The 53,650-nt window shown below is 34.3% G+C and overlaps 3 protein-coding genes across 4 annotated transcripts in view; 1 reads left to right on the top strand and 2 right to left on the bottom strand.

The window, feature by feature from the left end:
* Positions 1–6,131: 6,131 nt before the first annotated feature.
* On the bottom strand, positions 6,132–18,680 carry LOC108338198 (potassium channel SKOR). Its single transcript, XM_017574947.2, has 13 exons — positions 18,004–18,680; positions 15,415–15,639; positions 15,131–15,194; positions 13,942–14,281; positions 11,607–11,902; positions 10,527–10,607; positions 9,940–10,038; positions 9,394–9,615; positions 9,019–9,204; positions 8,791–8,866; positions 8,405–8,699; positions 7,182–7,303; positions 6,132–6,717 (listed from the first exon to the last, which is right to left on the bottom strand). The coding sequence occupies exons 1-13, from the start codon at positions 18,306–18,308 to the stop codon at positions 6,476–6,478; spliced, it is 2,553 nt and encodes an 850-aa protein (XP_017430436.1). The 5' UTR covers positions 18,309–18,680; the 3' UTR covers positions 6,132–6,475.
* Positions 18,681–36,937: 18,257 nt separating this feature from the next.
* LOC108338073 (uncharacterized) lies at positions 36,938–40,727 on the bottom strand. Its single transcript, XM_017574760.2, has 6 exons — positions 40,527–40,727; positions 39,928–40,021; positions 39,501–39,717; positions 38,612–38,760; positions 38,377–38,532; positions 36,938–38,299 (listed from the first exon to the last, which is right to left on the bottom strand). The coding sequence occupies exons 1-6, from the start codon at positions 40,613–40,615 to the stop codon at positions 37,100–37,102; spliced, it is 1,905 nt and encodes a 634-aa protein (XP_017430249.1). The 5' UTR covers positions 40,616–40,727; the 3' UTR covers positions 36,938–37,099.
* Positions 40,728–40,742: 15 nt separating this feature from the next.
* Positions 40,743–53,650, top strand: part of LOC108338075 (tRNA threonylcarbamoyladenosine dehydratase) — a 15,943-nt gene continuing 3,035 nt past the window's right edge. For both annotated transcript variants that reach the window (XR_001832999.2, XM_017574761.2), the window contains exons 1-7: positions 40,743–40,971; positions 41,332–41,378; positions 42,328–42,421; positions 43,182–43,329; positions 49,271–49,483; positions 49,884–50,018; positions 53,644–53,650. The exon at positions 53,644–53,650 is cut by the window's right edge and continues 125 nt beyond it. Coding sequence is in view for 1 of the 2 variants with exons in the window: in XM_017574761.2 (XP_017430250.1) it covers positions 40,877–40,971; positions 41,332–41,378; positions 42,328–42,421; positions 43,182–43,329; positions 49,271–49,483; positions 49,884–50,018; positions 53,644–53,650 (739 nt within the window). In the remaining variant the exon portion in view is untranslated. The remainder of the gene's footprint in view (positions 40,972–41,331; positions 41,379–42,327; positions 42,422–43,181; positions 43,330–49,270; positions 49,484–49,883; positions 50,019–53,643) is intronic.

Genomic DNA, 53,650 nt, shown 5'->3' with positions numbered 1-53,650 from the left:
TAGAGCAGTTGTCCCCGCCAATCACGCGGCGGAGGCGGACGTCAGTTTGACGCTCATGTGCGACGCCCTGCGCGGTTAAATGAATGTTGTGGTCGGGAGTTGTGGTGTACGTCGCCATATCTCGATTCCCCTACGACTCCCCATGCCTCATCAGAATTATTCTTTTTGGCAGCACTTCCTTCGTATTTTCCTTTTCTCCCTCTTTCAATAAAACCATGAGGTTGCTGGACATAGACCTCTTCCTCCAAGGGTCCATGAACACTCTTTGCAACCAGCCTCGCTTTGTGCTTAGATATAGATCCCTCTAGCTTAAGCTTCTGTTTGAACACCCACTTCACTCCAATGCTTTTCTTCCCAGCTGGAAGATCAACTAACTTCCAGGTTTCATTCTTCTCAATGGAATTAATTTCTTCTTTCATTGCATCCCTCCATACAGATTTCTTCAAAGCTTCTACTTCACCGATCGGTTCTGCACCTGCAAACATAGTTATGTGCACCAGATCTCCTTCATCACTAATTTGTGTATCAATATACACCTCACATTCATTGAATCTCTGTGGTAGCATATGTCTCCTTCGTGGTTTAGCAGCTTCAGAGTGATGCTCACTATTTTGCACACCTCCATTGCTTCTAGAGTTTGCTTTTGGCTCTGCTGTGTTGCCAGATTCTCCACACATTGTAGACTTCACTAAGCTGATTTGTTTATGCTTCATTTCTAGTTGTTGCGAGCTCCTCCAATTCACATAAGACATATACTAAACATTCTCCACTAACTCCATGCTCATCTAAAATGTTTTATTCTTTGAGATCTTGCTTCTCAAGATCAGGTTTTTGTTTTTATCAAACAACTCAACCTTATTGAAGCCTCTCATTACTGCTGTAAAATCCTTTTGAATCAACTAGCCAATACTCAGAAGATTGCATCTCATTGTAGGCACAAACAACACATTAGTTATAATGGCACGCAAGCCATTCTTCTTTCTGATAACAACATCACCAATTCCCTCTACCGTCAAACTACTATCATCAGCACATTTCACCCTACTCTTTTTAGTTTCATCAAAATTCATCAACCATTTTTTGTGGCAAGTCATATGATTCGAACATCCTGAATCCAAATACCATATTTGATCTTGAGAGTGTGAGTTTTTTGTAGATGTAGTTAGCATCAATGTGAGGGTTCTGAATCAGATTCTTCTGGAGCCATGTAAGTCTTCTTTCCTTGAACCTTCTTCTACTCTTCCTTTTCAGCATAGCACTCATAAGAGTAGTGCCCATACTTATGACAATTGAAACATTCAACATTCCTCTTGTCTTTTGCGGAAGTTCTTATCTAATTTGTCATTCTCCTCCTTTGTTGAAGTTTCAACCTAATCATCTTTGCTCTTATCATTTCTCCACTTTCCTTTTGCTAATTTTCCCTTCCATTTCTTGAATTTCTTCCTCCCTTCATTTTTGGAATGATGTCCCTTCAACGCTTATCATCATTCTTGACGGAATATCTATCCAACATTCTGATCTTATGTGCTTCCAAGGAACTTTGAAGTTCCTCAATCTTTAGTTTTTCAAGATCTCTGGACTCCTCAATTGTCACCACAATGTAATCAAATTTTTGTGGCAGTGATCTCATGATCTTCTCGACTATCATAAGGTCACTAATTGACTCACCACAACCTTTCATCTGGTTTGTAATGGTTAAGATCTTATTGAAATATTCACTCACCTTCTCACCATCTTCCATTTGTAAGAGCTCGTACTGCCTCCTCAAGGTCTGGAGCCTTACCTTCTTTATCTTCTCTCCTCCTGCATGACACTGCACCAAAATGTTCCATGCCTTCCTTGTTATCATAGCATTTTGAATCTTCTCAAAATGTGTATCATCCACGCATTGATAAATGATGAACAAGGCTTTGTTGTCCTTTCTTCTGAACGCAACCTTCTGATCTTCTGAATCACCAAGATCAGGCTCGGATCCAATTTCCTCCACAACATCGCTGACATCTTGAAACCTGAACAAGACTCTCATATGCGTACTCCATCTGCTCCATGTTTGTGAGAACTAGGAAATTTGTTGTAGGGATATCCGTCATGATTCAATCTCTTCTTGCTCAAGAACTGAACTCTTGATTGCCTTTCTTGTTACTTCAATCACTCTGTCCAGCCACCACAGTCTTGACGTGATTTTAGAAGCAATAACCACAAGTCTTCTTTCGAACCTGAGGCTCTGGATACCACTGTTAGAAAGGTAGAGAAAGAAGGTTTGAACCTATTGCACCGAACCGAACGGTTTGAGAACGCCTACACCGGATGCCTGAGAATGAACAAATCATCAGAGTACTATTGCACCAAACGACAAAGCACTAAAGTACCGAACGACCAGATGAAGTGACCAGAGAAAGAAGAAAAAACTCAATATGCGCTGAATAATCTGTGTATATTATTCACTCTACTAACTATGAAATAGGTATAGGTGTTGGGTTTTTATAATAGCAAAGTACAAGTGCCAAAGACGGTTAAACAACAGTTGTCTTGGCTTACACACTAACCTTATCCTTGTAATTATTATTGATATTTAATAATAATATTATTTATCATATCATATTATATATATATATATATATATATATATATATATATATATAAAGGTGGGAGGAAAATAGATGAGATGTTTTCCTTACATCTCCAGGAATTCTTCCTGCACTTCTAACTTTCCTAGATTGTCCTCTGACTATTTGTATGCCTGTATTGAAATTTTAAAAAATAGAAGAATTGATTGTTGACATTCTTTTTCAAAAATTAAAAGCAAACCCTACACTCCAAAATCCACACTCTCTGTCTCTCTCAAAATCAAAAAGAGTTTTCTTTCTCCTTCTTGCCTCTTTCTTCAAGTCCCCCTTGTCTCTGTCTAACTCGCGATCAGGGACAATTGCATTTTGAACTACGGTACAACCATAACTGGCATTCGAAATGTGGTGGACCCTTAATCGGCGTTCCAACTGCGGTTAAGGGTCAGCGTTCGATAGCTACTAAAGGTTCAGCCGTACTTTGAAGTATGATGACCCTTAATTGGCGTTTGAACACCGACGACCCTTAACGACAGTTTGAATGTTGGTTAAGGGTGTTCCACTAACTAAGACCCAACCACTACTCAACCACCAGAGACCACACTAGTAAACCACCACACTAAGACCATGAGGGAGCACAACTCGAAAAAACAAACCAACGAGAAGCAAAGAAGAAGAAGTAGAATGAATGAGCGAGATGATGGGATGCAGCATGCACAAAATTCGTTGAGAACTCGTGAAGGTGTTGGAAGAATTACTCAAAACAGATTATAGGGAGAGAAATCAGTTACTCGTTGCATCTAACTGTTTACGTGTTCGTGTAACCTCTTGATGGAATCAATTTGGAATTCGTTACTTCTCAATGCGAATTCCTTTATCTTCATGGTCATACTCAAGCCATTGACGCTATGAGCTCAACCTTTAGCTAATTTGGACACATGCATGATAAAAATCTCATGATACACACTCAAATATTTTCCTAAAATTGAGTCTTATTATTCATTGATAATTGAAGGCTTTAAATAGTCATGACACTTATAATATTACGGGAATACAAATAAAATCTGAAAATAAAATATCAACTATCTTAAAAATAAAATCTGCTTAATCTATCATAAAATAATATTGAACCTAGATAAACCAAAAATCATAACTACGTATACCTATTTTATCTCTATCAAATCAAACTAAATATTACTATACCCAAAAACTAATAAAATAAGATTTAAATAAAATTATTAATAAAACCCTAAAATTTAAGTTTATCCCAACAAACTTCCCCATAAACTTAAATCAATCCTTCCTTCATTCGGCTTTCCATGTGCATCATCCCACACTGGGTTTACTTCTTTCAATCAGATTTGACTTCTTCTTTTTCCTTATGGCCCTCCTGTCTTTTACCTTGGTTGACCTCTTTAATGCTTTGATTGACTTTGTTATGTCTGACTTCTCAATAACCTTGACCAACTCGTTTCTAACCTCAGGCAATTTCTCAATAATCTTGGTCGACATCTTCATTGGGTTCTTTTCAACATCTTCATCATCCTCTCTGTCTGGTTCAAGAACACTAGATGCTTTCTCTTCTTTTCCAAGAGTCGCCTTCTTCAACTCCTCAATCTTAACCCTTTGTTTATTCATAATTTCATTAGCTTCATCTAGAAGCCTCCCTATCCACTAAATCTCTTCATCTTTTTGTTTGAGTTCTTTCTCCAGGTTTTCCTTCTCCACAATTGTTGCATCCTTTACCGAGATCACTTCATCCACTGTTGGGATTGGGCTCTCCATGTCGACTACATCCGAGCTCTTTGCCATCAACAAAATTCCACATTCTTCTTCAATATCTTCAGTAACGAGATTTGTCTCCCCCTTTGTCTCTGCCTTGCAATACTTTGCAATATGGCCAGCCTTACCACAATTGTAGCACTTTTTTTTATCTACACTCGTTTGCATAGTGGCCATACTTGCCACACTTAAAACACTCAACTCCTGATCGATCTCCTCGGCCTTTTCCTTGTCCTCGGTCATGCAAATTCTGCTGACCAGTTATCTCTTCACAATCATTCTCAAAATTACCTCGGCCACGTCCACCTCGTCCTCGGTCTCCTCGCCCTCTTCTGTCAGGACCTCTCTGAGTAATCCGAGATTTATTCGAGTCAAACTGTATCTGTAGTGCTTGATTGTTGAGTTCCCTCTTTTTTTTTCTTCCTCAATTTGTGGGCTTTTAATGACCCAACTAACTCCTCCATAGTGAGAGTTGACAAATCCTTTATCTCTTCAATAGTGACCACGATACTTTCAAAATCATCCGTCAAATTTCTCAAGATGTTTTTTGCAACCCGGTTAGGAGGAACCTCTTCTCCGTTCGTTCCGAGTTGGTTGGTCATCTTCTGCACTCGAGTTATAAACTCAACAATTCCCTCGTTTCCATCCATCTCCATATGTTCAAACTCTCTTCTGAGAGCTTGTACTCAGACCTGCTTGTCGCGGGTATCTCCTTTGTATGCCACCTTCAGAATTTCCCATGCTTCTTTTGTTGATTTTGCATTAGCTATTTTCTCGAATCCAGATTCATCCACTGCATTATACAGAAAGTACAAAGCCGATCTGTCTTTCACTCATGTCTTTTTCAATGCAACAATCTGGTTCACTGTCTGATGCTCATCATCCGCGGGTTCATTGTACCCGTCCTCCACTATGCCCCATACATCTTGGGATCCAAGAAGAACCTTCAACTGCAAAGACCAATTGTCATAATTGGTTTTTTCTGACAATTGTGGCACACTCATCCCATTGACTACCTTTGTCATCTCTCTCACAAAAAAATCAAGTACTCACTTTTCTCTCACAGTCTTTGACTATCTCCTCTCTCTTTTTCTCTCTCTCGGTACTGAGAGTATAAAGCTCTGATACCACTGATAGGAAAAATCTCACGATACACACACTCAGATATTTTCCTAAAATTGAATCTTATTATTAATTGATAATTGAAGGCTTTAAATAGTCATTACACTTACAATATTACGGGAATAAAAATAAAATCTGAAAATAAAATATCAAGTATCTTAAAATTAAAATCTGTTTAATCTATCATAAAATAATATTGTAGATAGATAAACCAAAAATCATAACTACGTATACCTATTTTATCTATGTTAAGTCAAACTAAATATTACTATACCCAAAAACTAATAAAATAAAATTTAAACAAAATTATTAATAAAACTAAATAGACGTAAACAGTTTCACCCAAAGAGTGTTAATGCGACAAGAAAAACAAAGAAACATTTCGAGCCAATGAATAAACAAGGTTTTTCTAATTAAATCAAATCCAGAAGATTGTAATTTAGTAGACAATGGTTTAGTTTGTCACAAGCTTTGGGTTGAACATCGTAAGCATGAAGTTAACTAAAACATTTAAAAACGCGTAACGATGGAGGAGTTGGTGACAGGTTTTAATCAAGGTTTGATTTTATCGAACGTGATAAGTTATTCAAAGAAAAGTTATTGAATGCTTGCATTTTTTAATTAATGTATTCATCTTTTTAACGTTACCAGAACTCTACCAAATTCTAAATCTCAATTGTTGACGAGTTACTATTTATATGTATACTATATATAAGAGGGACCGATTAGTACAATAACACCCTAATCTTATTCCAGCTGAACTCTGACGTGTGCTACACAACTAAACAACTATTGAGCACTTCATCAGCACGAACTGCTTAGAATTGTACCACTAAAGCACATGCACATCATCAGCACATTATTTGATCTAAATCACTCGTCTGTATTTTGACAGTATAAACACTTATTGTGCGGTTAATAAGATCGAATTATGTGCTAATTTCTAGAACGCATAACACATTACGATGCACTTTGTTATGATTGTAAGGAGCCATTATATAGAGGCATTAATGTGTTTCATGGACTAAGTACAGCTTCTGACCATCCTTAATCATGTCCACATCAGTAATTTTACCACCATCTTCTGATAAAATACAAGAATCCCCAGAAAATTCTATTAGTTCTGCCGCTGATTTGATTAGCTCTTCGATGGAGTGTGGAATCCATAGTACAATTCCATGTCTTCTATTATCTTTCGGATCCCACGGGTGGAAAGGGAAGACTGTGCACTTCTTTGGGTGCATTTTATCTGAAAAAGATAGATGAAATTAAGGTTTACAGCAATTGGTGATCTAGAAAAGCCAAAAATTAGAGATGGTCAGGCATAACAACAAAAATAAATGCACATCAATTGGAACAATAATGTTTTTTAGTCTGCTAGCTCTTCATGGAAGAGGTAGAACTAGACGCATAACATTAATGTAATTGTTTTTCTTAAACATTATGTTTGAGAGACAATGAAGTTAAGGAACAATGATTAAGAAACAATAAAGTTAAGGACCCCAAAAGTAAAATTTAACAAAGAAAAACTAAGCAGAGAATTAAGAGAATAAGTGTAAAACACTGCCAATATGTTAGGCTACATAATAATACATTCCGGTACATGTTATAAAATTCTCAGAAATTATCACTTTAGGATGGAAGAAGCCTATTCTACCATACTTCCTATCCACCTCTTAGGAAAACTATAAAAGTAGCGCAATATGTCAGTACCTGTAAATTCTTGGGAGGAATACGGGAATTCTAACAGTTGAGCAGATTTTGCATCTTCAAGCAACTTGATCAGATTCTTATTTCCACACATCCGGGCTTCATCAAGCGGGGTATTTCCCCATCTGTTTGTAATCAAATGAAAATGAAGGAAACTCTTTGTTATGTTATTTCGGCAAAATCATGAAAGGGAAAAAAAGTACAAAAACCATATTATTATGTAAGACTTGAAATTAGGGAAAACATGGCAGAAAAAGGAAAGACTGAAATCTATAGTTACTGCTAATAGAGGTCTCTGTTGAATTTATTCCATCTTGTTTATGCTAATGGTGTGAATAAAGAAACTAACTTATTCTATTATGGAGTTACATGTCTACAATATTACAGAGATGCATGCACCCGCGTAAAAATTGTAGAAATTTTAAACGCTCTCTTAAACCACTTTGTATAAATCTGGGAAATGTACTCTTATTATTATAAATTTTCTGGATTAAAACTATCCAGAACATACACATACAAACACAATACTTTAATCTCTCAAACTCACAACAAACAACTCACAAAATAACAACCCAACACAAAGTGCAACCCCTCTTTTCTTCTCTGGTACTTCACGGCACACACACCACACTCCTCTATTTTTCTCTCTTTCCACACACTCACAATATTCCTTTCTTTCTTCTCACACACAAGAATACCCACTTCTTTCTTTCTTCTTCTCGGTGGTGTGCCACTCCCCTCTCTCTGTACTTTTCTCTATTCATGGGTTGCATACCCTTCTACCTTTCTCACAAAACACCATGACTTTGGTGGCTTCTCCCTCTCTGGTTTTCTCTCACAAAACCGTGAGGCTTCTCTCTGCCCATTCCCACGGTGCACACACTTTAGTGTGCCACACTCCTTTCACAGCTATCAAGCATACATTTATAATAAAACCAAACAACCAAAGCTTACCTAACATCTCCACTCACTACATGGATAATGATGCCAACACAATACCTAACTCCTTTTGACTAAGAGATGCACTTACGGTGGAAATATGCTGACACTTTCCACACTTCTTTTCATATCATTAAAAACATGTGGGTCCATTTAAAATTTATCCAACAAAAATAAAGCCCGGTGCATTAGTGAACTAGGCCAGCCTTGAAAAGAATGAAAAGGTTCCCTAGCATCAAACACCAGTTATGGCATCATGAACCTGCAAAAAGAGTGATGAATGATACCTGTCTTTGGTAAAAACACTAGCTCCTGCTTCTAATAGCAACTTTGCCATGAAGTATAAACCTTCAGCTGCAGCTAAGTGAAGAGGGCTTCGGTAATCATAATCTTTTAAGTTAGGATCCATGCCATTGGATAAAAGTCTTCTAAGATAATCTGAATCTCCCCTTGCAACTGCTGTACACAAAAAACTACCAGCATTTTCGATCTTCATGGAGGCCCCTTCTTTAACAAGTAAAGAAGCAACCCGATCATTTCCATTCTTAACTGCTTCAAGTAAGGGCGTGTTGCCGAAGTTATCTATCAAATTAACAAATAGGGATGCCTGTGTCAGTTCGTCAGCCAAAATCTAAGTAATTACTCGTAGAAATTGAATAAGTTAGACAATTACCTTTAATATTGACATCTACACGTTCTTGAATAAGGAAAAATGTGATATCTTCATGTCCTCTGGACGCTGCAAGATGCTGTCGGAAAAACAAAACGGGGTTCATATCAGGAAAGTATTTCTTGTTACAGAATCCACATGTTGCTAAGTTATTATTTGCCAGAAACATCATAGATGAAGAGAAAGCAAAAAAATTTTGTAAGACATCATAAGAAGTTGAAAGGTCCTTACCAGTGGTGACCTTCCATCATAATCTGTTTTGTTGGGATCAGCCCCAGCTCGAATTAAGCCTTTGAGCTGATGTAGATCCCCATGAAAAGCTGCACTATTGACCTTCAAAGCAAGCTCAGCTTCTTGTTTTCCAATATGAAGTGTGATGTCTGACTCCAACTGCTTACCTCGAAAAGACTCTTTTCCCTATAAAATAAGAAAATAAATTAGGTGTCTCGTGATGAGAAATTAGTAAACCACAATCTTCAATGTGTAAGTTGATGCATCCATTTCTCGTTCGACTAGAGAGCCGCATAGAGTATTTTTAATTCATGTCAAAGTCAGAAACTACTAAAGGGAGGAGGATGCGAGACATAGCATATATGAAATTATTACCTCTAGAAGGTTGTTTAATACTTTCCTTCCATCATAAAAGTATATGTCTAGGATATTTGTAAATGATTGTTTATCAAGTCGCAAGAGTCTACACAGTTCACAAACTCGGACAGTATATGGTTGAGGAATGTTGCAAAGAATAGATATTTCTCCAAATGAACTGTGACGCTGCAGAAGTGAAACAGTTTCTTCTGATCCATCTTCAGCTGTACCTACTTCCTCCTGCATTGAGACAGCTTTGGGCACTCAAAAACCAAAACAATGAAATTTGTCTCTAGAATGTTCTTTACGAATCAGTTCTAAAATTCTAAGAAGCTTCCTGTATCATAGACTACTTTGCACATGAATATTTTGTCTTGTGGAAAATTTATAAGATTCTTGAGCCCTTTGTTAATGGCAATACTTTCTTAAAGTGATGAAATACAAAGTAAGAAAACGATATGCATATCAGCATGACTATATTAAAAAAATACCAGAAACCTCAACAGAAGAAAAATATAACAATTTAGCAATTGTAGAAGTGAATGTGGAAATATAAAATCATACCAGCACTCCATGACAGACAAAATATAGTTGATCTACAACATTTCCTTGTTGCATTATAACTTCCCCTGGAAGAAAGAACTCCTCATGGATCCTAATAACCTGAAAGATCAGAAGAGCATAAACTATAATCACTTCAACATTACACACTAAGAAGATAATGGACGATAAAAAACACTCTCATTGTAGGTACATCTGGTCATAACAAAAATCCTAGTAAATATGATTATTTCAGTCAATTAGATATATTTTTTTCAGTTAGTATTTTCTTTCAATCAAGTCCTTCAAGGATGAAATTGTTGTTGATTACATAGATTGCAGAGAAAAAAGTAACTGGAATCTACAAAAAACTTAAAACACTGATAATAATATCCAGTTTACCAGAAGGACTAATGTTATGAGAATAAACATGTTCCAGTGCTAAAAGTCTATACAACAAAAAAATTACTTGCCAAATAAAAAACAGCGGGAAAGGGATGATTATATCAGTTTTCGTTTTAATTTGTAGATTATGGATAAAAGTACAAAAGGGAAAAGAGAACTCTGTACGCAAAAAATACAGATAATATTAATTCCATAACGTTACTTACAATCTGGTTGATGAATTCTGCAGAGCATCCTTTAAAAAGAGAAACATTTTCGATGTATGGCAAGTATAATGTTTGGGATATCTGCAAAAGGTATTCAGATCATTACATCATCCGAAATAAAAATGACGGAAATAATAAAATATGTCCTTCTCTAAAGGCATGATTCAAAGCTAGTACTAACTGCGTTATCATATTACGAGACTTGAGAATAATAAACTCTTTATTTTATGTATATGCATCCAGTGCTCCAAAAAATGAACAAAATAGAATTAAAAATGTAAATGTTCAAATTCATGTTCTTTAAACAACACAGCAAAAATACTTACAAATGCCAAAAATTTCTAAACAGCACACTGACATAAAAAATGTGGTCTACAACTCCAGCAGAAAATTTGCAGGGACAGAGTAGAGTCAAAAGAAATAAACATAAAATATGTTGCAAAGAGAAAAAAAAAAAGGAAAGAAATGAATAGATTAAAATGTAGAGCAAGCAACTTGAAAAGTGAATCTGTCCAACACTACAATAGGATCCCTATTAATTTTCTGAATTCACATTCACTGAAAAAGGAATATAGAATAATCACACTTTCATTTATCATAATTCATAACTGAATAGCAGGAAAGAGGTTCAATATAGCGTGCCAGTCACTTATAGCCTAAAATCTTATACTATCTGTGCTGGGAAAAAGTTGTCTGCAGATGTTTCCAACGTACATTATTAATTAAGAACTTGATGAAATGATAAATCATTTTGCACTAAACTGTTACTTTCAACACGAAACTGACATTTCAAATAGTATGTTATACATCTATTGTACATTTTCCTTCCTTACACGCTACCATATATACTTGTATACTAGTATATTTATCATAACTTTGACAACAGTTATCTAAACAGACAAAAAGTAAGAAGTTGATGCATAAAAACAAAACAAAATGTGAAGAAATGTCAAAAAACTTATAGAAGCAGGTGGGAAAACTATAAAATTGTAAGGTATTGAAACAAATGACCATAATTACTAAAGTGACATCCATAATTGACCACATATGAGGTTCAAAGTCGTTTTTTTCTCTTATTACCTTAGCTCGAATAGAAATAGGGATATCCTGAATGACAGCAGCCTCAGTGTAGCTACTCTCATACTGTAAGCGTACATGGCCCTTAATTTGTTCACGGATATCCCTTCCAAGCTTATTTCTGTTCATATATTTCAATAGGTCTGTCATCTTGTCTCTAAACTTTTCAGTCTTTGACCCCTTGACTATCAAAGCTGTCATGTTACCAATCAAATAGGCACCGAGAATCATATCAAATGAAACGTATATCATTATGAATATCATCTCCCTCAAATTTACTGCATGTATATCTCCATAGCCTGTGCAAGAAAAGGTCACACACATGACTCATTCAGGGAAATTTAAAAAGATAATATACATTTTGAAAAAAATCTGCAGATATCTATACAAAAATTCGTTGATCTAGAATTTATAACCGTTTAAAATTGTTAGTCCTTTTAGATTTGGTGATGAATGTAATGTTTTTTGAACAAGTGAAAATTTTGTTTTCTAGTTTGAATAGATTGCATGTATTTAAATTACCTTTACAATTTATAATTGATTTAAGGCACCAAAAGATTGGTACGAAGTACTAATCAACTTTATTAATAACTTATCCTCGTCGGAAACTGATTAAGCACCTTGTAATTGAGCGCAATGGAGTCATGAGGTGAGCACAAGGTGACCTATTAATTGTAATTTATTTGCTGAAATTTCTTGATATTTGTTTAATTTGATTTATTTAAATAAGTTTGTTTTGATTAATTTATTTGAAATCCCTGAACAACCTTTCAACTAAAACTTAATAGCTGATTTTTCATTGAATCTCAAAATTGATTTGGTAAGATTTTGAAATTTATTAATTCCTTCGTTACAAATTGAGAGAAAAACTTGAAATCAAATTATTCTGTATTAAATAAAATTCAGATAATTTTTCTGTTTTATTTTTATTAGAGTGAAGCTTTATTGAGGAAAGAATCACTCTCCAATGTTTTAAGGTATCACAAACATGTTTTTATGAAGTTATGCTAAAACAATGTAAACTAACGACTACATACAGTAGCACCCTACTTGGGAAACTAGCTATTACCACAGACAAGCCTAAAAGTACTAAAAATATTACTTATTGTGCTGGGCATTCCATGAATTAAGGAGACTATTTGTTTCTTATCCAGATGTCATTCAAACTGTAAGCAAAAGGCACTCCTAAAGATTCTAGCAACTGATGCGGAGAAAAAGTATTGAACGGTTTTATCTTTGTAATATCCTTTGTTTTTCCGAATTGCTGACAGCTTTATACTTGCAAATTTACTCTACAGAATTGAAATGTTGTCTTTCTTCAAAACTAGAAGCAATTTTTTTAAGAAAAAAGGAAGAGTTTGGGAAGCTTTCTAAGAACTTTCTTTTAATCAAGGATTACTCTATTTCAAGGAGTGGGGATAGAGTAGAGGGATGCTTTTGTCGCGTCACTAGGAGAAAGAAACCTCCATAAGATATGCCTTAAGCTAGGGTGGAGGAGGATTTTGTTGAAATCCTTGAAAGCAAAATGTGTCGATGAACTTTTGCTTACAAGTATCCAGGGATATCCAGGGACACAGAAGAGTTTCTGACTATTGTTCGTCCATATTTATTCATTACCAGCCTATAAAAGCTTCCGCAGATGCAGAAAAGGTAATAGCGATAGCAGATATCTGCTATGGTTCACCAGTTCAGTAATCTCATGGCACCACAAGTACTTTTGAGGTAACAACTTCGGGTGCTTTATAGATTTGACCGGTGACAAAACTGTTGAGGTTCTGTGGCTTTATTTTCAAAAGCAACAACCATCAAGCAACCGTGACAAGTTTATCAGTATGGTTGACCAACAATAACATTGACCAAACCTTATCCTGCCAGCAAGGGTTGTTGTTACAGTGATTGAACCGTCCAATTGGACTCTAACATACGAAATTATCACTAAATCTATTTAACTGGATAAGATCTCTTTTTTCATTGTTTTCAGCTTGCTCGTTCTATTTATATACAGTTAGAAAGAGTCCTAAAATACGAGTTTATCACTAAATCTATTTAATTGGATAAGATTTTTTTCTAATTGTTTCTCCTTCAGCGTGTTTAGTTTTATTTTTGTACAACTAGAAAGGGTGCAAAAAAAGACTCATTGATCAACAGTGTCTCAGGGATTTTTCAAAATTTTTGAATTTTACTATCAATTGCCTAAACACAACCCTCCGCTTCACTCCGAGTTGGACCGGCTTTGTTAACTTTGACCACATACCATGACATAGGCAGAATTACAATAACTAATAAAGAACAACAAACTGAACCGACTTTGCTGAATGAATAAGATAAAAAAACGTACCAACTGTTGCCATAGTAACAATAGCGAAATACAGAGATGTTGTGTAGCGCTTCCAAAGATCAATTTCTCTGAAATGCGAATAACTATAGTCACCCAATTTTAAACTTCCTATCCATGTGTACCCTTCTTGTGATTCCGGTAGAGTAGTAGCCAAAAAGTAGAAAATGCAGGCTGCTGTATGGGTGCAGTAGAGTTCGACTACTATCAGTTTCACAATCCTGGTAGTAATGTAATTGACACGTATGTCCTTCTCCAACTTGTGGAAAAAATCTGTGACTTTCCGCACCCGGTATAATCTGATCCACAAAAGGTACCTCACTTCCTCTCTTCGTCCACAAGCCTGTCAATAAAAAGTTATGCTAGTCTGTTAACATTTTAGTATATCAACTGCCATTTTCTGTACTGGTAACGTCTAAAACCAGCCAATATTAGTCTCGTGTCTTAGCTGAGTTGCACAGTGAGTTATACCAGCTCACATTTAGTAACAGGATTCACAACTTCTTGTGCAGCAAAGTGATGTAAACATGACTAAATATACACTTAAGTCCCAAAACTTGTGAAGTGAGGAGGCATTCTAAATTCCATCAACGTAATTGCCTTGCAAAGCTGTTAGATACAAAACAGAAACACAAGCAAAGGGCAATGGTTCGTGTACCATTGCTATGAGGGACAAACTACCTATATTACGTTCCGAAAGACAAATCAATTATTCGTAAGTACCAAAGTTCCATTACAATGAAAGAAACAAAAAGCTAAAAGAGAAAAGGCTATTTGTCCTTTCAATTTCTAGTACCGAGACAGAATATCAGGATGCTTCGGAATTTTACTGTGGAGTTTTAATAAATGACAACTTGGGTGTTTTCGCGGTTTAACCAATAGCTGGCAAATCCTAAGAACAGTTAACCAACAGTGTAAAATAAAAGTTACATGGAAGTTAAGGACAAGTAAAAAGAAGGTAAAGTATTAACACTTGTCATTTAAATGCAAACCGAAAAATATGCTAGAACCCCTGAAAAACTACCACGAAATGTATACATGCATCATAAAACACTAACATGAGCGATGTGATTACGAACTTTGCTGGTGGATCAAATGAATTGTTAGAGAGCGTCACACTATTGACCAAAACAATTCAAGATAAGTAATATAGATACTCAAGAAATTTGGGTTTATCTGGAAGAAGTATAACCTTGAAGATGACGTCCCATGGCATACACCCAAGAAGATCGAATATGAAGTCAGATTTTAGATACCTACATGAAGAGATACATGTAAGACATAAGTCAACTAAAAAAATGTCACCCACACAAATAAGATATTTGTAACCAATTGCGGATTTTCTCAAAGACCAGAGCCATAGTTATACAGGAGCACACTAGAAACTGATGTTAGATAATAATCATAAACAGCATCGGTAATCATGACATGAAGAAGAACATCATCAAAGAGAAGAAAAAAGAAGTAAAAGTTTACCGCAGAGCTATAGGTGTTCGCTTGTAGACCATACGATAGGTCTGGCTGTCTCTGTAAGCAACAAAGAATTGCAAGAAAATATCGACGAGAAAAGCTAGTTGTCCAATGATGTCCAGAATAAAGAGATTCTCAGGCAAGCCACGAAAAAATCCAAACTCCATTGGGGTGAAGAAGGATGAATACACTGCCCATAGCAATATGAATTTTGTCCATGCCCGGTACCACCTACAGTGCCCATCACCATAAGCATCAAACAATTTAGTCTTAAATTACTATCAGTACAGAGCACACTCTATTATCCAACAAAGAAATGTGTATCGAAAATATGAAGCAAGTTCATCAAGTAGTTCGGTTACCAGTATCAGTAATACTTAATTACTTTAATTCATTCGCGCAAGCGAGTTATCTTGCTCAAAAGATGAAACGTGAGACTCTAATATCTGATTACTTCTAACTTCAAAATCTTTTTTTCTTATTAATAATTTCAAATCTCATCAATATTCTTAAGTAATTTTCAAACGTGATTAATTTTGTTAGAAAATTTATTTTGAACTTGCCAAATATTCTCACAGCTTGACGTTTGAGTAGTTCTATAAAGCTTAGGAAACTTCTCTCTGGGGACAAAAGATCGGCCTTATTTAGCTCTCCTTCCGGATTTCCGCACCAAATAAAAACCCCCGAATATATATATATACACACACACCCATCAAATTTGCGTACTAAATAGTATTGTTTTCAAATATTTAAACTATGTCTGGTGGAGACAAAACTGAGATATCAAAATATGACATAAATAATTAAATAGCATGAGTGTCATGTCAGTGTTAACATGAAGTGGTTGTCAAAAATGACAGTTGATTATTATTCCCTTGTAAATTGAATTGAAAATTTTGTTGACAGTGTATAATTTGACAGTATATTATTTTAATAAATTAAGTTAACTATATGTACATATATATTAAATGAAAATTTAATATATATTGTTATACAGTCAAGATTTGTTATTCTTAAGAAAAAAAAGTGAATTTTTTTTTAATACTGTGGTTGTACACAAGTGAGTTTCTAAAGAATATAGACCGTCCAAGTGTAAAATGTGAGTCACTTGATGCCTACAGCTTGATGAGAAATTAATAAAAATGAAAAGTATATAAAAATATTTTTTAAAAAATATAAAAAATGTAAACTATGACTAATGAAGTAGATGATTGTGATAAGATGGGACAACTAAGCAAAATCACATGAATTACGGACCCAGCCAGCACATGCCGCGTGTGGCGGGAGAGAAATGAACCTTCATTTCAAACTTGCCTCCATCTAATCGAACCTAAACACATCTCACATGTTCTCTTTCAACACAACCACCATACCCTACACCCTCTAAATAGATCACTGCTGTCTGATCAAATTGATGGAATCATGTACCAACAAGATTCAGGCCTACCCATCTGTTGAAGCCCGTACCGTATCTATTTCTTAACATTTTATGTCTTTAACTCAGCACGTTTATTTTGATTTTACTAATGCAGATAGTATTGCACTTTATATTTTATTACTAAGTTAATTTTGTTTGTTAGTTTTATTTGCATTTCTCAAACATCCAGCATTTAGAAAAAAAAATATTTAAAATATAACGAGTACGTTTACATAAAATTCTCTTTTAGAAGAAAAGATTAATTTATCTCTGAAAAGTAAAATTTAATTCATGCATGATTTAATTTTTAAAATTTAGGTCATATTAATTTTCCAAAATTTTATTTTTTTATTTTATGCACATACAAAGGGAAGAAATATTTTATTTTTCATAAATAGTTATTAATTTTGAAAAAAATTAATATAATAGAGTCTCAGGTTCATATAAATGTCGCAATACAGTTAACTTTTTTCTTAAAATATCAAATATAAAGTTAGTAAATAAATTAACATATAACACTAAAATTAGAAAAATATACTATATATGTTTAATATTATCATTAATATAAACTATTAAAATATAAATTAATATATATCTTAAAATTTATCAACTTTTATAAGTTATATATATTAAGATATGGTACACACATACATTCAACTTTTAAATAATAAGGATAAAAAATCTCAAAAGTTAAATATCATCGCAAAACGATAAGGAAAAATATTAATAGTTCAATTAATAATACAGCTGAAATATTTATTTCATTCCTGTAATTTTTTATTTAAAATTGTGTCCATCTGATAAAAATGGTATCACTTCCTATACTTCTATAAAAGTTTATTTCTTTCATCTGTCTTTTTAAAAGTTCAATAACATATGTATTATTATGTTTAGTATACCTTTCATTTTCACAACACTTAAAATAATCTAAACATATATTTATCGTGTTAAATTGAAAAACAATCAAAGTTAAATAAAACGCAGTAATTAGGGGGAAAATGTTAAATTTATTATTATTTTCTGGCAAACAATTTTGAAGGGGAGGGAGGGAGGAAGTAATAAATAAACAATGATTGTCATGATTAAATCCATAAACACTCAATAACCAGTAAATCATTCATAAATTAACTTAATCCTGATTCAAAGGAAGAAAGAGAGGAAGTTGAAGCAAACGGAACCTGTTATCAGGATGAATGACGAAGTCCTCGGAGAAGCCACAGATTCCATGGAAAAGAGCTTGGCGACTGAACTTGCTCCATCTTGAGTTGAGTTCCAACTCATTCTCTATCAGATTGAACCGGCTCCCTCTCGAAGATTTCAATCGGTCCCGCAGGTCCTGCACCTCGTACTCTTTCTCATCGGAAGACGACGACGACGAAGACAACGACCGCGAATGAGAAAGCGGTGTCGAAGATGACGTCGTTTGCCTCCCTTCCTCTTCCTCTTCCTTTGACGCCGCCTTCACATTCTTCTTCCCCGTCATTTTCAAAAGAGAAAAAAGGGAAAAGAAACTCTCAGGCAACTGCTACTACTATTATTATTATTATTATTCAGAGATGTCAATTTGGCTTTGAACTAACGGTTTACATTTCCTAATTGATCTACGACGTCACTTTGTAGTGTATGTATATGGTTGCGATGAAGGTGACGCGGCGGCTGAAGAAGGCCACAAATGTTGGAAAATGGAAGTTAATAGGTCACGGGAGATAACAGAGATGGATGTGGATTCATCACGGGGAGAAAGAAAGGGTTTATGTTGTGGCTATGGCGTGCAAATAACAAAAATGACGGTTATGAAAAAGACTTAAGGATCGAAATTAAGAGTGAGAGAGGTAAGGTTCTTCAATTTCCCGCACAGGGTGGACGCACTCCCTTATATACACCACCAAGGGCTGTCACATTCGAAAATTAAATAGAAAAAATACTAATAATATACCCTTAATATCTTTTTAGTAAAATATAATCATTATGAAAACCCCAATGAGGTAAACTCTTTCTATTTTTTTCCCCTGAATTCTGGATTTAAAAAATAATGTTAATTGAATGTAGATGGTTGGGACAAAAATTGTGTCACATCTTGAAGTTATTTTGTGGATTATTTTATGAATTTTGCTTGCTATGGTTGAGTAGGATTGGGTTGTAAATGTGGTCACGAGTGATTGAAGATAGCGGCTGATAAACATGGGCGCGCATAGACGGTTGTCCACGGCTCCACGTGGTGTTTTTCGTATGTAAAATACTTTACAAGATAAATGACATGTTATTGATTCATGGTTTTAGATTATTGACATTTCAACCAAAACAGAGCTTCATGTCGTAATGACAATTAATTATATAGTTTTTTCATTAATCAACACAACATGTGTCTTGTCTTGTAAATTGTGTGCTGTAAACATTGTTGACTTTTTATTTTGTGTTGGGACACCATCATTCTTATTCGGATGCTTTAACACGTTGTGTAAGATAATCAAACTTATCGAAATCGATTTTCTACCTACATATACTAAAAGAAAAGGTTTGAATTCGTCATGAAAAGTTTTGCAAAACTAGACTTTAAATGGCCAACAATATTCACGTAGTTTCTTTTGATGAAACTCTAGAGGGTACGTAAAAGCAGAATCTGTGCATGAGTTGATACTTTAAACAAAATTGTGAAGTGCCTTTGCGCTTGGAAAACGCAATTTATGCATGAATTGATACTTTAAACATCTAGTGGCTACTGGAGACATTTAGTGGCAGGCACCCAGTTGCACTGCCACGTAGTCGCACGCATAATTATGTACTACAATTCTACACCAATCTTCAAAGTCATTTCACGGTTTAATAACGTGAACATTTTAACAATATCATAAACACTCAAATTTCACTTTTTTTTTTCATTCTTTCTTTAACATTGCTATTTTCTTTTCTTTTCTTATTGTTTTGGTAGCATATTATTGAGAATTGCATAATTGAAAAGTAACATCTTTAAACGCAAACACATTCATAAATAAAAGCACAAATTTAAATAAAACATAGACATATATGAATACTTAACAAAACCATTATTATAACTCAACATATAATTTTGTTAGAAGTTCCACATCAACCAGAGATAAAACCAAATTATGTAAATCTCTTCTTACAAATCAGTTTTGTAAGGTTGAGTTAGACTTAAAGCTCATTTCTTAATATGGTATTAGAGTTAAGGCCAAATTATAATATATAAATGGATACATTTTTTTATAGACGAAAATTACAAATCCTAATACATTTTTTCTTAATAAAGTTACAAACTTTCCAATGAAAATACAGTTACGCAATGTTCCATATGTTTCCAAAGAAAGTTGTAATAATCATTCTCAATTTAACTATTATTTTTATAATAACATTTCTTTTCTATTCCCTTTTTCGTATTATTTGATATGGTATTATGATGAAAACCTATTTAAAACCAGAATCAATTCTATTCTATCCAACAAATTCATGTGATATATCATGAAAACAAAACAAAAACAATTACTTGTTTTTTTTTTTCTCGTAAAAAATAATTGATTATTTCTCACTACGAAGTTGTTCCAGACCCACCTTACAGAAGAAAAACAACTACAGTTATAATTCGCTTTTTCCTCCACTTACATTCATTTAACTTTCTTTTCCTTTTTCTTCACACAATTTATTATAATTTATTACATGTTTTACTTTTTCTTTATACCTTTTGTCTTATTCTCAGCCTTCTCAGCTTGAGGTGGACATAATCACTGTCTCCTCACAGAACATTATTATAAAACAACCAGCTACTTTGGTTCTATAGTTGAATAGATTCCTAGATAAAAGAAAAAAAGATTCCTAATTCAAATATTAAACATATAAAATTGTGATTGAGTTTAGATCACATTCCAAACCTGATTTCAGGGTTGAAGCTCATGATGATCCAATCATTCATGGATCATGTCCCTTTTCCATCACCAGGCTCCAATACCTTTTTAAGATCACGTTCCCTCGCGCCATGATCATGAAACTATGGGTTATCATTGCATCAATATTCACCATATCATTAGTTCATATTCATTTCACCCATCACCAACTACACTATTGCACTCAAATCTCATAGTAACATGTTCTAGGTTAAAGTTTGGATTACAGATGCATTCATGTTCATCAACTAAAGCATCGGAGTTCAAAACGGATCGTCACAAAAATTCAACCACATATGCCAAGTATATATTGAACAGGTTGATTTCAATATAAACGAATTCAATTTAGAAGATTTGGTTAATTATATTGTTTGCTTCTATTTTTTATGTTAATATATGTCAATAAATTTAAAACAAAAACAATTCTAACTACTTCTGATTTTTATAAAATTATCTTTTAATTATTTTTCTCAAAAAACTATGTTTTTATGATCAAGATGTTACTAATTTAATTAATTACAAGTTTGTTATATATGGCCCTGTTTATTATTAGTTTCGAAACTAGCTACTTTATTTATTTTAGGTAATGGTGAGGTTTTTATCTTTTAGCACTTTAAGTAAATAAAGGCTTTAAACATCCTCAAGAGCTGGTATAATGACAATATTAGTTTCGCATTTTTATTTACTATAAAAACATTATTTGGTTTTTTTCTTTGAATATAGAAAAACATTTATAATAAAAGTATAAATTTCTTGCGTACACGTTTTTGATGATATTAAAAACTAATAACAACACGAACAAACTTATATTATGATATATTAAATGGACCAAATTGATCTCCACAATTTCATCTTATACTTAATAATTACCATTAAATTTGAATATCGCCAAATTTTCATTTTTGGTAATGAATGTTAAATATATTCCTTTGAAAACGACAGAAAGTTAAATTAACTAAAATAAACACCCAGAGACCAAGTGAACCTTTAGATAACTTGATCATGACAAGGATAGGAGTTGTATGCGTAAGGTGAACTAATCCACTTCTGTTAGTATTTTGACATTTTTTTAATCTGGGTATTTATCTGTATATGTCCCTTTTTCTTTCAATGTATAATGTATTAAACGAGAAGTTTTATAGTATAAAATACACTATTATAATTCATTTCAATAGTAAAAGTTAAAGATAATATGTATGTATTTTGGTATGTTTAATAATAACATATATCACTTAAAAACTAAGGTGAAAAACAATTTAAATACACTTCCAATTCTTATGAATAAAATTATGATATTCCGAGTTCCAAGAAAAGCAATGTCTCAAATTATATAAAGTTTTCACATCCATAAAAAAAAACTCTTTTTGTTAGAAATACGTACAAATAATAATTAAATATAAGTTACTAACTCATTTAAGAAAGTAAAAATTGAAAGATAATTACCTTATAACTTTCTTGAACCCATATGACTATACATAATTATTTTAAATGTGATTATAATTTACATATATCCTTTATATTTTAAATAAAAATAATTATTTATAAATGTAAGATTTGGACTTTGGATTACTCTGTATTAATTGACAAAAAAAATTGTATAAAATTTAACGCACAATGTTGAATTTTGGGCATAAAACTATGTTGGAAAAGAATGGAACTTATCATCCATACCAAATTTAGGTATTTTAAATAGAAGTCTTGTAATGAGTATATGGAGAGTTTAATTATAACCACACATGAAATAAAATAATGGTAGTTATAGTTGTTTAATAAGGAGATTTAGGTATTTGTTGTCACTAATCACCAGTGGAAGTAATTTGTGTTAATTAGCCGTGGGATTGGGCTATCCACTATCCACACACCATGATTATCCACTGCTTTTGAGTTATTTATAGAGCTACACAATATTAGTGCCTTCACCACTATTACTTCTCTGCACCTAATTTTCCTTGTACTTTATTTTTCTGCAACTAAAACTTTATACATTATTTTGCTTATCAATCCACGTTGCTTGTCTCAAGGGAAGATGAAATTAAGAATGCTAAGGTGTACTAATCTGCTATTTGCAAACTTTGAAAATCAATTAAATAAATCGCACATAAATCAAAAATGTATTTCGTGTCAGTATTTGTATTTATTTAAAACTAATTTTAAATTTTCATTCATTTGACTCTTGTTTCTAAAATAGTAATTAAAATAATTATTTAAGATTTACAAGGTGACATGAAGGTGCAAGTTGAAAGTTCATGTATTTAATTGTAAAAGGTTAAACATAGACCAACGATGTGTTTGTTCCTTTTTTTCGTTAATCAGATTATAATAAATTAGCATGGTGGGGAGCAGTAAGCATAAACCTGGCATATTCAAGAAATTAGACAAGAAGATTAACCACTAATGGTGTTTCAAAATATGATTAACCAATAATGGAAATCTACTGTCACAGTCCACATTCTATTCAAATTTTTAAACTCCTTATGGAAGCATTTTACGTCAACAATACTGAAAAGGTTGACGATACCAAAATAAAGGAATAAAAAATTAGATAGCACAAAACTTTTTATGTATTTGCTGTTTTACCATATGATCATATATCTCTTCTGGAGGAAAATACAGAGAAGTAATGTAGCGTATAGTTATCGATTATCATACGCGTATACTTATTATCATAAGCGTATAGTTATTTATCATAAGCGTATACGATAACTAAAGAAAGATAGCTTCTTCTTCTTCCTCAATGAATGTTATTAATTTTGTTATAGCAATGAAATTATAACTTTTAAATGAGTGGTTGCTGTCTCAGCAAGCAGTCACATTAAGTAGAGAGGTTGCTTTGAATGTACACAGTACACGCATGCTGCTTTTGTTTCCAGTGCCTCTGCCATTAGATTCAGACTATACACTGTCATCCCTTTTCCAAAACAAAATGTTAAATTAAAATTAAAATTTATATTAATTTAAAACAAAAAGTAAAATAATATATAATTTTTTTTTAAAATTATTATTTTAATATTTTCAAATTTAATTTATATATTATTAATATGGAATCTTCTTGCTAAATCTTTTATAGTAAAACCCAACAAGTAATTCCTAGTCAAGTTCAAGTAAAGAATCAATATACGCTCACAAATATTGGTTATCATATTGTCTTCTCAAAATAAAGTTAATATAGAATACGTTTTATGATCGGTGTAAATTTCTAAAATATCAAATACGTATATTTTCTAAAGTTTTCATATTTTCTTTTCTCCTTCTAAACTTGAAATATATTTTGTAGGTGTATATAAAATTTAAGCATATCTGTAAGTTTTGTTAAGACACTAAAGATGACAAATTTGGGCGAATGAGGGTATGCTTATCCGAATCTCGTTTAGCATTCATTGATGTAAATATAGAAGAGTAGACCAAACTAAGGAAGAGTAAGTGTCTTGTCTTGTAATTTTATCTCTATTTCTGTGAAAAAAAGGTTGTCGGTCCTGGGCATCACTGTCCCCTGTTGAATAATTAAAAAAATATTGTTCGAAAGAATGCTTAAAGTGTGGTGCATTGTGAATTCTGTTAGCAAAAAGCAAGCTGGTGTTGGCAGCCAACTTTTTTTTGGCAGCCAATTTTTTTTATGTTCAATTTGGTTATGATATGATATTAAGAAAATTTATATTTATTTATATAATTTAAATTGGTTTTATCTCATGTTGAATTTTTCAAGAGAAAATGGTAAAGGTCTTAAACTAGGGTATACTTGGTCATGGCAGTGAGCAATACTTAGCCAATGAAATAAAATACAATTAAATAAGCTGCATAAACAGTAGGTGGGTGTCTGGCATTGGCACATGTTGCAGTACAGACATCATATAAATTAACTATCGTGGAACGACATTTTAAAAAATAATAATATATTCATTATATTAATTTTAATTTATAAAAATATAATTACGATTTGATATAATTATTTTATTTTATAAAATTAAATAATAAATTTTGATTCTTTACATAATGATAATGGTTTTAAGTTATATATATATATATATATATATATATATATATATATATATATATATATTGTATATAATTATTTCATACTTTGAGTTAATCAAAATTAAGAATTTAAATTCAATTTTAAATGAAATAAATTATATATAAAAATAAAAATAATAGAATTTTAATAAAAATAAGTATCAACAATGCTAAAGTTATTGAGTAAATTCTATAAATATTAGAGGATAAAAAATATGAACATTAGGTGATATACAATTATAAGCATAAAAAAATGAAAAGAGTAGAATCTTTGAAAATACAGATTAATACAAAAAAAAATGTAAATAGTAAATATAAAATTACAAAGGATAAATCATGTAGAGAAAATATAAAAAGTAAATTCTAAAACTGCAAAGGTTAGACATATAATAGACTCATATAGTGGAACTATCGTGTTTTAGCACAAATTCATATTTCAAACTTTTATTATGTTGGAATTAAGGTTACAATGAATAAATTGAAAAAGATATATATTTTTTGTTATTCATTTTATATCTTTGATATGAACTAATTAATCATATACACTACAAACTATTTCGACACTTTCATGCATTAATATTTACTCCATTTTTATTTCATTTTGTTATTAATTTATTTGTATACAGTTAGGTTCTATTTTTTTTTTCATGTATTAGCATTCTCATCTAATTGATGAAATAGATAAAGTTAATTAACAAGGTGATGAGAATAACATGAAATTAAATTTCTAATAATTCAAAAAATAGAATTATAATTACTAATTTAAAATATAAAGCAGCATACATAAAAAAGCTAAGTTATTACATCATTCAAATTATTGTATGAAAATAAACTACAATTAGAAATACATCAATAAATCAATAATCAATATGAATAAATCGATATTTAATAAGAATACAACCCCATTACAAATAAGTTAATAAATCATTTTTAATAAATCAATATCCAATGTGATTAAATAAATGGTAAACAAATAAAAATATATAAATTATACATTACACAAATGAGTATTTCACATGAGTATGAGTGTTCATCCTTCTTTTGAAAATACTTTAAATAAAGTAAAATAATGAAACATATTCAAAATAATTGATGGAATAGGCTTTAGGGTTTTGTTTAATTAACGATACAAAAAATATTTTATTTCATATCAAAATTAAAAGACGTTACACGGCTTCAACACAAACCAATTCACTGGTAAATCGTTATGGTGCATGATTTCTAATTTAAAATTTTTAATTGAAAATCGTTATACTCACGACTTTAGCACAATCCCAATACATCAAAGTCGTGCTTTCTAAACACGACTTCTACTTTTTAGAATCCAAAACCAAAGTTGTGTGACATGAACACGATTTCCATGTAGAAGTTGTGTGGTTGACACAAATTAACCTATTGTACCGTTGGGTCTCTCACGCACCCAAAGTTGAACGACTCTCCGAGTCCAACCCTTCCAAAAGTCGGTATATCATATGGTTCCCTAATCCTGTGAATCGAACGGTTCTATCCAAGCTGATCATCCATACCGGCCGACCGACCATATGGTCAGATTACAAACGATAATAGCTTATTAAAATCCCTAATGGAGATTAAGGCATGATTGAGCCGTCATTAGGCCGGCGAAAAGTAAAAGTCCATTACAACCAGTATAAATAAGAGTCTCATGTATGATTTCTAGCACGTTGCACACGGTGCACAATACACATGCATTATTGGCATCTCTTATAACTGTTCGGTCATTTTATTGACTTGAGCGTCAAAGCATCTTTAACAAGTACCCCCCACCTGACTTGGAGGAGGAGGAGAGCGAGATACGTCCGAGCAGTCTTCAATGTTCGTCCAGCTCCCAATGGTCGCCCGCTTGGAGCAAAGCCCGCCCGGTCTTCATCCTACAACGCGTTGAAGAGTGTTTGTCCGTCCGGTCTCTAGTATCCACTAGGTCTTCAATACAATTAGGAGTGTTTTAGTAGGATCACACTAAACCCGACCGAAATACCTATGACTCTTAATAAATTTAAAACATCCATTCTCATAGTTTTTACGTAAATCTGCACCACATGTATAAAAAAACCAAAAATAAATCGATGAATGATTATAAAATGATGGATCAAAATCAAAATTATGGGTCGAATCATTACAAAAAGGTTGGAAAGTGTTATCTTTATATATTATTTACCAATACAAGTAAAATATTCCTGGAAAAATTCCCTTGCTATGGAAATAATTCATCGACCCAATTTCTATGGATACATGAACATTGTATATCCTTCTAATATATACCAAAATTATAGAGGTACAATATTAATACACTGATTAGGTAAAGTCTCACTATGTCAAATATCTTGACGTGAGAGATTTCATTATCAAGAAAATAGAAGAAAATTAATCTTTAACAAAATTGATAAATAGACCTAATAAAAATTGTATTACATCACATAAATTAATCATTTTATTAGTCTTCGTTAGTAATTTTGTCATTGGATAACACGTTTTAAGTATAATGGTTCTCTTTTTTGTCTAAAACAATTCTGTATTAATTACAAACGGTAAAGGAGGATACAACATTAACAGTACTGTTAATTCAGATATTCGACTTATCAGAATTTAGACAATATGTTTTAAAATTTATGTAATTTAGAAAACAAATCTGTCAAGTTAATTAAATTGTTCATTGGATATTATACTAATTTCTTATTAAGATAAATAAATTTACTCTTTACATATGTATTTTGGAATTTGATCCTTGTCTGGGTAAAGAAAATATGTTGATGGAGGAAACTTGAGTAAGTAAAAGAAAGACAAAGACAATTGTAAGCATAAAGCAAAAATAAAAGTCTTTTCAAAGTTAGGATTGAACTATTTTGAAATTTAATTATCCAAATCAAGCCTACAAGAATATGCTTTAATCACAATTTACAAACAACAATCAATTTAGCAGTGCAACTCGCAGAATAAAAGAAAACAAATAAAAGCATTCAAACTATCAGAACATTAAATCCAAGTTTCGAAATCAATACCAAATTATTTCCATTATATTTTTTTTTGTGTGTGAACAACATATTAGAGGGAAATAAAGAGAGCTTGAACGCAAGAGTTTGAACTGATAAAGAAAAAGGAACTGGAAATGTCATTCCATTGATAATGATAAGTGTTACACAATCGTAGGACCAAATAATCAGAAAAGTACCGACAGTAACAAGAAAAATCATATGAAAACAATAACATGGTGGTCCTAAATATTTATTTAAAGTGCATGCTTATATTTTGAAGCATTGCATCTGTGTTTAGGTTGAGGCAGTGGTGTTCAATTCGGAGCTTAAACGACGCCATCGAAGGAAACTACATAGGAAGAAGGAAACAGTAGCCAGAAACAGAACAGAGACAATTCCGTAGATAATAATGTCAACTCTTTTGATGTGAAAATGATGATTTCCGTCAGGATCCTGAAGAAGTCTACGGTGGTGCCCTTCAACCATGTCTGTGGCTGCCAAATATGTTGCTGAGAACAAACTGAGAATGCACAATGTCCACATCATTGTTTATGGGAGAGAGTGCATCTTTAGTTTATTTATATATTAATTTTGGATGACACGGGAGAAGAGCGAATTTATATGCTTGCATGCATGCAATTGAGTGATCATTATGACTGTACATGAAAAAAGATTATTACTATTGCATGCCAAAACTTATCATATATAAATTAAGAAACATGTGTAAGGAAAAATACAATATGTTATTAAAATGATTAAGAAAATTGAGAAAGTGAGTGAGGAAGTGGCAATCCAGAGGCACTGTTTCAATATTTTTGCCATCTGAGAAGTAGACAGAGGCAGTAATAGTTGGATTTTGTTTCTGCAGTTCAAACATGGCCACTCCAATACTCCCATCCAAACCCTTTTCCAGTAGATACTTCTCTCTACCTATTATTCTCCATTTGAATGTGCCCTTCTCTGTACAACATAATTCACCTTGAAAAATTAAAATTGAACAATAATTTTTAGAAATTCTTCATCTATGTTTCATTAAAAGTATAGAAACTCGTTTATGCTGACATCAATGTTTTGTAATGTTTGAGTTTTAATAAAATTATGAGCGGGTGAAATAAACAATTTTTAAGAGAAAAATGATCGGTGTCACATATAAAATGTTTATCCTTGAATTTTAATCATACCTTAAAATATGGAGTACTTTAAGAATAATTTTTTTTATTTTGGTTGATGATCTTGAAACTCCTAATCCATCTTAAAAGTGCCACCACAAGTAAATGAAAAGTTTCAAATGTTTAAATCTTTTTCAGAAAACTGAAGAAAGACGAGGATGACATTCAAAAGACTCTTTGTATTGTGGGCATTACTACAAAGTTGAAAAAAAAACTCTATGACTTAAAACAATGAGACTTGACACATACACTAACATAAAAATATTTTTTAACGTATGTTATTTTAAGTTCTTGACGTCGATTAAATATACAATGTCATTGTGGAAGACGTTAATTAATGTGTGTTGGTTTTATAACAGACAATAATTTATGTATGTTGTTCTTACAACATACGTCAATTTATGGGCTTGTTTTTTTTAACTTTTCGTCAATATTTTTCACCATTGAAACCATGAAAAATGAATATACAACACAAGAATATACTACAAAAAATTCTAGAATTTTAGAAGTAGTAACAACCAATGAGAAGTGCAACAGTCAATGAAAATGTATATAAAAAAAAAAACTAAAAATGAAACTAATCATGAGGATGAGGGAGTAGAGGTGCGGTTGTGAGGGTGAGGAGAAGACAACTACAGTTGGAGATGAAAAAAAAGAGAACTCAACGGTGTTCCAAATGATGTCTATGAACAAAACTAATCGGTTAAAGTGAAAGGAAATCATACATATAGGCTATCAATCAATGGACAATTGTGTTAAGTGGAAGAAACATTACCTTTGGTGGTCACCGAAAGCTTTTTCGAAGAAGTTTGACCCGTAATGAAGAAAGTGCGCACAAAAATAGTGAAGCAAATGTTCTTTCTCGATCGCGCTCTTAAAATATCTTTACGTTCAAATTTTTATGAATATGAACATCAATAGACAAATGTTCTTTGACCAATTGACGTCAAAAAGACATTTAATGTCTGTTTCTCTAACCAACAAACGTCTAATGGGTCTCTTAAAGTATCTTCGCGCTCAAATTTTTATGAATTTGAACACCAACAAACGTTTGTTCTTTAACCAACAAACGTCAAAAAGGCATTTAACGTTTGTTCCTCTGACCAACAAATGTCTAATAAGTCTATTAAAATATCTTCGCGTTCAAATTTTTATGAATTTGAATACCAATAAACGTATGTTCTTTGACCAACAGACGTCAAAAAAGGCATTTAACGTATAACCAACCAACGTCAATACCGTAATTTTATTTACGATATTTTCACCCGTCATTTTTAACGTTGGATGTTTGGTTGTCAAACATTGAACATTAGACGTTGTGCGCCAATTTTACACTAGTGATATAGGTCAACATGTTAATGCATGTTATTACAAACTTAGATGTGGATCTGAATCTTTATCAAAAAGAAAAGTTTGAGACACGAAAAATCAATCAAAAGATTCATCGTAAGTTAATTGCAAGAATCATAATTAAACATAACATTCCTTATAATTTTGATAAATATGAAGGAATTAAAGAGTGGATAAAATACATTAAGCCTATTGACATGAAATGTAGGAACACTACTATTTTAAATGTGAAAAAGGAATACACAAAAGAGATGGATAAGTTAAGAAAATCATTTCTAGGATTCCAAATAGAATTTGTTTAACCTTTGATGTTTGGATTGCAATTACTTTTAAGGGCTACATTTCCCTAACTGCACACTTTTTTAATGAAAACTAAAAATTGACAAGTAAAATTCTTAACTTTTGTCAAATGAAACAATCACACACATGTGTTGCACTAGAAAATGTTGCATTTGATTGTCTAAAACAATGAGGTATCGATGAAAAATATTTCTCAATTACCTTGAACAATGTTTCTGCTAATAATATCTTGCAATACATTTTAAAAAGCTATCTTTGTGTTCATAAAAATTTACTAAATGATGATGAGTCTTTCCAAGTACAATGTTGTGCTCACACCCTTAATTGATAGTTCAAGATGTTTAAAGTTGGTTGACAAAATACTTCATAGTATTAGAGAAAGTGTTAAGTATGTTAAATGTTAATGGTGGAAAATTGAAAATAAGAAGTCAAGATGGAGAGGTGAAATTCAATGTGTTTGAAGTTGAACAAATTGCTTGGGGTTTCTCTTCACAATCTAACAACGAGAAGAGAGAGACATCAGTGCAAAGAATGGTCAATGAAGTAAATCAAGTCAATAGAATCACCCAACTAAACAAAAAGGGTGATTGACATGATCATCATGGTACTATGAATGAAGAAATTAGATTCAAACCAGGCCAACCCATAAAGTTTTGTCAACCCAAGTTGAAGATTATTGCAGAAGATGAATAGAAAAATGGTCAAAGATATGGGTTGTTAAAGAAATAAAAGTTGAGATTGAAGATCCATATTTCTAGAAGGACAAAATTAGTGACTAGTAAAAAGTTGAAGCCTTAAAAGTGTGATGAAGGGAAGAAACACATCAAAAGAACTTATTACGAACCATGAACATTAGGCGTCAAGCTAAAAAATGTTAAACAAACACTTGCTGGTACCCGTTATTTTTTGAGTTAAGTAAAAAAACGTTAAACAAAACCCTAATATGTTAATCCATCAGGTGTTGAGCTAAAAAAGTGAAATACACAGAAAAACATTAAAGGGGGTGAATAATATTTTCCAAATTTTTGCAAGAGGTGTCTGATGAGTTTTCAAAGGATTACTAAATAAGAGTATGCTTTAGACGATGACATAGAAAACTTAACAAAAGCTTTTAAAGAAGAAAAACAATAAAGCACAATTTTTATATGGGCTCACTCAACCTAAGTTATGACAATCCACTTTAGCAAGAGTTTCTCCACTTAGAAAAAGACACGTGGTCACTTCCTTCTTAAAAAAACTCTTACTAAGAGCTTGTCATGTAACCATCATGCTCCACGGTGGGACACCCTCCATCAAGATAAGATTACAAACCATACAATACTTGGTCCTTAATACAAAGCTAAAAGGAAATCATATACTATTGGACCCTTAATACAAGGTCTAAAATACACCTAATTTACTAAGAACATGTTGATGACCCATGATGATAAGAGTTCATACCCACCTTTCACATATGAATCCAACTCTTTTTAAGTGTGCTTGGTCATGGCTAGGGTGTATGTCATAATAAGTAATAAAATATTAACATGACATTACCATTTTGAAATTGTTAAATTTTTGTCCATTGATTTGTAACCAAAGTTATAATTCTACAATTCTGCACTTAATTAGATCTAATACAGAGTTAAACATAACATTGTAATTAATTATTATTACAACTAGTTCAAAATATATGTAGGGGAGCTTTGAGCTTTTGGTGGTTTTGACCGATTGTGTTTTAATATAAGTTGTACATTATGTCTGTCTAGTTAAAGGCTGAGTGTTGATAATGCTAATTCTTACCATTATCTAAGCATCATTTTAGTAGCAAAATTAACTCTTCTTTAGCTTATTACTTGCTTAAATCCTCTCTTTTATTTAGTTTTAGTATTTATCTATATTTTGAGCTACATTACGTAAATAATACTCTAATCCCTTGTTTTTTTGATCTATTTCGATGTTAGAAAGATCCTCCATTACATTGAAGAGCCTCGGTGATCCAAGAAGTCATTGATTTAAAAGTCATTTTCGCTTAAGCGAGAATAATTTAGCTTAAGCGAGAATGACTATCTTCTCCAAGAAGTTTATTCTCGCTTAAGCGAGAATAATTTAGCTTAAGCGAGAATTCGGACAGTATATATACTCACGAGGCAAAAAGAAAAAGGGTCTTTGGCTCTTTGGAGGCGCGATTTCATGTCTGAAGCTCATGGAGGACGCGAGGAGCTTGTGGGAACATCTCTTCCTCTTCCTTTGGGTCTCCTTCTTCTTCGATTTTCCATGTTTGTAAGCTTTAGGGTTCTCCATGGAAATGGAGAACCAAATTCATCTTGTTAGGGTTAGATGTAGCCTATGAACTCTTGTGTAATGAATGATTGTTTCGTATTTATAAATGCCTTTTCTATCTATTACTAGTATTCTTGTTTCCGATCTTAAAGCTTGCATGTAATGGGGACGTTCATGACTTGATTTTGGGGTTTCATTGAGCCAGGGATGGGATATGAAATCTTGAACTGAAACAAGAGTCCTTGTGGGTCATTGAGCCAGGGATGGGATATGATTCACATGTTGTCTTAGATCCTAGTTCTTAATGCGGGTTTGCTTGTTAGATTGTCCAAGGGATTGGAGTTTGATAAGGAAAACCTAGGCTCTTTCACCTAAGGGATTAGGGCTAGAGTGTTTTAGTGGATTGACTTTAGTAAATTGATAGAGAGGAGATGAAATTAGTTATACACAAGAGTGCATTGGTGAAAACTAACCTTAATAATGTCATTTCATACCATTTCTAGTCTTTTCCATTTCCAAGTGTCTTCAATACCAAAGTTCAACCTTGTAATTACTTGTGAATTTATCTTTTTGCACATATTCTTAAATGATGAGTTGTTCTTGAGTCTAGATGAGTTGTTAATCGCACAATTTTCTAGTATTACGAGTCTCTTGGAAAAACGATACCTGGTCTTACCACGGTTTATTACTTGAACGATTTAGTGCACTTGCCAAAGAGATTAACAAGTGTGAAACACGTAAAAAATAAAAAATAAAATATATTTTTATTTATTTATATTTTAATACTAAGATAAATTATTATGATAGTGTGTTTGTGGGTTAAAAAGTGTTGAATGAGTAAATAAAAATTAATTATAATTTTTTTAATTAATTTTGTAAAATGTGTGAAATATATTAAATAATAGTATTTGCCGTGTAATATGTGTGAAATTGAATTGGCCTAGTGGTTGTTTGTTGGTTACTTATCTGGGTGAGTTACAAGATAGTGAGTTTGAACCTTGGAGGGACATATGCTGCTTAACTTTTCTTTTTAGTGGTGGTAAATGTTGTGGTTTAATGGTGTTGTAAAGTGTATCGGCTGGTGAATCTCTTTAAGAATAGAGCGGTGGTGGGAGGCGGTGTACTTGACTGGTGAAGCTTCTGGAAGAGTGGTGGGAAGTAGTGTACTTGCCCGGTGAAGCTCTAAGAGAGTGGTGGAAAATGTTGTGGTTTAATGGTGTGGTAAAGTGTACCGGCCTGGTGAAGCTCTTTAAAAGAGTGGTAGGAGGTGACATTCGGCCTTCTGTTGTATGTGATGTCATGTGAAGATATGTGTAAGTATCTTAAGATATATATTGTTTAGAGGACATATTTTAAGTAGTTGTTTAGTACTTATGTATGCTTATATGACTTGTTTTTATTAGTTTATCCTTGCATGTTGTGGTTCTGGTTTCCACCTGCGATGATCATACTTATACGGGAGTAGATGTTTTTACAGATGTAGCTAAAGCGAAATTGAGTGGTGAGATACGTAGGAGAATTATGGGGTTTGAATTTCAATACTAATAATTTTGTAATGAAATTATGTATTCGCTTCATAGTTACATTTGATTTATGAAGTTTTTTCAATTTAGTTAAAATAAATAGAAGTTTTTATTTAATCTGTATTCTGCAATGGTATCAGAATTAAGTTTTTAAAAGTTTAAGTAAACCTATGACATTCCAAAATTGGGGCATTACACCGAGCAGTCAAAAACCCTTTTGATTCTATGAAAGACGATTGGTGGGTCGCTAGGCCAGACAAACAAAATTAGCAACAAGAATAATTACGTCAACTCTAAGTCAAATTATCACTCTTTGGACCGTAATTAGACCAGAACTAATGATAAACATATCCCAAAATCTATAAATACACGTTTGATATCCAGGTAATTGATTACCTTTTACTACGCATTTATTCTTACAACATACAGACAAACACTAACTTTAGCATTTGAAGATAAAACTCTAACCTAAGCTTGGAACTTGAAAACTCTATGTGAAAGTTGAGTTAATATCGATCCCATAAACCGAAACAATTATTATTATTATTTTATAGTTTTGAGTAAATATTTCATGTAACTTTATTTATGATTCAAGAATTTGTGTGTTGATTTTTCATCGTGAAGATTAAAATCTTATTGTAACAGAGTTTCATTTGTTTTGTCACCAAACCTTTTTCATAAATTATTTAACGGTAAATACAGAAAGAAACACGATAAAAACCTTTTAATTTTTCATCAATATTAATTATGTTTTATAATATAAAATCACGGAAGGAAAAATGGTGAACATAAAATAATTCCTTTGAAATTTAAAAATTAATGGAATCATTTGGAAATTTATCCTAATCAGTTCCATACTATCACAATTTACAAATCACCTGAGTAAAATCAAAAGAAACTTCTTAAAAGTACACACCACAACAAAAATAAAAATAAAAGTAAAAACACAGGATGATCAAAGATCCAATCCAAATTTCAAATCATTACATGATGAAAAATATCTTATGTAAAGTATCTCATCCTACATTATTCTTTCTTAGGAACAGTTAGAGCACACACTGACACAAGAGTTTGGAGTAATAAAAAGAAATTAGAAATACTATTTCATTAATAAGGAGAAGTCTGCAATGATATGAAGTAATCAGAAAATTACTCACTAATCATTTAAATCATAAGAAAACAAAAAGTTATCCCAAAAACATTTATTGAATTCGATATAGTGGATCACTGTTGTGATCGTGATCGTGGTCGTGGCGCAGGGGCATCCTTTTTGGAGCGAAGGTAGCGACATAAGGAGAGGCCGATAAAGGTCAGAAACAGAAGACCGATGGTTACGTAGACGATAATGTCAGGTTTTTTGAATATATCAGATATGTGAAAATGATTATTTTCGTCATTGGCATTATCAGTATACTGAAGGATTCTACGGTGATTCCCAACAACCATGTCGGTGGCTGCAAAAGCTGCTGTTAAGAAAAAAATGAGAATGCACGTGCTCTTGGTGAGTGTCGTTGTCCACAGCATTGTGTATGAAGAAGATTTTGTGGAAAGAGTTAACTCTGAAAACGAATGGAAGAGTTAGATGTGATGAAGAGAGGTGCATGTTCATTTATACATTAATTTCAAAGAAGAGAGGTGAAGAGGGAATCAGTTCAATGATATTTATGAGAAAAGATTACTGTGTTGCATGCATGAGATATAGTCATGGAAGAAAACATGCATGTTCATTTTATTTATACATTAATTTCAGAGAGAAGAGGCGAAGAGGGATTCAGTTCAATGATATTTATGAGGAAAGATTAAGGTGGCAAAGATTTTTTCATTTTAAACGAGAAATTATTCAGTTGAGCATGCCTGATTATATATTGTACTCACAATCCTCACATTTATCAGGAAAATGTATCCACGTCTCATTTTTTTTTTTCAATAATGAAAAATAATAATAAAGGGATATTAATAATATTATGTTTTAAAAGAGTTTTATTTGAATTTTTTTTACTTAATTAATTATTAGTTTTTCATGTCGTTGTTAATATATAAAAACATTGTCACTTAAATTTATTAATACTTTTTAATAATGTTTTTTGGTTATCCGCGATTACCCTAAATAATCTAATTAAACAAGATTGTGTTTAAGAATGAAAACTAACAGAATGAGAATAAATTTCATTATTTTATATTCATTTTTAAGGTAAAAATTCATCATCATCCCTACAAGTATAGAGTTTTGTATCAAAATTGAGATATAAGCGAATTATAATTTTATTTCAAGTCTAGGGACTACAAAATATTTAACTCAAAATAATCCTACCTAATGACAATGTTTTGTTATATTGCTTTGCAAGGTAACCTTCTAGCTGCATACTAAATACTAAACTTATCAACATGCCATTTGATATGGAGAAAATATTTTCAAATAATCTTCCTGATGTTAGAGTTCTTTAAACGGGATAAATTCTAGTTAGTTTGTTCAAAATACTTTATAAGTTTTCTATAAATAAAAAGATAATGTGACATATCGAATTTTAAAGTGATAGCGGGTGGAAACAAAAGTAGACATGAAACGTAGATTTCATGAAGTAATGACAACCAAATAGTTTAAGGTGACAAGTAATACAATATTAACATGACATTACATTTTGAAATCGTTAAATTTTCGTCCACTGATTTTGTAACCAAGTTATAATTCTACAGTTCTGCACTTAACCAGGTCTAATACAGAATTAAACATAACATTGTAATTAATTATTACTACAACTAGTTCAGATGTAAATTAAAAAGGAAAGGATGCCTTAAATTGGTTATATGCATCTTTGTCTGCTTCAAGTTGCTGTCGAAGGGCTTTTTCTTTTGCCTCAATGCCTGCAAGATCAAAAACCAGGTCTTTAGTATGGTGAGCCCATAAGATGCTATCATTCTTCAATGTCTCCCTTTGTTTCTCGCCTTCATTTATAGCCAACTGAAAGGTCTCTCTCTCTTCCTTCAGTTTAGATAATTGTTCTTCAAGTTGTTCAATAGAAGAAGATATTTCATTGACCCTGATGTTGGCAATTGAAATGGACGTTGTGATTTGCTCTTGTGCATGTTTAGTTTCTTGCAGTTTGTGAAGTATATCTTCTTTAGCTCGGTTCAACTTGACTTTCTTTATTCCAACTGTACAAGATTCTTTGTGGTGAGCAACAGCACTGTTGAAGAAGAGTCTGAATGTCCTCATGAATGTTTGCTGGGCAAGAGAAAGTAAATTCTCATTCTTCTGCAACTCTTCAAGAATAAGTAGGACTTTTGATAATTGTTCATAGTCTGTAACAAAATCACCTAAGCTGAACGTCTGCATCAAGTCTTTTAGCTCTTTTGACAGAATATCTGTAGGGGAGCTTTGAGCTTCTGATGGTTCTGACAGAGTAGCAGATTGTGGAGTTTTGGAAAAAATGGAAACCTTCCCCGTCAGGATATTTTCAATGGCACTCAAAGGGTCATCTTCGATCATTTTGTCTATGGCTTCTACATCGAGTGGGGTGTTTCCAGAAGAGACTTCATCAGCCTTTGGGTCCACTTGATCTGGAGAATCTTCAGCCTTGCTGGAAGCAACCTGCTCTTGTGCATTGGCTGGGGCAGGGTTAACCTTCTCCACCTCTTCGACAAGTCTTTCACTGAATATTGGCTCAGCAGTATTTGTATTTTCAACGTGAGGAGTATCAACATTGACTGGAGCAGCTGCAGGAGGATCATGATGAGGGGGTAAACCAGTAGTAGAGCTAGTAATTGCAGCAGTTGGAACCTTTCTGGGAGCAGTTTTCTTTGTAGTCTTGCTCGTTTGACCATAATACCGCTTCCGAGGTAGTCTTTTTCTTTTGTAGATTACTAAGGGGTCGATATCCGAAGAGGCTTCTTTGTCATCTACTGGGGAACTCTCTTTGCCATCTACTTGGAAACTCTCTTTGCCATTGACTAGGGAACTCTCTGCAGTACGCCTCTGTTATGATAGAATTAAATGTTATAGTGATTAAGAAGTAGAGGTACTTTGACAAGTAGTGATGTAAGTAATTTTACCTTCAGTAATGCAATTAGTTTGTCCTTCAATAATTCCTCAGATGACGATGCTTCAGGCACATTGTCAGCACTTCTATCTGCCACATGCTTTATTCTTTTGGATCTCCGGGGTGTTGATGGGGGATTGGGAGTCTGGTTGATTATGAACTTGGTAGGCTGGGAGCAAGAAGAATTTCATCAGAAGCCAATGCAGTGAATTTTATGGAATATTTCAAAGATTTTGGATGGCAACTACCTTCGTTTTTCGTGGTCTTCCACGTCTTGAAGATGTAAATGATTCATGGATGGAATGTGAAATCTTGGATTTCACCTTTACACAGCCGTTGTTGGATTCCCCGTATTCTTGATCTTTAGGAGGGTCCATCATTTCGGTTACTTTTGAAACTACAAAGAAAATGACTTCGGTTAAATATATGATAAAAATGTTGAAATAAAATGCATGAATTATATTGGATGTGCCAAAGGGAGAAAGTTTCAGCCTTTGGATATTTAATGAAAAATGCCATAAAAATTATTTAGGTAAATTGGAAAAGTTTTTCAATTCTTCTTTCGTTTTTGTAAGCACCAAAAAGCTCCACTTGGTGGGTGTGGAGACATACCAGCCTCGTTGAAGGGAGTATTAGGTAGTATTAGTTTTCAGACTTCAGAAAAGGTTTTCAAACTTCATGTCTTCAAGTCATGGCTTTGACACCAAGGTCACGACGATAAAAGTACTGCTTCTGATTAAAACAGTGAAGTACCTAGGCAAATGCAAGATTATGCCTTAAATAGAGCATTCCACAGATGGGGATCCAAAGATGGAAAGAATTTTAAGATAACAAATGAGTAAGAAATTGGAAAAAGGATTTGAAAAAGTCCAATGAACATTGCCAATGAGACCCCAAAAAAGAGACTCCAGTCTAGGAAATTCCCTATCATTTATGTGACAAAAGAATTGGAACCCAGAGAGAAAAATAAAGAATCACACCAGTAATTTTAAATGCTAGATATTATATATCTTTGCACAAAAGATGTATGCATGAAAAAATATCACTATCAGTAGTGTGGGATGCAACTGCAACTCTCTATGATTTAGTGCACAAGAGAAAACACATAAAGCTTCATTTTCTAAACCAAATTCGTACCAGATCTTGTCCTTATTTTACCACTGTCATCACAAAAATCTCTTGGAAGCGTCGACAGTGACTGATGTTGAAGCACATTTTGTGAACATTCTGGCAGTTGGTGTTCTGTATCTTGAGGTTGTTCTCTATTAGCCTTGGGAGAGTTGGTACCAGTAAGTGGCTTTGCATTGTTATGGTCAGCCGATGCAGTAGTATTAGTATTCCGTTTTTTCATTTCCTGCCCATAATAATCATGCCAAAATATAAGCTCATTTTCGATGGGGGCGAGGGAGGTTGGGAAACAACAAAGGGGAAAAAAACGATATAAGAAAGTACTCTTCAACAAATCATATGATAGGAGCATCTAAACGTAAGTCAGGAGTTTTGAGAATAGCACAGAGAGATGTTTAAATATTCAAGCATAAACTAACCAAATACCATTCATTACCTCGTGATGCTCAGGAGAAGCCAGGTGTGAACGTATAGGCTCCAACATAACCACACCACATACCTGGCAAACAGGCTGCCGAAGTTCATTATACCTGTAATTACATAAACACAGGAAAGTCAAAATCATCTTAGGTATAAGTTAAAATCAACTAGTACACATGACATTTACAGAATCACTTTGCAATGAACTTCTCCAAAATATAAAATGCACAACATGAAAAAGCTAAATATATTCTCCCTTCTTATTTCCCTCTTCTATAAGCAGTTTATCTAAACAGGCTATAGCATACAAAATGAAACACATCTTGAGAAATAATACTTTCAAGTTGTATACTCAAACATAGCTGCCAACACATTTTACCAGAAAATCAACCAAATCCAAAAACGGACATAACTCAATGCATAAGCAGAAGGTTTTTAGAGACTAGTGCGTCATTCACAAGTAAAGAACAAAAAACTTAGAAAAAAAATCATGACGGCTGTGTTTGCAATTAAATCAACATAAGGTAACAAATAATCACTTCCATAAGCAAAGTTGTAAGAAGAAAAAAAAAAGGAAAATTGAAGTTAGAGATAGATGCGTGAAGAAGTGCAAACCTCACTAGGGGGAATACAGGGTACTTCCCTTTCTTCTTAAAACTAAAGCTAACACGAGACAATGCCTTCTTCTTGTCCGGAGCATCCATGTTCCTGCTCGTAAGCAGAAGAAGAATGTGGCGTAAGGGGAAAAGATTGAAAACGCAACAAACGGAACCCTCAACACACCCAAGAAATTGTTGAACCCTTGTTTTATATATTATTGTTGTTCAAAATTTTCAATTTACGTCGAAAAAAGAGACAAGGGTCCGAATTGAAACAGGGTAATTTAACCCGACCCGGTTAATTGGACCCGAAATAAAACCTCTAGAATTAGTTGTGTTTAGGGGGTTTTAGCAAGGAGAGAGAAAATGGACAGAGGGAAATATTTGGCATTGGTGGGAGGAGGAGCTCTCTTGGGCTCTGTATCTACCTTCTTTCTTCTTAGGCTTCTTCAATCTCAAAAGTATGCAACTTCTTCTTTACCCTTTTAATCTCCTCTTGTTAACTATCTGAGCTGAACTACTTTTTTTTTCTTACATATGTATGTATGTGTGTATATATATATATATATATATGTGTGTGTGTTTGTGTGTATATGTATGTGTGTATACTGACTGGTCCTTTGGTTGTTGGAACCCACAAAGGAAGGGCTGGTGCAAAAACAACGTTATTGCTTACAATTTGAAACTTTGCGATAATTGAGTGTCGTAAAAGGTGATGGGTTGGTTGGATCAAGTTGTTTAACTTTAGAGTCATTGAGCAAAGGGATACTTTTTTTTACTGTACTTTGGATGCTACTGAATGCTTGCTGTGATGTTTGCAGAAGAGGTGTATCGCAGTGCAGTAAGAATGTTCCGGCTGATCTCAATGGTAAGTGGCCTGAAAGAATGGATTTTAACAGTGCAGTGAATGGCTGTTGACCAATTTGTCTCCACTTCTTTTGTTATGATGACTCTATTTATTCCTGCTTCTGAACGTCTCCCTTTCGGTATTTGCCTAATTAAAATCTTTGATTATAAAAATTGCACATTCACTCGCATACTCATCACTCATCAATAGTGGAGAGTTGAAGTTGCAATTAGTGACACACATGTCAATGGTTAGTTTCTTGTCCTATGTTTGTTTCAGCGGAAATAGAGAGGAATGAAACGGAGATATGAGGAGATAGAATTTAAATACCAAGTTTTATAGTTTGTTTAGTAGGTAATGGGTTTTGCATTTTTTTTTTCTTTACTTTATAATTAGCAAAAGGAAAAAAAAAATTGCATTCGTAAGACAGTTCCTTAAATCTTAGTTATTGTAGAACTGGTATTCCTTGTAAATGTATTAGTTTGAGGTCATCGTTCAATGTTTTTCTGGCCAAAAGTACCTTGATATTGTATTTTAGGTTTTCTAGATAGAGCATTTAGAGTTGAGTGTCTTTGCTCAGGGTGAGAGGTGCTTTTTATAGACTTTGGCTAGTTTGTTCTGTTACCCATGTATCCTAAATGTTATTATCTATCCCTTAAAGTATTAACTAACCAATTTCAAGTACTACAAGTAGTTATTCCCGTGTTTTTTCTCTAAGATTTCAGATAGTTTTATTGAATTCCTATGTTAATTATTAATAGACTATAATTGACTTGTTAGATCATTTATATTCTCTTTTATAGGAAGTCAGGCTAACTACCGATACAAATGCAGACTGTATAAACCTGTTAGAAACAAGTTTCAATGTGACTAATGCTCCTATCTACTTAATCCTACTTTCACGTCGGGAAATTAATAAGACTGCTTCTCTAAGTGTCCTTATAAGTGTTGGACTTTGTGTCTCATGCAGGTGTTGAGGGATGCTCTATTTCTGGAAAGAAAAATGATAGGGTGGTTAACGAAGATCTTCTGAAAGATGAGATTGTTTCAGAACAGCTAACTAGGTATTGCAAGTGGTTGCCAATAAATTTAATTTAGCATTTTCTCTGAACTTATTTCTGACTGTAACTGTGTTCTACATTGTTGAGTTAATTGGTAAAAAATGATCTAAGAAGCACCTGCAATATTGTTTCAATTAGACTGTGAGATCTTTTGGCGGTCTAAGAAGATTTAGAGCTCATGCGTCAATTACCAAAATAGTTGGACTATGCTTGGTGCTAGTTTTTATAGTTACTGTTTGATGTTTAATGCAGGTTGGAAATGGCATGAAATATTTTTTCCTTGCATAGAAATTTTGCACTTTACATGTTGTCCCACAACTCCCAATATCATGGATAACCTATGAAATATTATTACATTGATTCTATTTTGAAAGACAACTTTTTGCCATCAAGGCAGAATTTTCATTGCTTGATGTGAATTACTGAGATAAGAAGAAACCAAAAAAAAGAGGTTAGTTTGACTGGTGGAATATTTCTTCTCTTTTATTTTTGGGACTACCAACACATCTCCTGCAATGCTTAAATGCCCATTTTACAATTGTTGTCATTATATATATATATATATATATATATATATATATATATATATATATATATATATATATATATATATATATATATTTGTGTGTGTGTATGCATATATCTATTCTACTCAACATTATCTACATCAAACGTATATGGATGGTACTTTCTTGATATGTCTATCTTTTCTTGGACTTCTGTTAATCAAATTGTTTTTTGGATTTTTTTATGCCGTAACTAGGAACATTCAGTTTTTTGGCTTTGAATCTCAGCAAAAAGTGACTGGATCATATGTAGTGGTCATTGGTCTTGGAGGTGTCGGTAGTCATGCTGCTACTATGCTCTTGAGATCAGGGATTGGCAAGCTTCTTCTTGTTGACTTTGACCAGGTTTTTTCTCAGATTGATTCTCTCCTTAATGTTTAATGTGTCATCTACAAAACTTCGTTGCCACCAAACTGTTACCTATCCGTGTTGGAGACGTAACTAGCCACGATCGTAGGTAGAAAGATAACCCTCAACTCTCACAGTAAATCGAAAGAACAGTAACTGAATAAACCTCTTTTATTGATAGAAATATTTGAATCAAAGAAAGCAAACAATAACTGGGAGCATAACCTCCTTCAGTCACTAAGGAGCATAACCTCCTTTACAAAACTCAATAATCAAAAACATGTCGTAAACCATAGCGTGAGGGCTTTATTTATAATTATTATTTTCCTAGGATATACTTCTAATTACTGTAATTAACTTATAGTGAATATTTCCTTAGGATACTACTCTAATTACCGTAACTAATAGTATTTCCCTGGAATACTGCTCTAATTACCGTAATTAACAATATTTCCCTAGGATACTGCTTTAATTACCGTAATTAACAATATTTTCCTAGGATATGGCTCTATTTACTATAATTACTTTCCGCCTATCCTAATTGTTGTCCCAGTTAGGATAGTCACTCTTCAACCAGTCGGCTGCTCCCCATCGCTCCGCTACTGCCTTTGGCCATTCGGCTCGACTCCTCCTTGTCTTCCATCGTTCGGCCTGAACTTCCCTTGCCTTTCACCGTTCGGTTTAATCTTCCTTCCTCCACCGTTCGGTCTTCTCCTTCTCTCCTAAACCATTTTCTCTCATACACCTTCCAACCCCTAACATTACCCACCGCCTGATTATAAAATCCATGCTTACTTCCTCCCAAATAGCGTTGGGTATGGGCAAGGGTTGTAGCAACCCCTGTGGAGAAGATGACAGGTACTTATGTTGTTGGCACACCAGGCAGCTTGCAACGAAATCAGTTACCTACTTTCTTCATCCCTATCCAGTAAAGTGATGGTATACCCCTGAATGCCCCCCGTCTAGTCATGTGGAACTCACCTATTAGCTTAGGAACCCAGGCGGACTGAGTCGAGATCACCAGTCTCCCCTTGTAGTGCAGTCTGCCATGCTCCATGGTAAAAGATGGGTGTGAGTTGGGGTCCTTCTCGAGATCTTCCATTACCTTCTTCAAAGCTTCATCCGCCTCAACCTCCTTTAGAATCTCTCTAAAGTCTTGCCAATAAGGCCTGGCCACCACCCTTAATTCCTTCTCATCCTCCGTACCTTCCTCTTTTTTTCGAGATAGAGCATCTGCAACCCTGTTGGTAGCCCCTGTTTTATACACAATTTCAAAATCATATCCCAGGAGCTTTGAGATCCAATTATGCTGGTTCTGAGTGGTGATGCGTTGCTCTAATAGGTATCAGAGGCTCCTTTGGTCCGTGTGAACCACAAATCTTTGGCCCAAGAGATAGGGTCTCTAGTGCTGTATGGCCATGACCAGAGCCATGAGTTCCTTTTTGTATGCCGATTTATTCAACGATCCCTCCGACAATGCTTTGCTGAAGAAAGCAATGGGTCTTTTTCCTTGAGTGAGAACCGCTCCTCCTCCTCCCGAAGCATCACACTCAATATGGAAAGGTTGGTCAAAGTCAGGTAGAATCAGTATTGGTGCAGTAGTCACGACCTCCTTCAATCGAGTCATGGCCACATCAGCTTGCTCGGTCCATGTGAACTGCCCCTTTTTAAGCTGTTTGGTCAATGGTTTGGCAATCTTCCCATAATCCTTCATGAAACGCCTGTAGTACCCCGTCAAGCCCAGAAACCCCCTTAAGGCTTTCAACGTCTTGGGTCTTTCCCAATCCATCACTGCCTTCACCTCATCCTGATCCATCTCCACCCCGCTTTCTGAGATCAAAAGCCCCAGATATCTTATCTAGGTCCTGCCAAATTCGCATTTCTTCCTGTTAGCCACCCAACTGTTCTCCTCCAGCTTCCTCAACACTAACCCGATACACTCCAAATTCTCCTCCCACGTTCGGCTATACACCAATATGTCATCAAAAAATAATAGCACAAATTTTCGTAGATAGGGCTGCATCAGACCGTTCATCGCACTCTGGAAGGTTGTTGGTGCGTTAGTAAGACCGAACGGCATCACCATGAATTCATAATGGCCTTGGTGAGTCTTGAAGGCCGTCTTCTCAATATCCCCTTCTCCCATCCAAATCTGGTGCTATCCGGCCTTTAAATCTACTTTAGAGAAATACCTAACTCCCCTTAATTCATCCAATAATTCCTCTATCACCGGAATGGGAAACTTGTCGGGTACAGTTGCTCGGTTCAAGGCTCTATAATCCACGCAAAACCTCCAGCTGCCATCCTTCTTCTTAACTAGTATAACTGGACTATAGTATGGACTGGTGCTCGGTCGGATTATTCCTGTCTTGAGCATCTCCGTCACCTGTTTCTCTATCTCGCCTTTCATCACATGGGGGTATCTATATGGTCTCACATTGACGGGGTTTGCTCCCTCCTTGAGAGGTATACGGTGCACCATGGCTCTGTCGGGAGGTAATCCTACGATCTCGTCGAATACCCCTGAGTACTGATCCAAAATCCGATCCAATGCCTGCTTCTGTTTCTCGGTCAATTCCTGACCGAACGGCCCTCCTTCCTCGCCCTTCCAAGTACTCCCTAGCTCCCACACCAGCATCTAGGCTTCTACTTCGGTCATTTTGCATAAGGCCCCTGGTTCCACCAATCTCCGAGCTAAAGTAGGGTCCCCTTTTATGGTCACCCTCCTTTCTCCTTGACCGAACACATTGGTCAATTCCCTCCAATTCAGGGTGACTTCTCCTAGCTTGGCGAGCCATTCTACCCCAGAATTACATCCACTCTGCCCAACTCGAATAGATGGAATCGTTCGGTTACCTCTACTTCTCCCAGGCCAATTACTACCTCCTCACAACACCCTCGCGTCTTCTTTTTCTGCCTATCTCCCAAGCTCACCCGATATGGGGGAGTGTCTACCACGGGTAACCCCAGTTCCTTCACCAATTCCTTGCTTATGAAGTTGTGGCTAACGCCACTGTCTATCAAGATCACCACCTGCTTCTCCCCTATCCGACCATGTAATTTCATCATTTTTGGCTGGGTGAGACCTCCAGCCGAGAAGGCCGATAACTCCATCTGCATCTGCTCGGGTTCGGGCTCAGCTTCCTCGTCATCCTCATCCTCGACTAGTATAGTCATCCGAAGACTCCTCTCCGGACATTGGATGCCTGGACTGAACGTCCTCCACATCTGAAGCACCTCCCTTCTTCTCTCCGTTTCACAAATTCATCATAGGGTAGATTCCTCACGTTCCTTCCCTTGTTGTCGGGAAATGTTCGGCCTGTCCCACTCCCTTGTGTTTCGTCCCTCCTTATTGACCCCACACTCTCCGTGACCCCCGTTTGGTTCTCCCTTGCAGCTTCCGCTCGGCTCTGGTTAGGCCGACCGGACTCCATCCTCGCTACTGCACCGCTCGGTTTCCCCCAGGACTGATTCTTGCTCATGCTTCCAGTCCCAACCTTCGTGCCCCTGTGAATCTCCTCCACGTCCCTTGCCATTCTCATGGCGGTCATCAGCTTTTGTGGATCAAGCAACCGTACGCGGTTACAAATCCCCTCCTGTAATCCTGCCATGAAGTATCCCATCAGCTGCTCTTCGGCCCCTCCCCTCATCTGTCCCACCAAGGCTTCAAAATCTTGGATATACTCTTCCACGGATCTCGTTTCCTTACTAGCTGCCAGTCTTTCGAAAATTGACCCCCGGTTTCTTCCTTCAAACCGTACCACTATCGCCTCTTTCGGATTCGCCCACGAGCGGTCATTGGTCTGCTTCCTCCAAAATCTGAACCACTATCCGACACTTCCCTCCATGCTGATGTAGGCTAGGCGCACCTTTTCTTCCTCGGACACTTCTTGTAGTTCAAAATATTTATCAGCCCTATTGATCCAATTTAACGGATCATTCCCCTCAAACGTGGGTAACTCTACCCTTTTCCTCCAGTTGGGTTGCTCCTGCACCCCACTCTCCTTCTCGCCTTCATCTTCATCCCGATGGTCCCTCCTTTACCCGTTGATAGACCCTTGGCTACCATCCGGTTTACCATCTAGTGATCGGTCTCAACCACCCATCATCCTCATCAATTCTTGCAAATCTTTGCGGATTGCCGCCACCTCCGTCTCCACTCCCCCTATGGACATTTGCATCTTCTCCTGTTTCAGCCCTATGTGCTCTAGCTTCCCCTCGACTGCATTCATCCGTCCCTCCATGTTGTCTTTCATTCCCTTCTATCGATCCGGCAGGTCGGACCAATTGTTATGTATCCGTGTTGGAGACGTAACTAACCACGATCGTAGGTAGAAAGATAACCCTCAACTCTCACAGTAAATCGAAAGAACAGTAACTGAATAAACCTCTTTTATTGATAGAAATATCTGAATCAAAGAAAGCAAACAATAACTGGGAGCATAACCTCCTCCAGTCACTAGGGAGCATAACCTCCTTTACAAAACTCAATAATCAAAAGCATGCCCTAAACCATAGCATCAGGGCTTTATTTATAATTATTATTTTCCTAGGATATATTTCTTGTTTCGGTTATGGGGCTGAGTCACCAAACTCCTTCACAATTTTGCCTTCTTGTTATCCGGTCTCGCTCCAGGCTCCGTTGTCTTGCTCTTCTGTCCGGGAGGGAACCTGTCAAAGATCCTCCGATGCCAAAGTCAGTGTATGAACCGTTCGGCAATTCAATAGAACAGTAATAAATGTGCAGTAAATGCAACGTACCTACCACTTACCTTTGACCTGTATTTATAGTTTTTGTCATGGGCTTGGGATTAGTGAAAAGTTAATCACTATCCAATTTTAGCCCAATAGCTCTAATCACTACTTACCTTGATCATGGTCTTAATGACCCAGATAACCTGTCGGCCGGTCTTAGTGAAACCGTCCGGTTAGGTTGATCCTACGTGGTCTTCCTTGGACCGTCCGGTCCGTATGGTACACTTCTAATTACTGTAATTAACTTATACTGAATATTTCCCTAGGATACTGCTCTAATTATCACAATTAACAGTATTTCCCTGGAATACTGCTCTAATTACCGTAATTAACAATATTTCCCTAGGATACTGCTCTAATTACCGTAATTAACAATATTTTCCTAGGATATTGCTCTATTTACTATAATTACTTTCCGCCTATCCTAACTGACTGTTGTCCCAGTTAGGATAGTCACTCTTCAACTGGTCGGCTGCTCCCCATCGCTCCGCTACTGCCTTTGGCCGTTCGGCTCAACTCCTCCCTGTCTTCCATCGTTCGGCCTGAACTTCCCCCGCCTTTCACCGTTCAGTTTGGTCTTCCTTCCTCCACCGTTCGGTCTTCTCCTTCTCTCCTAAACCTTTTTTCTCTCATACACCTTCCAACCCCTAACACAAACTGTGAAGTTTTATTTATTTACATTGTGATATGGATGTTATGACTCTAATATCAATGTTATTTACAGCTTCCTTTCTTCATTTTGGCTGGAAGTTCTGTATTTTATGTGCTTAAATGTTATTGCTACATAATACTCATAAGTTTCGGAATATACTACTTTAAAGACTAAAAAATGTAAATTTATCAACTATTATAGTTTACTTAAGAAACTGGAGTTTAGATTGGAAAAAAGATTTGGGTTACTTGGTTCTTTGCTTATTAGCTATCATGAATGGTATTTTAGTAGTTACTCTATTCACGTTAAATGTCAATTTATACGAGCCTTTATTGTTAATTACTTTAGTGCATGGCTGAAGAATCGCAGCTAAAATCTTGTTAACAATATTATTAAGCTGTATTTGGTAAAACAGAGTAAAAAAAGATAAAGTAGTTCTATCTTTTGCTGTCATATTTTCCCATCTCTAGAATTTTTGTAAGCCTGTGCCTTCCATACAGTTTTGTACTTATTTATTTGTTAAATGAGAAGGTTTCTCTTTCATCACTAAATCGACATGCTGTTGCGACAAGAGCAGATGTTGGCATCTCGAAAGCTCAGTGCCTTAAGGAGTACTTCTTATCTGTCTTTCCAGAGTGCCAAGTAGATGCCAAAGTGTTATTATATGATTCATCCACTGAAGAAGAAATTCTCTCAGGCCACCCTGACTTTGTATTGGATTGTATTGATAACATTGATACAAAGGTATCCTCTAAAGATTACTCTCTACTTGACTGAATTGTTACAAGTTCATGCTGCCATTCTATCATATAACATAGGTATCCCTCAATCCCCTGTTGTGAGAGGTATTATGATCAGGCACTAATGGTTGTTTTATATTCATAATCTTTTACTTTTCTTTCCTTCAATTCTTTAGCTTCTAACTTGTGAAATAGAAACATTTTGGGATCCATATATGAATGTGATCTGATGGATAATTTATATTGGTAATACATATGCCAATATGACTTGGTTGGCTTTGGAAAACTTGATAAAAATTGTTCTCCTATCCTGTGCTCCTTACTATTAACAATCATGCCATTCATATCCAAATATTATTGTCATAAGCTTGATCTTTCATTGCATGGTTTGTCATTTGTCATAGGTGGCACTTCTTGCTGCATGTGTACGCAGGGGTTTGAAGGTTCTATCCGCCACAGGGGCTGGTGCCAGAGCTGATCCAACAAGAATACGCATTGCTGATCTGAGAGAGTCTACTAATGATCCATTGTCTCGAGCTGTAATGTTCCTTTAAGTCTCCTTTTTATTGTATTTTCTAGAGCTTAAACCATATAAATTAGTTATTATGGAAATTTAGCACTAATTCTCATTCCCAATAGCCCTAATAGCCTAATCATCCCAATAGTGAACTAATGCATTGCTCTTCAACACCATCTGCCAATTACAATTTACTGACTTGAATGAAAAATGCGTACAGAAAGCACAGCTGCCCTTGTGCGCACCAAAATTGATAATATCATTGTTAAAGAGAAGTTTTTAGCCTCTTGGTTACTTTGAATAATACTTCATTCTTGGGTCCCTCTTGCTGATTTTATGACCACTAGAATTTTGACATTTGACAGTAGTGAAAGCTTTTTCAGATGCTCTTTCTCTTTTGGTTTTATTTCTTTCATTTCAGGATGTCTCATTTTCCATATTGTCATCTGTCATTCCAATTAACTAAAATTAAGTTTTATATTAAAACAATATACTTGTGATTGTGGATGGTTACTGCCAGGACTTCTGAGCAAAATTTGTGAATTGTGTTTATGTTGATTTAATGGTATTGTGATTTAAGCATAACATAATACATACGGACCTGTTTTCTTTTACTTTCTGATTAGAGAGAAACTCTTTTCAAAATGTTATTTAAGCATTTGTCCTGATAATCTTCTTGAATGGCTAACATGAATTATCTGGATATAGTCATTACTTTCAACTGTTATTTCAAGCGTAAGATTGATATTCACTTTTACCCGTGTCAAACTTATTTTATATATCTTACTGGATCCTTTTTTGTTCCTCTTATGATAAAAACTTGTGTATAGGTTTGAAGTTGTCTGTAGGCTCGATTACACTTTTTATCTGTTTCATTTGGATTTTGCTCCCCTAAATTGTTCTCACGCCAGTTAAATTCTGCTATTTTTAAACTTAAGTAAATTTACACTTGTGGTTGGTTTTTCTCTTCTTAAAATGTCAAAAGTCAAAAGTTGGCTAACATGAATTATTCCTATTTTTAAACAGAGAAACAGATAAAATTTACAGAGATTTTCTTTTAGCATTCTTCCAATCTGCTCTCTTGTTCGCACAGTGTAATTGATGGCCTCAATTAAAGTTACTCCATTATGTACCAAATTAGGAATTGTAGGAACGTATCCATATAAAACCTCAAGAGGTGCCATCTGGGTGGCTGTATGAAACTTTGTATGATACCGTAGTTCAGTCATTGCTAAGTGATCTGTCCACTGTTTGAGCATACTCCCTTTACCACATCTCAAGTAAGCCTTTAATGACTTGCTAGGTTCTCAGTTTGTCCTTCAATTTTTGGATGGAAAGCTGTGGGTCGTAACAGCTTAACACCATATAACTGCATCAAACCTTTTCAGATGGTGTTCCAGAAGATTGTATCTCTATTCGAAATAATTTCCTCTGGTCATGCATGCAATCTCACCACTGTGTTCATGAATAACTCTGCTACTTTTATTGCACTGAATGGGTATCCTAAAGCTATGAAATGAGTATATTTAGTGAATCTATCGTATACTACTAGTGTGACACTCTTCGCATTGGAGTTAGGCAATCTTGTGATAAGGTCCATAGAGATTGACTTCCATGCTCTAGTAGGTATAGGCAGAGGTTGAAGAAGCCCTTCTGGTGACTAGTTTATTGCTTTGAACCTTTGGCAAATGACACATTCCCTCATCCACCTCTTTACATCCCTTTGTAATCCTTTCCAATGAAATTGCTCTTTAATCCTTCAGTTAGTGAGTTCAGTTCCAGAATGTCCACCAACGAGAGAATCATGGAAATGACTTAGAATTTTGTTTCATAAGCCTTGTTGAACACCTACGACCACCTTACCTTTTCTTTTCAACAAGGTACCATCAAAAGTGTACTGCTTATAAGGTTGTTTTGCAAATCTTATCCACCAATTTATGTAATTTTGGATTTGCATTCCAAGACTCAATGACTTCAGTCATTAAGGTAGATGAAAAATGTAGTATTGTAGCTAAACTTGCATTATGGCAAACCCGTGACAGTGCATCTGCTTCTGAATTCCGCTTTCCTTTTTGTATTATATGCGGCCCATAAGTTTATCTAAACCCCAATTTTGCATCAAAGTAGATGGAGGCTGTAACAATAAGTGCTGAAGACTTTTTTTACCAGTCTTTATGATGAGATGTTGCCTCCATAAATAGTGTTTCCATTTTTTAACTGCAAACAAAACTGCATAAAATCCCTTCTCATAAGCATAAGACAACTTGTACTTTGGTCCCATTGTCTTGCTGATGTAAGCAATCAGATGTCCATTTTGCAACAAAACAACCCTAATAGCTCCTCTAGAAACATCTATCCCAATGGTAAAAGGTTGTGTGAAGTCTGGGAACCTCAAAACCGGAGCAAATATGTGTTCCTGCTTAAGTTTCTGAATTGCAGCTGCTGTTACTTTAATCCAGTGATGCACCTTCTCCTTCTTCTACAATTCTGTTATTGGGGCTGCAATCTTTTCATAGTCCAAGAAGAAGAAGAACCTTCTGTAATAGCCTGAAAGTCCTAGAAATCCTCTTAGTTCCTTTGCTGTTGTTGGTGTTACCCAATGTAACCTAGGTGGGGCAGCAATGAAGGCTGCATGCAATTAAACCACATGATTAGAGACTCCCAAGGATCAGGAGCTCTGATATCATCTTAAAATTAGAAGAAATTACTTTTTCTCTTATTCAGTCTCATTACATATATATATATATATATATATATATATGTGTGTGTGTGTGTGCGCATATATATACATATATATGTGTATATATATGTGTGCATATATATATATATACATATATATGCGTGTACATATATATATATATATATATATATATATATATATATATATATATATTTTGATTGGATAATTTAGAAAACAAGCACATCCTGTTCTAGGAAACAAATCCCTGAGATTGTGGGATTAATATGCTAGTAATAAAACTAAAGTACAGCCAATATACAGAATTAAAACCAATAGGAATAAAATTTGAAACTTCCTAAAATGTATTGACAGAATAAAATCTAAAACTTCCTAAAATATCTCAACATAAACCTTTAACATTGTTTGATGTCTCAAATCCATCATAAACTCCAAATAGTGGAATAAAAATAATAATTGGGTTTCATATAGAAGAAAATAAATGGCTTGACTAAATCTGCTTATGTTAAAGGAACTTAATTGATTGGAAAAAGAAACTTGAGAAACCAAAGTTGCAAGCATTCCAAACATAGGGAACAAGGCTCCATAAGCTCTTAAAGAAATCACGGAAAGACTACCTTAGAGAGTATTCTTTGTTTGGGGAAATATATTAATTTTACACTTTATTTAAAGACAAATTTACAGTAGAAGAAATTACAGAAATTTGGTAAAGAAATAACTGGAATGCTGAGAAAATTGTTATACTTTACACTTTTTTTTTTTAAAACTGTTGTCAATAATCTCTCAGTAAAGGGAATCAATTCATATGTGTGTCTACAAATACTAGCTGGATGGCAGTTATCTCAGAGCTGATTGATTTCATCTTTCAACTATGACTTTCTCTGTCCTCACTCAGTTTCTTCTTTCTAATACTAGCTACATAACTCACACTAGAATCATATCTGTGCAGGTAAGAC

Source organism: Vigna angularis, chromosome 7 (genome assembly GCF_016808095.1).
Source record: "Vigna angularis cultivar LongXiaoDou No.4 chromosome 7, ASM1680809v1, whole genome shotgun sequence".
Classification (NCBI taxonomy): Eukaryota; Viridiplantae; Streptophyta; class Magnoliopsida; order Fabales; family Fabaceae; genus Vigna; species Vigna angularis.
Note: the sequence above shows the minus strand (reverse complement) of the source record. Positions and strands in the feature narration are given on the sequence as shown.

Bases quoted from the DNA above. Each gene is read 5' to 3' on its own strand.
- LOC108338198 (XM_017574947.2), bottom strand. From the start codon at position 18,308: ATGACGGGGAAGAAGAATGTGAAGGCGGCGTCAAAGGAAGAGGAAGAG. The intron at 14,282-15,130 runs GTTATACTTCTT...TTTTATTGACAG, and splicing joins CATGGGACGTCATCTTCAAG to GCTTGTGGACGAAGAGAGGA. The intron at 8,700-8,790 runs GTAATTGTCTAA...TTAATTTGATAG, and splicing joins TGTAGATGTCAATATTAAAG to ATAACTTCGGCAACACGCCC.
- LOC108338073 (XM_017574760.2), bottom strand. From the start codon at position 40,615: ATGGATGCTCCGGACAAGAAGAAGGCATTGTCTCGTGTTAGCTTTAGT. The intron at 40,022-40,526 runs GTTTGCACTTCT...ATGTAATTACAG, and splicing joins CCTGTATTCCCCCTAGTGAG to GTATAATGAACTTCGGCAGC. The intron at 38,761-39,500 runs GTACGAATTTGG...TTTTCTTTGTAG, and splicing joins TAAAATAAGGACAAGATCTG to TTTCAAAAGTAACCGAAATG.